The sequence below is a fragment of the Archocentrus centrarchus genome, unplaced genomic scaffold (genome assembly GCF_007364275.1).
Source record: "Archocentrus centrarchus isolate MPI-CPG fArcCen1 unplaced genomic scaffold, fArcCen1 scaffold_24_ctg1, whole genome shotgun sequence".
Taxonomy (NCBI): domain Eukaryota; kingdom Metazoa; phylum Chordata; class Actinopteri; order Cichliformes; family Cichlidae; genus Archocentrus; species Archocentrus centrarchus.
The window spans coordinates 1-72089 of record NW_022060254.1 but is presented as its reverse complement, the minus strand read 5'-3'; the positions used below and the strand labels follow the sequence as shown (position 1 = coordinate 72089).

The following is a 72089-nucleotide window of genomic DNA, read 5'->3' as shown; positions in this document are numbered from 1 at the left end:
CCCAACCCCCGGGCCGTGGACCGGTACCGGGCCGTGGGACATTTGGTACCGGGCCGCACATAAAGAATAAATAACTTAAATTATTTCCGTTTTACTTATTATGTGCGCCTAAACTATATTTTATTTTGAAAAATGGGCGGATTCGCTCCGTTACTTCCCTCCATGACTTCCTCTTGACGTGTCAAGACGTTTCTGCTCACATGATACGTCACCGCTAAAATTAAACCCAGAAGCTTCAGGCCTGTCTAACGAAATCGGTTGGTTGACCTACATAACGCTTCTTTAAATTTTTGAGTGCTCAACAAGAGTAGAAAAGCGCTATGTAAGAACTAGTCCATTTACCATTTTTATTTATCAACACCGGGGATAGCAGTGAGGTAGACCCAGCCATCAAACTGACTGCCCAGCGCTTGACACCGCGGCTCTGCAGCCACGCTCCATGTGAAATCGGCCGAACCCAGTCAAACCAGAAGGCAGCAAAAATGAGTATCAGAGAAACAAGCTCAGGGGGCTTACACTGATTCAGTGTTATGGTGAGTTGTATTTTTCATGCGCTTTATACAGTAAAAATCACCTAAGTCGAAGTCGCACAAATCGGGTTTTCGCTCTAGTTGGATGGCATCTGCAGGTCCTGATTTTTCCTAACATTAATTCCAATAAAATCATCACATAAATCCGTCGGATATTCGCCTACCTCGGATGAAAAATCTGGTCCCATTGTAATAAATTTCCAGTTAAATGTGATCGCATAAACTGGATGAGTTTAGCGCTAAAACCCTCCTCAGCTCCTGTCCGCCCACTTCCATGCATCGGCTCATTCATGCACAACTACACACACACACTAACAACGCCTGGAAATTGTTTTAGTGTTTATATCAGTTCATTTCACCGGGGACAATCGTGGCAAGTGTAAGCTACAAACTTGCACTTACGAGTAAAATTTCAGATTATAAAATTTGCAGAAGCAAATTCATAGATGAAGCAGAAGCCATTGCAGCGAAATTCGATAATAGACCCCAAACTGGGCCATTTGAATCCGACTCAGGTGATTTCTACTGTATTTGTTTTTGCGGTGTATCTTATTTTGAAGGCATGTTTTACCATGGCTCTAACAGCTGACCAGGGAGCGCTGTGGGCAGAGAGCCTGTTATTCATGTTGAGGCGGGATGTTACGAGAACGCTGCTGATAGAGTTGCATACGAATACAAAGTGGATTCACGTTTTTTATTATTATACGTAGAAAATATCACACTTGGTTATGGTCGTATCATTTATTTTGACGTATTTATTCGCCACACCTTAAAAGCCGGTCCGTGGAAATATTTTCTAACACTAAACCGGTCCGCGGCTCAAAAAAGGTTGGGGACCACTGCTCTAATAAATTATAATCCACTCTCGTGAGTCATTTAGTCACTAATAAATAAATATAGTCTGTTTTTGATGCATTCTGACAATCCGTTGGCGAGAAAAAGCATTGTAAACATCGTTTAGGCACGATGGCACACAGTATGGCATGCCGTTTAAACATAAAATCCGTTTGTCTGACTATCCGAAATTACATTTCAGATATCTAAAACTGCATTTTGACTAGACAAAACTACATTTTGACTATCCAGAATGGTAATTTAAGATATCTGCAATTCCATTCTGACTAGTAAGAATAATAATTCAAGATATCTTCAATAACATTTTGGCGAGTCAAAATTCCTTTCAAGATATCTCAAATTACATCACCGGATTCGTCATTTGACAGGTCACACATCCGTAATTACAATTTAAGATATCTAAAACGTAATTATGACTAGTCGAAATTACCTTTTAGATATCTGAATTTAATGATTGCGTGAAGGCCCCCTTGTGCTGTACTGAGCTGTCCAAACAATTGCCTGTGTAGAATTTCAGGTGCCCGCAATTGCGCTGGCCGCTATAGGCAAAATTGTAATAAAATGCAACAATATAGAAAGAGCTCCTCAGTATGGGATATGCGGAGAGCACGAGAGTCGTGTACTTAAAGGCTGCTTCAGAAATCTGCCGTTATAACAAACTGCCTTATAAACATTCCGCCAAAATGCTCCGTAATTCAAGATATCTTAAACGTCATTCTGACTAGTCAGAATGTTTATTTAAGATATCTTAAATAGAAAAGCCGTCTAATTCAAGATATCTGTAATTCATCTGGAGATATCTTAAAAGGCATTTTGACTAGTCAAAATTACAGTTCTAGATATCTCTAATTTAGTTTTGCCTAGTCATTATTTGCTTTCAAGATATCTAGAATTTAATTTGCACTAGTCAAAACTATTTATCGCCTATCTAAAAATACATTTAAGATATCTTGAAATATGGTGTCATTTAAGATATCTTTAATTAGAATTATGACTAGTCAAAATAAAAAACAAGATATCTTGAATTAACTTTATGACTAGTCATAATTTAATTGTAGATAGTCAGAAATCCATTGAAGATATCTTGAATTGAAGCCACCATACAAATGAATGGTAAATCTGACGTCATTTCGACTAGTCAGAATGTAATTAGAGATATCTCAAATAGGTATTTTGTCTAGTCAAAACATAATTAGAGATATCTCAATTTATTAATACGTCTAGTCATAAATCAATTTCAGAAATTGTCAGAAATTTTATTGGCTATACAGCTGTGGTTTCGGATTTTGGGTCAGACTCGACCAATCAAAACGATTGGGGAACATTTGGGGGCAGGTCCAGAAAGGTCACATGACATTGTCTGGTTATTATTGGCTCTGGAAAACCCACTTCATAACATGATTGGACAAATGAGGTGTCAATCCAATTTTGAGGGTCTAGTCTGTCATATAAAAGCATCGTAAGGGCGAACTGCAGCGTTACTGTGACGCTAAGAGGCTTCAAAGTCGGAAAACGCTGCAGAGGGCCCGGTGGCGGGCCCTTGCCAGTTAACAGGATAAGAACTAGTGCATTTACCATTTATCAGTAAGTCTGAGAAAACAAAAAGAAAGCAAAGAGCAACACAAATATATGCTGTCCAAGGAATAATCACTTCTGCAGACCCAAAATACCTCTCATGTCTCACCCCTGCTTTTTTTTTTTTTTTAGGTTTTATACAATCTGTTTGAAGCTGTTTTCTCTATTTAAGCACATTCTGGGCGAGACTTACTCAGTCCTTAGTGAAGTGTGACCATGGAGTCCCGCAGTGATCATAAATCACAGTGCAACATTATCTAATGTCTGTGTTAAAGCATGTTAAGAAAGTCTTCTCTCCATGTTTGGAACAGGTGCTCCCTGCTGTTGTGGTTTATGCTGAGGATAGCTGGGTAGTGCATGTTGAAATGGGCCCCTTGTCCATCAAGGCTTTACACATGTTGAAGGCACAAGGCCTCTGTCAAACCATGGAACACAGGTCCATGAATGAAGATACGCTTTCCTTCATTTTCCAGGTGAGGCTTCAACCTCATCACTACTAAAATCGTCGATTTGTCCCTGGAGTTGTGAAGCTTAATAATCACCGGTCATGGGCATGCTCCCCACGATCCCAGGCTAAGCTGTGCCCAGTCAATTTTGATGTGACTCCTAGCCTCTTTAGCCAAGCGTAGTGGGCAGCCATGATTCAAAAAACTGTGTAGGATATTTTCCCTCCTTGCCCTCTTCCAGATTGAGGATGTGAATGTTATTCTATCAGCAGTGGTTCTCCAAACAACAGTCATTTGCATTCACTATTTTTTCTGTTTCAGCAAGTTTGGTTTACAGACCGGCCACAGTGTCCTTCACATCCAAGACTCTGCTCCACCACAGTAATGCTTTTGGATTGGCCCTCTAAAGTTGCGGAAATTTTTTCCAAAGTTATGGAAATCTCAGAGAGCTTTTCTTCCACCATATTGCTGAAGTTCTGAGTTGCCTCATGAATCAGAGCCCTGGGGTCCATAGTTTCTAGCTGCTTCTTGATTCGCTAACATTAGCAGCTGCAATGCTAGCCCTCTCCACAACTGAATTTTTATCTGCTTTGGCATTAATTTGTCAAATATGTCGCTTTTCTTCTTGCCACTAGTTTGTTAAAAACTGGGTTTGCAAGTTAAGCATGGATGAACACCTTATTCTTCAGATAAGTTGACTAATATTGTGTGGGAGCGGGAGCTCAGCAAAAACGAGTACATCTTGGGGGGATGAAATTCTATTTATGAAATACCTACTGATGGCAGAAACATCAGGACTACCATCACTTACGGGTTTTCAGATATTTCTTCCTGTTACAAATCACATAAAACACATTGGCAACAGAAGTGTGTAGGTTCAATTGAATGGCTGCCTTTGCTGTCTGTCTCTCTCACAGTCTTATAAAAATTCTGTGTCCAAACTGAAACATTTTTATAATAAAAATATTTGTCTTTATTTCTTTATGTGTAGTAAAAGTAGTCAAGCACATTTACATCCAGGAAACACATATTTATTTCTATGGTTACAATGAGTTACATCCGGAAAGACCACTGCATACATGGCTCAAGCACTTATGTTTAGGCACACTGACATTTTGTTTCAGTCATCTTTAAGATTTTTTTATACTTTTTTTTTTTTTACTGATACATATACGACTTTAAAGAAGCTATTTAACTGCAAGTATACATAAACGTGCAGACACTGTACCCTCACCTCTGGTCTCTCAATTCAAATCTCAGCCCATTTACTCTGCCCTGAAGCATAAAAAAAAAAAACACCAAAAAAAATAACAATATTTCTATTCAATTCACTCCTTTTATGATTAATGGCCCATGATTATTTTTTTTTATGAGAATGTCAGTGCCATGATTCAGTTTTGGCTGAACACAGAAACTATGAGTAAACCTCATCCCTTAGCAAAAGATGTTCACAAAAAGAACAATGCCAACAGACCAAAAAACAACATTTGCTGTTTTCTATATAAAGAATAGAAAAAGTTGAGAAAATTTTTTTTACTGATTATTACTTATCAGTACCGAGAAAGTCTTAGTGCATAAAGTTAAAATTTTTTGTTGTTATTGTCATGAATGCTAAGTTGTAAAAATGTCCTCATGCTTTAAAATTTTTCGAACATAAATATGAGCAAACTGTTGCTCTAAACAGTTAAGTTAGTGAGAACATTTCCATTATGCTGTCTGTTGCCTTTATGGACTGGGATTTATAAAGCTATTTTCTAGTCCAATTAACCACTCAAAGTCCTTTGAGAGGTTTCACATTTGTTCATACATTACTCCTTACACACATGCAATTTATCTACCTTGCATGGCAAATTTAGAATCACCAATAAAATTAGCATGTATGCTTTTTGATTGTGGGAGGAAACTATATTCCCAAGTATTGGAAGATTTGAAACTAGAACCTTCTTTCAGTTAGGTAAGATGAGGTGACCTTGCTAACCATTGCACTGCCATTACAGAAGAGTTTAGAGCCTTGATTTCATTTATAATATCAAATGCTACAAAAAAGAACCCACCCCCCCAAAAAAAACAAATAAAAAATGATAATGAGTGTAATATCACAGTGATATGCTTTGATGTTTGGGTGCTTGGAACTCATTCCTAAATATTATTTGTAAATCAAACACTTAGAAAATAGGAAATAGAGACTGAGTTTAATATGATGAATGAAAAAACAAACAAAAAAATTAAATCAAACATGTTACCCTAATATATATTATTCTATTCAATTCAGTTCAATTTTATTTATAGCACCAAACTGCAACAAACATTCATTTCAAGGTTCTTGATATTGTAATGTAATGATCATACAATTCCTTTAGACATCAGGCCATCACATCATCCAAACTTGCAACATTTACTAAAAACTGTAATGGTCAGCTTCCTAAGAAAATTAGACAAGATTTAGATGTGTGAGTTGTAAGGACTTTGTTGGGAATGATCAAATATTGAATTACCCAAACCTCTGGCTTTCAAATATCTTTATGAAAAGAACAGAATGCCACCACATCCTCCTCTGATGGCATCAAGTTTAAAAGAAAGCCATAGAAAGTTTAGCCAGTGTTTGGCACCATAGCAACAAGCTAATTGAAGTTATGCAAAAGGATGAGTCAACCAAGCTATTATATTCATATTAAAGTGACTTCCACAAACATTTTTATGAAATATGTTTTTGATGCATTATGTGTCATTATAAAGAGCTTTGGAGGATATGTGTGAGGATGCATTCATGGACATGTGCTTTACTCTAGCAAAAATATTATGTTTATTTTATTGGAATATTTAAAAAAAAAAAAAACAATACATTTACCAAAAAAAAAAATGTATTCATTTTAAAAGATAATTATATGGCATGGCTTTGGAATTACTTTATTACCAGATCATGAATGATAATAATTAAATCGCTAGGACAATGACAAAAAACGAAAACAAACAAAAAAACAAACAAACAAACTAAAAAAACATGTGGACACCCTGCGTTCTGGGGTTATTTTTCCTTGGTTGAAACATAACTCCTTAGTTCCACTGAAGGGGAATTTTGATGTCCACACACTTTTGGCCATGTTGTATGTGTCTTTTTTGGAAATTGTGTCTATGAAATAATTTTCAAATTTGAATGCCAAAAATGTGATTTCTGAAAGTAGATGTCAGTGAATAAATGTTTTCATTGATCCAACACAGCCTGTGATTCATCTGACTGCCTCTGATTCTGAAAAGAGGTCATAAGGGTAACAGCATATTTAAGCGTCCTTTGATGGCAATTCAAAATGTCCATATGGAGCATGTTGGATGAGAAGTCCTAGCATGATACAAACCTTGCTTCATCAGGCTACAGACTACATTGACCCTTGCTGCCCCTCCTTCAAAGGAAAGGATTGCAGATGTACATCTTTCAGTTCATTTTTCTTAACAAAGTTCCATTTCATCCCAATGAACTCTAGGGGAAAAAACTCTCTGTAGTGTCATTCTCTCAATCATAACCAGTCAAAATAGTTAAAAAAAACTTATTACACCTGTGAAAAAAACTAAAAACAATAACCTAAAGAAATACACTCTTGTCATTTTTTTTTATACTTTCCTGTTTGTGTTTCTCTCTGTCCTTAGTCTATCATGTGTGGCCTCTTCCTGAGTATCTGCTGTATGCATTTCTCCAAATTATCGTGATTAATGTCTTGGTGCTTTCCAGCCACATAATGATCTTTGTTTCTTGTCACTGCAGGTGCTGTGTCTGAGTAATAAAGCTGCTTCTGCTGAGAATAGATTCTTGGAAGGGAATGCGCTTTGGGGATGGGCATTGGCTGAAATGTCCAGGGGAACAAGGAGAGAGGGTAACTGTTGTAGTGAGACCTCTGCTGGTGGCCTGTAGGGGGTTTTCTCTGCCTAGGTTGGACCCAGCTGTTGTATCGTCTTTTGGGAGGAAAAGTGTATACATCACCCACAAAATTCGTGAGGAAGTTGCTGAAAGTGAGAGACGGCTTTGCAATGAAGTAATGGGGTTTGGGCCTGGGAGCAGGAGGAACATAGATGGGGTAGTCTTGATATGGTTTCTTCTGGTAGTAGGAAGGGTAATTGTAGGGGGGGAAAGGATAGCTGGTCCAAACAGACTTAGGTGATGTGAACCAGAGGTCCTGTTTGATTGAGATAGGCTTCTGAGCTTTGGACCAGATATTTTGATTGCCCAGCTGGGGTTTGCTCCAGACATCTTCTGTTCTTGTTGATGTTTTCTCCTGGAACCAGTTTTTGAGGAAATTAACTGCTGGAAATGGTAGCTTAGCGATTGGCATGTTATTCTGATTGCTTGAAATCTGTGCTGTAGATGAAAATGGTGAAGACATAGTGGGTCGTTGCCAGCGTGACATCATCTCAGGCGACAAGTCTTTCTTCTTCTTCTCCACATCACTAATGATGTCGACCACATCATCAGCAGGGAGGTGGAGCTTGCTGGAGATCTCAATCAACTTATCAATTGTCTGAGGATCAATATCATCTTCCTCTGTGATTTCCTGTTCCTCATCAGATCTCTTATCCTCCGCAGCATTGGGCAGAGACAAGCTGTAGTGTTTGTTCCCATTATTCTGTTTGACCATGTACTGCAGCAGCATATCTGAGGCAATGTCAGCTAGCTTCTCCTCCTCCATCTTGGCTTGTTGTGCTTCAGCTGCCTGCCTCCTCATCTCCTCCTGCTCTGCTTTGGCCCGAGCCTCCTCTTCTTCTGGACTCAGCATCTTCTCATCTTCCTCCTCCTCTGGTTCATCATCTTCCATAATCTGTTCTGCTAGAGCTTGGGGGTCTACTGCATTACTGCCATAATTACTGTCATCAACTTTATCCATGAAATTGTCCCCCCTGAATTTTGGGAAGCTGAGGGCTTTCTGTGTTTCTTCTTGCCATTTAAGTTTTTTCTTAGTCATAGCAAGATCACTGCCTTTATTTATTGGTATGATGTCATTGTAGCTGTTGTAATCTCTCTCCTCTCTGTAGCTTTGTTCTCCCTCTCTCTTAGATATCGTGTTTACACGAGGAAATTCCTTCATCATCATCTCGAGACTTTTTAACTCCTCAGGGCTCAGCTGTTCCTCCTCTTCACTGCTGGCTTGATCAAGGCTGGTTGATCCCTGCTGGGGACCAGCACTCTGCCCATTATCTCCTGTTTCATCTGAGCTGGTGGGCTGCTTCTTTGTTAGGATTTGGACTGTCTGGCTTGTGGTATGACTGGTCACCTTCTCAGTCATCTTCTCTTCTTCCCAGGCTTTCTTCATTTCTTCTTCTTCCCCCCTTTCCTGCTCCTTCCCCTGGGCAGCCATGAGCAGCTCTAACTCTTGTCGCCCATCTCTGTCTCTGTCTGCTCCCTCTATTGTTCTCACTTCTCTGTTTGCATCTTCTTTTTTATCCTTTTCTCTCTCTACCTTTTTTTCTTTTTCCATTCCTTCATGCCCCTCTCCCTCCCTCCCTTGTTCTACTTGTGAGTGATTCAAAGCCTCTAGTAAAACTGCTGCTAGTTTTTTGGGATCAACATTTTTAAAAAGCTCTTCTTCCTCTGCTTCTTCTTGTTTCTGGATTAATTGGCTTTCGTCACCCCCTCTATCCCTATCTTCAGACACAGTCAGCCCTGGAGTAGTTCTGTATTTGTCAATACCTCCAAAGGTGCTGAGAGGATTGGAGGTGGACAAATGGAGAATGGATCCCGCTATTAGAAGGAACAGGAGTATAAGAGCACTTGAGGGGTTATGGTATCTAGTCATGGCCACTCAGAATAGGACTTTCTGTGAACAATGAAGAAATCCCTGGAAGAGAGAAAAAAAACACAGAAACAAGTCTTCATTGAGAATGGAGTGAATCTTTTCTAGAGGGACACTATATAGGGATGATGAGTGAGTGAGTAGCACATGGCTGAAGCTTGCTTCCTAGAAGTACCTTTAGTGTAACCATGAACTTTTCCTTACCTGATGTTTAACTAGTTATCCTGCCCCTATTAGAAATATTGCTGCCAATATGTAAAGATATTGTAAAATGTGAAAATTAAAAAGTATCACCAAACGTACATTTTAACATTCTTGATGTTCTTGGTTAAGCCTGATAATGTAATTCAAAACAAAAAAGGGATACTGTGAACCAGTTAAGTAAATTTTCATTTTTTAACATATCTATGTGGTTTCATTTTATGAGCTTTGATAATATTAATAATATTAAATCTGTTACTTTAATAGGTGTAACAAAAGGTTTTGAGAACAGTGTGATACACTGTAAACCCAGATTTTGATTCCACTTAAAAATATTGAGTTCATATTACTTAAAATTGCCTAGAATGTGAACATTACTTGTTAATGCTGAGTAGACTGTACTTTTTGATGGTCTATCTTATTGTAATTATGTGTTTGAGTTCAAACAACTTAATATCATCAAGTTTTGCACCTGCTAAAAATCTAGTTTATACCAGTTTTAACAGACTGGATTAATATGCCGCTGCATGGTGGCATGATGGTTAGCAGTGCTACCTTACAGGTAGAATGCCATCTGGAAGGTCTGGGTTCAATTCTGGCTTGGTCCAGGCCTCTCGCTGTTTGGAATAGAAGACATTTGGTGTTTTTGTTCACAACGCTCTCTTGTATAGTTTTTTTATTGTTCCATGGACAAATGTTATTTGTAAATGTTAATGTACCGCATTCAGCAGGGCTGAGTTTTATCATGTTTATTTACCAAATTTAAACAGACACAGTTCAACACTGTAAAAAATATTTGTGTTACTGGGCAGCATGGTGGTGTGGTTGTTAGCACTGCTGTCTCACAGCTAGAATAGCTATTTGATAGTCTGGGTTCAATTCCACCTTAGCCTGGGACCCTTGCTATGTGGAGTTTGTATGTTCTCCCTGTGTCTGTATGGGTTTCCTCCCACAATCTGAAGACATCCAGTTACTGGGGTTAGGTTAATTGGTCTCTCTAAATTGCCCACAGGTGTGAATGGTTGTCTGTGTCAGCCCTGCAACAGGCTGGTGACCTTTATGGGGTGTACCCTGCATCTTACTGCCTTGTCAGCTGGGATGGGCTCCAGCCCCCACCATCCCCACACAACCATGAAAAAGATAGGGGGAACTGATTGATCAAAAGACATTTTATTTTTTCATGAACTATAAAATATAAGTTTGGTCAATTAGAACATACAATTTAGTTCAATTGGATATGGAGTAGTGCTTACTTAATAGGCTGAGTTAAATGAATGTTTTATTACTTAAAAAATTTAAGGCAACGAGTTACCTTGGTTTTTTTTTAAGTAGATTCAACTTATCCGGGTTTACAGTGTACTTGAAGCTCAGGTATTCCTGATGCACAACTACACATGAGAACACATGTTGCCATCTGTGGCACACCACTTTGCCATGCAACAATTTACACAGCCTCTAGACTTGTGTTAATTAAGATTTATATCAGGTCAAATATAAATCAATTTTGCCTAAACTATACATGAGAATATAAATCACGTTAAATAGGCACGTTTTGTTTCGCTAGTCAAATAAAATGAATTAAGTTTTCGTCAAATGACAGGAAAACAGGAAAGTTGGCTACCAAAATCTTGATCAGTGAAAAGGGCTACATTAACTCGCCATCTGTAGGCAGAACAAGGAGAAAAGAACATTTGTAGGAAATTAACATTTTCAGGACGTCAACACAGTTTGCTGCTTAGATTGTATTGGCCTATATGAGGACAGAAACAAAAAGAGTTCCTGATGGTGCTGCTGCGGGCGGGGGAGGGACCCGCAGGTCTACTTGGTTCTTAAATGTTGAACACAGAGCGCAACAAGTGCAGTGACAGAGAGTGATCATTCTAGAAATTAACAGCAAATTGCCACACTTTCATTTCACGTCTGTAGGTTTTTACGCACCACCGCCTCTTGCAGAGCCTACTCCGTGCAGTACTTAAAACACTCAAAATTTTTGTAGTATTGTTTTTATTTTTTTTTTTCTTAAAATAAGTAAATAAACAGTCATACCGTGAAATTATCTACCCCTATTAAACCGCAACAATAAGACTCAAATTTAATTTTCCGCGAAATCAGAGCATGAGATTTCACCATTTCACTTTCGGAGCTCTGCTGTCACTGCATTTAGCAAACAGGAGCCCACCCCACGGACTCCGCCCCGGCTAGATAGCTGCTTATACCTGTATTATTTCTCTGCAATTTACAATCTACCACAGGCAGCGGACAGTTCAGTGTGCAGGTTTGATCTCCCTATGGTTGTGCACGGGCTTGATTTCGCCTTCTACAGAAATCGAAATGACAGCCTGCATGAACGTGAGGAGGAATAAGAGGGAAAACAAAGATCAAATGAAAATTTCAGGCATAATTTAACAGGAGTGGATCATTGCTGACAAGTTTTTTCCACGCCTCCACTGCTCTGTGCTGTGAGTGTGCATGTGTGGCTGCACACGCCGTTTTGCTGCTGTGCAGATAAATCATCTGTTTTCTTTACATCAGCTGTAGAAACCAGAACGATCACTATAACCACAGTTTGCTAGCGGGGGCTGTCATTAGCACTAGCAATCATTCTGTCGGTCCTACAGACATTACCGAAAATCCTCTCTAAACCTAACATGACATGCACCCTGAGAAGTGTAACTACAGGCTCACAAGGACTGTGATTACTGCCTAGGCTTCAGAGGTGCTTTCTGGTTACATATGTAGGCACCTTCACTCAATTAACAAGTGGGAGCAGCTTTTAGCGGTTAGTATTAGCTTGCTAATTAGCATTAGCATTTCTGGCTAGAACCCTGTTGTGTTAACTTCTCTTACCCACTTCTCTTTCCAGGCCTGGAACCAAGGATCATCAAACCATATAAGGTGAGCCATATTTGCTTCATAAAGGAATTGCTTAATATCATAAAGCTTCTAATTTAGAAAGAAAATTTTAATGCAAAATGAATATGCTATATTGATAATATGAAATATGTGTGGTCTAAACTAATTCACATAATAGGCTCTATAAATATAATAATTTTAGTTTACAGTAAAAGGAATAATAAGTGGGTGGTGACAGAACAAGATGAAATGAATTTCCTCCAAAGGGTTGATGGGCTCTCCCTCAGAGATGAGGTCAGAAGCTCAGTCATCTAGGAGAGGCTGAGAGTAGAGCTGCTGCTCTTCCACAGCCAGTGGAGCCAGTTGAGGTGGCTCGGGCATCTGATTAGGATGCCTCCTGGAAGCCTCCGTAGTGAGGTTTTCTGGGCATGTCCTGCCAGGAGGAGGCTATTGTAGAGGGACTATGTCACTCAGCTGGCCTGCAAAGTCCTCAGGATTCACACAGGTAGGGAGGTGGCTGGGGAGAGGGAAGCTGCCCTCGCAACCCCACGCTTGATTAAGCAGTGGAGAATTGATTATAGTCAAATAAGCGTTTGTTTTTCCACCAATATCTAAAGTTATTGTAATTTCTAACACTAAAGAGTGGACAGATATAAAATAAGAATGGAAATTGTCTTTTTTTTTTTGTCCCTCAGTAAGAAAATTCCAGTGCAACAGCAAAAAGTGACATGCAGTTGATTCACACAAACACACATACATATGTGTGCATATATGTGCACACAAAAAATTACAATAAAATTACAACCTAAAAATACTATGGAGTAATTAAAAAAAGCTTACTCCCATCCTAAGGAATGTGCAACTGAGAAGGACGATTTAAGAAATGTGTAATTGTGCATTAAAAAAATTACTTGCAATACTGGTAATATGAAATTGATTAATATAGTGTTTTCAGTAGGGTATTAAAGTTGGATTAAAGTTAAATGTCAAGGGTTTTTACTTAGACTTTGGGAATGATTGGTGAGTATTTAAGTAATTTTTTTTGAACATACTAAATAAGTTTTATTTTGTGTTTCTCAGATTAATGTGGAGTTCCAGAGGCTCATGGCTCTTCCCTCTTGAGCAGACTTTCTTGCCCCAGTTGGACAGGCACTCAAATCAGCTGATTAAAGTCATCCAGGCCAAAGGAGGAGCAACACGTGCAATAATGGCTGGCATCATGAGAACTTACGATGAGGTAAGGATATTATCAATAGGGATACTGAGTGAACTAAGCTATGGCCATTTACTTTTTTCCATTTAAAACAAAGAACTTAAAGTGACTAGTTACTTTCAGACTCATTGTTTTAATTATCAATACTTGACAGACTATTTGTGCAAAGCTGATATCATTTGAAGAAAAGCAAGTTTGCCTGTCTTATGTATTTCTGCTGCATTTAGTTGTTATAGTAAGTCTATATTGTGGTTCTTTCATGAATTCAATAAAATACACCTTTCTATCCAACTTACCAGAAACCGGTGCAATTTAGCCAAATTTTTGAGCTTCTGTTGCTTTTAAATTTTAACATTTTTAAATGTTAGACTTGTATCAATTCTATGCTGTAAGAGATCTCTTTAATCGAAAATTATATTCACTAGTTCTGGTAGATTGTGTTAAGAAAAAGCCTTAACCTTAACAATACAGTCTAGTTTCACAAATTGAGACTTGAAGGATAAAATGTGGCAGAGGTGGAATATGCATAATTTTGAAGCACAGCATTAAAACCCAGTGGACATGTGGGCTGCACATTATGGCATCTGATAGGCCTTTGCTGTTGTGAACAGCCCAAATATATTACTGTTATATCATGAATCTCTTCAGATATGAAATATTGATAACGATAACTTTTCTCCAGGTTGAAGACATTGGGATTCCAAGGGAATGTGTTCTGAAAGGGCTCATCACCTTTCTTGGAGAGGATGCAAAAGACCTTATTAAGGAATACTGTGTAAGTTTTTTTTTTTTTTTTTTTAAAAGGTTTAAAGCTGCATCTCATCCCATTCAGGCAAATGGACAAATTCAATGTCAATTGTTTTTACCTTTGTAAATTATTTATGGACTGGCTTTTCTAAATGTGAACATCTGTTTGAAAAAATGGGGCAGATTTGGTGTCAGAATTGTAAATTTAACATGGCCGTGTCCTGCTTAAATCCAGAAATGGTGTGCTTTGCTGTTCAGCAGAGGGCATTCTCTAACTTCATTTCCTGTTTACCAACATGCCAAACAAGTTAATAAGAATATATGTTTTAGAGTCATGCTATTTTGATACCAGCTCCAAAATATCTGACAAGCAACACAAATATGCATTTTGTGTTGAGCTCCACCCTTGGAATAGCAGGGGGGCATGCCAAAGTAGCAGGCGCCTTATGACCAAGGCCGAAGCCATGACGGCAGCAGACGATATGAATAGTCACATGGCAGTTGTGAACCAATCAAATGGCTCAGATTGAAAGAACGTAAATATTGCCGTCCGCATGGCGCTGGAAATGGACACGGCGGACGGTGCAAAAAAAATTTTTTTTAGGAAAATTAAAAAGTAGACGGCGCTGAAGGGTGGAGTAGGTGGAAAATGCGCCTGCCACCGGCATAATTTGAAAGCCCTGGTAGTGAGAGATTAGTTAGTCTTCAAGTTTTAACATATTGTTTACCTCACTACAGGGCAGCAGCGGAGATGATGCCCAGATGGAAATGAAACAACTCACCATGGCAGTGTTTGTGATTCGGAAGGATGGAGAGGGATTGAAAGAAGCCCCAGAAGACATTGACAACGTCATTGAGGGAGTGCAGATGTTGCACGACCTGACTTCAGTTGCCTCAGCATGTGCCCTGCTTCTGGGTTTGATATATGCCCTTAACCTGGCTTATCCAAAGGCTCTGCGTTTTACATTTGAAGTGTTCCAAAAAAATCTTCATGCAACTTGAGCAGAACAAGATGTCTCCCAAAGTTCAAAATTTGTTTGGAAGACTTCAGACCTCACAGTAAAGACACTGGCATGTTGTGCAACAGGACAGATTATCTTCTGTCTTCTTTGAACAGAAGAGCGCCATGTTTTGGAAGCTTAACAACCTCAAGGAACTGCACTTTTTGCACTTCTTTTGGGACATTGTATTGCTTGTGGCTTTAATATGCACAGAGTTTAATGGATAACAATTGTGACTGGTATTTCTGGATGGTGTTTACTGATGAGGTTTTGATGAACATTATCATTTTGGGACTGTCTTTTTTTTTTTTTTTCGCTGTTGACATTTCATAAAGTTAGATGGTTTATCTCTTTGGTTTTGTGTGGGGGGAAAAAATACAGGTTAAGGAGGAAAAAGTTACAGTAGGAAAGTAATAGGCTTCTGCAGTTTTGTTCGTGGACACTTTCACAGAATTTTCTTTTCGCATTTTTTTATTTTTTATTTTTTATTTGAATCACCAGATTTGTGCAGTGTTTCTTGAAGGAGGGTTAATGTATGCAGATATTAATGTTTACTATTCTTTTCTTTTCTGATGTCAGTTAAATTGTCAGACTTGGTTTAAACTAGGCAGCTATTACTCCACATCCTTGTTTGAAAGCTTTTTGCCTAAATATTTTTTGGGTATTGCTCTTATTTTCAGTGTGGTTTAGAAGATGTTCAAATAGTCACCAGTGTTATTACATTTTATGTCAAAAGCATGTTCTTAGCAAATGTTATGGTTTAGGAGTGTGGATTTTCTTTTTTAGGAGGACTTGTGTTAAGTTTGAAAAACCTTATTTTTTTTTCTGAGGAATACACAGGGGTGTCCAAGTCTTTTCCAGGAGAGCTACCATTGTGCAACTTTAAGATGGACCCTATTTCGATACCACCTGAATCAAATTTCTGAATTCGCACACCAGCAGACATTCAGCTCAGCAGAGGCGTGGTAATGAGCAGTTCATTTGATTGATGTATTGGAGATGGGATGCATCTGAAAGTTGTGGGATGATAGCTCTCCAGAACTGGACTTGGGCATCCCTGATCTAGCAGGTTGCTGACCAAAAAGATTAAGTATTCAAAAATACAACCCCAGTTAAGCAGAAAAGCAATATCCCTTATGAAGTTTCAAAAGATCTGTGTAGTATTTTGTGAAAAACCTGTAAGTTTGTGATGTTTTCACAATAAAATTTAAAATGTTCCATTTGTGCAATGTAGATTTATTATTTTAACCAAGTTGAATTTCTGAGTAGCATAAAGGTATTTTACTCCTATTTGAAAAACTAAAATACCATGCTAAAACACACTTTTAAAATGATTTAAATTTAAGCTATATTTTAAGTATAATGTGAGTGATAATGTAATTTGGGGTAGTTTAGTTTTTTAAGTTGGAACAACTTAAAATTTTGAGTTGACTTTCTATAAAATTAGAAAGATGGATTTCAATTTTTTATTTGGAATAAAGTAAATCAATTGAGTAAGACTGACTTAAATTTGTCAAGTTAAACCAACTTAATAAATTAAGTTGGATAAATTTAATTGAATTACTTGTTACCAATTGAAGCAATTCAATTAAGTTGGATCAGCTATTTTCTTTTTTCAGTGTACAACTTCCTTTGTAAAAAATGTCACCACGTGTTTCCATTTCAAACATAAAAACAACAGTATCATATGTACATAAAACAACTTATAGAAAATATACAAACAGAAGATATGATAATTCATAATAAACAGAATGGAATTTATACCATAACTCCAACAAATACTCCAAACGTTTTTTTTAATCAACTATTATTCCAGTGCAATCGCTAAAATCAATTTTTCCTATTTACAATAAACGTATTTCAAATACACAGGAACACGCCATATGCTTAAGCCGCATATTCTGCAATGGAGGTTGGGTGGGTGGGGGGGGGGGGGGGGGTGATAAACTCAGCTAATAACTACGACACACAAATTACTGATCTCATGCTGCATACCAGATAGATTTTATAAATCAGCTTGTTTGCATCTGTCTGTCTATCCTGTGGAAGGCAGCCTTGTGGGCCTGAGCAGCTCATATACAGTTTTCAGAAAAGCAGCTAAATAATTCGTCTCTGAGCCACCTCAGACTCGTGCCAATATGAGTAACCTTCCCGCAGTTCACAATTCATCTCTAAAAATCATAATCTCCAACAAACATGGACGTCGGTGTTATGCAGACATTTTAGACACGACAAAAGGCGACCATGGTCTCTGCTTTTTTTTAATGGGAACGTCACCGCGGTTATACAGGACACAGGTAACAGCTTCAGTCTACTAATTTTACAGTGTAGTTATTTTTGGAAAAGAGTCGTGGAGATGATTGCTGGAAATGAAGATAAGTGAGACTGTGAGGGAAATGATGTGGATGAAGATGAGAAGTAGGAGGGGTATTGGGAGCAGACAATAGGTTGATTTACAGTGAAATCTGACCATAGCAAGTAACCATAATTAAAGCTGCCATAAAAGCCCCTGCATCATAACGAGTCATTAAAAAAACAAACAAAAAAACGCTTATATGCCTGCATACTACTCACTTGCCTAATCGATTTTTATTTTCTTAGAAATATCTAAATGTTTTTCACAGCTCACGATGAATGTAAATATTCTGGATTTAGCTGCCAATACTCCTCTAACCCAACACACATGAGAATTACTCTTATTGTACATTTTCTTTATATTTTGCAAACTGCTGCGCCCAGCTTTGTTTTGACTACAAAAGCTTTAAAGTGACATCACAATATTGTTGTACAGTTTTAAACATTGATGAGTATTTCTAAGTACGCTATTATTAATGATGTAAGCTCAAACGGAATTTCCTTTGGACAGCATAAGCTAAAGGGCCATAATGCAAAATAAGTTGCCACTTACTTGCAATTCAATGTGGGCAGCGGGGGGATTCCTGCTTCCCCTCCTCGTCACGTCACACTCAGCCGCTGAAGTCCTGCAGTCAAGCTAAGCCTGTGTCTTGACGCGTGAGATGTTGCTATTTAGGGTTAAGTATCGTCACTGTTATTGTTGTATGTATCAGTCTCTTCGTGCGCTGCTATCACAAGTGCCCGAACCAACCCGTCTATTTTCAGGACTACGGACAGAGGCTGCGGCTGTCTTCTACCTCCGCCTTCCTCACCCACGTGATCCTTGCGTCAAGCAGTCCCCATTGACGTCAGTAGACTGGGTTTCATTCATTAGATTTTTCTGCACCCCCATCCACCTTACCGTCTCCCTCCTCCTCTATTTGATCGGACCAATTAGCTGCAGTGCTGCTGCTGAATGGAAAGAACCTGGTGAATTGATTCGCAATTTATGGCGCGATCTCACAGGGCCGGGCCCAACATACTTGAGTGCAGGAAGAAGATGAGAACACGTGTGTACCTAAACAAAGCCCACGTTGCTTTCTTTGACTTAGAAAGAGTATAAATAAAAAATGTGATGAGGTCAAGAAAAGATATAAAGAAAAATTAAAAGGGACATCTTAAAATAAATATTCATCATCTTTAACTCTGTAGTTCTACAGTTCTTCACGTCACCCTTGTTCTTGATAATTAGTACAATTACACTTCTCCATTCCTCAGGCATCCTCTCATTCTCCAGGATTGTGTTTAAAAAAATAGTTTAAAAGTCCACTATTCTCTCTCCTAGATATTTCCATACCTTCACAGCTATGTTATCTGCACCAACTGCCTTTTCTCTTTTCATCCTCTTCATACTGTAGCTACCCTCACTTCCTCCTCAATAATCCTCTGCACTTCCTGATTCACAATTTTTATTGTCTGTCCTCCCCTCTCTCTCATTTTATTCATTTATCAACTCTTTAAAATCCTCCTTCCATCATCTCAGCATATTGACTCACTGGTACATTTCGGTCTCTGTTCCTAATCACCATAACCTGCACATCCTTTCCAGCTCAATCTCTGTCTGGCCAATTCATGCAAGTTCCTTTTTCCTTCCTTGTCCAGCCTGACATACAAATCATTATAAGCTTTTCCTTTGCCACTTCTCTCTTTACCATACACTTGAACTCACGTTACTCCTGTCTACTGTCTTCATCTCCCTGATTGTCCTATTGTATCCTTTGCCACTTTTTTTTCTTTCAAGTGAAAAACCCTTCCACTGTAACTGGGAAGGTTGCGACTGGAAGTTTACCAGGTTAGATGAATGGTAAATGGTAAATGGGCAGGCATAACAAACATATTGGAGAGCAACTTGGGGTTCAGTATCTTGCTCAAGGATACTCTGGCATGCAGAGTGGAGCAGCCAGGACTCAAACCACCAACTTCTGATTAGTAGATGACCTGATGGGCACAGATGCATGCTTGCAGGGTGTTTCCTCTTCAAACATGCTTTCTCCTGTTGAGACCACCTGGAGAGGCATATATAGGCCACCGTTTTGTGATTGTAGCACAAGAACAATAATGACTAGGTAGGAGGTTAGCCAACCACAAAGTGTTAAATAAGTTAATGCTGGCAGGAATGAGGACTGCTTCCTGCCATCTTCCTGTACTGTGCTGTGTTCCCCACATGGTTTGGACTGACTGATACTCTTGCTAGGTAAGCTGTTGTGAACATCAGTTATTGTTTTATTCATTGTATTGTTGTATTTCTGTATTTAGATATGGTTTTTTTTCATGGGTTTGCTATAATGTCTATTCTTGGCAGAAAATTTAAGTAAACTTGTAACAGTGTTCTATTTGTTTACAGGGAGAACACTAATTGCCATTTGTTTTAGCGTTGCTTTGTTCATATGTCCTACTCCTCATGTGTAGAACTGTTTGGGCTCAATTGGCATAGTGGGAGTTCACTCACTTTTTGGTGATATAATTGGTGTGCATGTTTATTTAGTGTGGTATTGTATCTGTTTGGTTTGTTTTGAAGTGTAGTTTGTTCATTAATAGAATGCTCTCAGTGCTCAAGCAGTGAGTGGTTGGCTTCCCAGAGCCAGCCTATCCTGTATTACCTGAGCAAGAGGATCCCACATTACCTGAGTTAGGCCCCCCACCCTTGCTCCAGCCTTCAGACCAGAAAAGTCTGATCTCTTTCACAACTGTCTAAATTATAGAAGCATTTCTTTGCACTGTCTGTACTGACAGTTATTGACTGGAAGTGAGAACCTTAATTTGGTCATTGTGGGTAGTATTTTATTTTTGTAATATTTATATCTTGTATCAAATCAGATCAAGGTGATAATGACAGGCTTCATTCTCTAACCAAAGACTGTATAAATTTGATGAAGTACTGCAGACTCTGACTGCACATATGTGGACTTTTCTGAGTTTGGCAAAGGTTTACTTGTGCAATGCCAAATTTTTGCTAGACTTTTTTTTTTTTTTTCTATCAGTGGAGGAATTTAAATATCTCTTGGTCTTCTTCACAAATGGCAGGAGAAGGGAGCGGGATTATTGACAGATGGATTGGGGCTGCAGACACTGCACTGAACATGAAAGTGAAGTTGTCGATTTACCGGTCAATCTACATCCCTACCCTCGCCTATGGTCACGAGGGTTGAGTTGTGACCGAAAGAATGAGAGCGTGAATACAAGCAGCAGAAATGAGCTTCCTCCGTGTACCTACATATAAGTACTGTGACTAAGGTTGTTGCAAATTTTGATGAGTATTATATTTTCTGGTAAGGTTTTGATGCTTTTGTAGTAGTGTCATTTGGGCACCAGGGGGCACGTTTTTTAGATTGGTTGTTTACCCGTTTTTAAGCAAGGCCTTAGAGCAGAGGTGGGTAAACTACAGCCTGGGGCCCACACATTGGTCTTTTTAATCCGGCCCGCCAAAGATTGGTACTGAACTGCCCAAATCCAATCATATTATGACTAATGTTGAGGATTCTGAGAATTGCTAAAACAAACACTAGACTTTGATGCACTGGGAAACCAACACTGTTCCCACTAAAAGTAAATGTAAGTATTAACACTGTCATGTCTTTTTTATGTTTATGTTTGTATACATCTGGTGCTGGCCCAGGCTGTCTATCAAATTTCAAAAAGTCAATGTGGCCACAGAGCCAAAAACTTTGCCCAGCCCTGCCTTAGGGACACAGGTGTAGGGAATTAGAGCCAGGGGGAAGCCACAAACTTTTTCAACCATGTGTGGTTGTTGTTTCTGAAGGCTATTTCATGTGTTTAATCCTGTTTTGCACTGTCTTTTGGAGCTTATTTTTTTATCCCTTAATCATGCACTCAAGTTTTTGTAGACACTTTTAAACTTTAGATGATAAAGTGTTGAAAGTACTGGACATCGCAGACTTCAGTTTTTTCACCACAACACATTGGAAATGGCTTCAGATTCCCTGATGTGGCCTTTTGGTGGTTGGAGTGCCATTGCAGTAAGTTGAAAAACTATGCTTCAGTGGATGGATATTGAAAGATTGCTCTGCTCCTTGGACTGTTCCAGCTGATTATCATGTAAACTGGATGAGATTGGACTTCTCACAATAAGGATATTGGCAAATCCTTGGCCAAGGCCTTGGCAGTAAATTCGTATTAATATGAGCGAAGTCAAAAGAAATGCATCTGTCATTCAGAGTGAAGTGGATAATGAACTCAGTAAAAGACCAGTCAAACTTACAATTAAAACACTGAAAGCAAAAATAATGTCACATCAAAAGGAAAGAAACTTTAGGATGATACAGAAAGTGGAAAAGCAGCTAACTTTCAAAGACTAGTGCAAAGACAATGGTAATGATGACAATTATGATGGTGATAACAATGAATGTAGTGATGGTAAAAATGATGCTGTGGCCAATAAGTCAAGTCAAGTCAAGTCAAGTTTATTTATAAAGCACATTTAAAACAACGACGTTGACCAAAGTGCTGTACAAGAACTATAACCCCAAGGACTATACTAAATAAAAAAATAAATAAATAAATAAAAAATAAAATAAAATATATATATAATAATACATAAATAAATAAAAATAAATAAAATAAAGACATTAAAAGACAATAAATAACATAAAACAACTAAAAACATTTAAAACAAATACCATAAAATACCACGAAGCAATCGTCTAAAAGGAGGTAGTACTGCAGTCAAATGCCAAGGAAAAAAAATGTGTTTTTAATAAAGATTTAAATGTGTGTATCGTCTGAGCTGTGCGGATATGGAGAGGTAGATCATTCCATAGCTTTGGTGCTGCTGCTGCAAAAGCTCGATCACCTCTCTGTTTTAGTCTGGTTTTAGGCCTCTGTAAGAGCAGCTGGTTAGATGACCTCAAAGCTCTTACAGGGGTGTGACTGTGAAGCAGCTCAGACAGATACAAAGGTGCCAGTCCGTTTAAGGCTTTAAAAGTAAGCAATAAAATCTTAAAATTGATTCTTAAATGGACAGGGAGCCAGTGAAGGGATGACAGGACCGGGGTAATGTGTTCATGCTTTTTTATACCAGTTAAAAGACGAGCTGCCGCATTCTGGACTACCTGCAGGCGGCGCACAGATGATTGATCTATGCCAAAGTACAGAGAATTACAGTAGTCCAGGCGGGAAGTAATAAAAGCATGAATAACTTTTTCCAGGTCCTGTTGTGGGAGATAAGGTTTTACCTTGGCAATGACTCTAAGTTGGTAAAAACTGATTTTAGTAACAGCACTTATTTGCTTCTCCATTTTAAAATTGCTATCTAAAATGACACCAAGATTTTTTACAGCATCACGACAGTGAGGAGCCAAATGACTCGGAGTGCCAGAGGAGTTGCTTGAGGAGTCAAATTTGCCAAAGCATATGACCTCGGTTTTGCTTTCATTAAGATTTAGGAAATTGTTTCTCATCCAGGACTTAATGTCACTGAGACAGTTCAGCAGGGGTTCCCATGGATCTCTGCTGTTCAGTTTAACGGGCATATACACCTGGATGTCATCAGCAAAACAGTGAAAAGAAATATTGTGTTTCCTAAAAATTGACCCTAGAGGCAACATGTACAATGAGAAAAGAATTGGGCCCAGAATGGACCCTTGAGGCACTTCACAAGAAAGCTTTGCTGCGGTAGAAAAACAGTCTCCTAGATGGACAGAGAAACTTCTATCAGTAAGATAAGATCTGAACCAAGTCAGAACCGTGCCTTTAATGCCAATTTCATGTTCTAGGCGGGACAGAAGGATCTCGTGGTCCACAGTGTCAAAGGCAGCTGACAGATCTAGAAGTACTAAAACTGCAGGGCTACCAGAGTCAACAGTTAAAAGCAGATCGTTAAAAACTCTTAAAAGAGCTGTCTCTGTGCTGTGACACAATCTAAAACCTGACTGAAACTTTTCCCACATTCCATGTCCACTTAAAAATGCTTGAAGTTGCTTAAAAACAACTTTTTCAAGGACCTTGGATAAAAATGGTAATTTAGATATAGGTCTGTAGTTCGAATGAACATCAGGGTCAAGGTTCTTCTTCTTGATTAGAGGCTGTACAACTGCATGTTTAAAGGCAGCTGGAACACACCCAGATGCAAGAGAACTGTTAATTAGAGCCAGTATAGTTGGTCCCACTGAATCAAAAGCCTCTCTAAAAAGGCGAGATGGAACACAGTCTGTGGGAGAGTTTACAGGTCTCATATTTTGAATCACCTCCTTTAGTGTGGAGAGTGTGACAGGCTCAAACTGCTCAAAGACAGCTCTGCTGGGAGGAGGTGCAGATGAGTCTGTTTCAGCCTGAGGTGATGAAGGTCTGAGGGCAGAAATTTTTTCCACAAAAAACTTCTTAAAGTTTTCGCACGGTGCAGGACAGCCCTTCGCTTGGTTTACATTACAGCGAGGATCAGCGAGTGAATTAAAAACACTAAAAAGAAAATGAGGCCTGTGACTGTTACTTGAAACAATGTTAGAAAAGTAAGCAGACTTTGCATATTTTACTGCTTTCTGATATTTCAACAAACAGTTATGCAGGATCTCTAAGGAGACATGGAGCTTATCCTTCTTCCACCTTCTCTCAGCGCGTCTGCACTCACGTCTGAGAGCGCGGGTTGTCTCATCCAGCCACGGCTGGGAGGAAGGTTTAGTACGTTTGGTTGTAAAAGGGGCAATACAGTCCAGTACAGCAGTGCAAGTAGATATAAAAGAGTTAGTGAAGTCCTCAGTACTCAAGCAAAAGTCCAAATTGCTTAAGTCAGAGTTTTTAAAAGCAGTTGCAAAATCTGCAGCACATGAAGAGTTAACCAAGCGCACACGGCGTGCAGAGGATACTCGATTTATCATAGAGCTGGGGACCGCTGCTGTAAATAAAACAGGAAAATGGTCCGATATACCACAGTCACGTATCTCTGTGATGCAGACTCTAAGTCCATAAGACAACACCAGATCCAGTGTGTGACCTTTTTCATGAGTGGGACCACACACGAGTTGTGTTAGGTTAAAGGAGTCAATAAGCGAGACAAATTCTTTGACCAGCGGACCACTCTCACAACACACATGAATATTAAAATCACCAACAATTAAAAGATGGTCATATTTTAGTATGAGACCCGTCAGCAAGTCAGCAAAGTCACCGATGAAGTCCTTCGTGCACTTCGGTGGTCGGTAAATCACCGGACAGAGCACCGAGGGGGAAGAGTTTATCTCCAACAGCTGCAGTTCAAAGCTGGCGTACAGGTCTGCCGAAACCTGACGACAGCGAAAACTGCATTTAAATATTGAAGCAAGTCCTCCACCTTTTCCAGAAATCCGCGGGGAGCTGAAGAAAGAACAGCCGGGAGGTAAAAGTTTGGGAAAAGGTGCAGACTCACCAGCATGAAGCCACGTCTCAGTCACAAACATAAAATCCAACTCCTGTGCGATGAAAAAGTCATTCAGAAGGAAAGTTTTGTTGGCTAAAGATCTAGCATTTAGTAGGGCCATTCGGATGTCCAGATCCTTGTTAGCTGAGGCCGGGACCTGCTCCAACAGGCGAAGGTTGGCATGGTTTATGCTGCCTCCACGATCCCGCATCCGGCGCCAAGACGAAGGACGGTGAGTCTCCAGGATGACAGGTGGGACAATCGGCCTGATCCAGCGACGCCCGAAATCCACAGGCAGCCCAGCAGCCTTGAGGCGGCAAAGACCACCATCCAGAGTGTAAGGAATAATGTTTTGTCAGTATAACTCTTGATGATATTGGACCGAATGATAGCATTTCAAATGTTGGTAATAAAACGTGTTTGCCAGATGGTCGTTGCAGTTGCTGCTCTTAAGGAAAAACGTGAACTTGAGGCTCAAGAGTAGCAAATAAGACAAAGGAGGGAATTACTCCAATTGCAAAGTCAAATTGTTGCGCATACTGCCAAGAGTTACTGTGCTTATGTACAGAGGTTCTGATGTACTCAGTTCAAGAGCTTATTCAGATGGTATGAATTTGTATTTGGAAAATGTAAGACGTAAACCTCTTCTCAGTCCCTATGCCACTAAATCAATAAAAGTACGTTCCAAAGAAATTGGTTTACAACAAGGCACACCTAAAGCTCATGCTCTGAATATCAAACCAAGTATCCCTCAAGGGAGGTTCGGGTAATGGCAGCTTGCTGAGAGGACGTGCTCGCTTCGGCTCCACTACATTTCTGTAAAATCCTGGACAATACTCGTTTTATGAGACATTGAACGACATCTAAAGACAGCTGTGATGCCTTTTTCACAAAGGAAGTCCAGTAAAAATAATAGTAAGTCGACTCAGTCGAAGTTATCCAACTTCACTTCAGACACAATACTGGCTGCAATTGCAAATTTGAAGTCCGATTTCTCCTCCAAACTAGATGGTATTCTGTCAGCAATAGAGAATGTGAAAAAAGATGTTAATGAGTGTGCCGAGCAGGTCGGTGAGGCGTAGGTCCGGATATCTGCAGCAGAAGATAGCATCACCAGTCTGCAAGCCAGGGTTCAGGCCCTGGAAAATAAAAACAAAGATCTTTAGGGGAAAGTGCTGGACTTGGAGGCCAGATCAAGACGATCTAACCTGAGACTGGTTAATCTACCCAACGGCGTGGAGGGAGAGGATGCTTGTGCCTTCCTGGAAAAATGGCTGCCGGAGGCTCTAAACTTGACACCGTTACGCACCTCTCTGACACTGGATAGAGCGCATTGGGTTGGTCAAAAAAGTACATCAACCACCGCTGCACCAAGGACTCTTATCATGAAGTTCTTAAACTATAAGGACAAAATGACCGTGATAAGAGCCGCCAGGGCAAAGGGACAGATTGTTTTCAAGAACCACCCAGTGGGATTTTACGAGGACCTCGCAACCGGTGTGCACAAAATACAGAAAGAGTTTGACGGCATGAGACAGCAACTCCATGCCATGGGGATACGATATGGCATGATTCCTCCCGCACGACTGCTGGTGACATACAATGGTCAGTCTCGCATCTTTAACCAACCAGCTGAAGCAGAGAACTTTGTAAGGACTCTGAAAGTAGAAAGTGGACCTGGGTGAGACAACGAAGACATCATCACACTGCAGTGTTATTGATAGAGATGAATAAACACTTAGCCATAAGCCAAGTAGAAACAAAAAAAGGATAAATCGTTTGCTTATTATATAGAAGGTATGCAGACCCAGAGGCCCACAGCCAATATTATTAGCTTAATTTTCTGAACACGTTTAATAACGAGTTTCGGGGGGTGGGGTAGGAGGGAAAAGTATTTAGGCACAGTTAGTTGATCCTCACTTTTGTGTGGAGTAGCCTCCAGCTGTTAGATAGGTACCAGTATACTAAGGGGGGAGGAGGGTAGATAACAGAGTTCTAGGTTAATAGGGGTATACTGTTCAGTGTTCATTGCTATGGATGTAGTTTTTAACATCCAGGTGTTTTTCGTTGCTTTGCCTGTAAATAATTTGAAAGAATTGGGAAGCCCATTCAATGTTATATGGTATGTCTGGTGGGTTAAGAATTAAAATATCTTCTTGGAACTGCAGAGGATTACGAAAACTGAAAAAAGTCAAACAGATAATGACTAGGGGGAAATCTATGCACTCTGATATCAGCTATTTCAGGAAACTCACCTGTTGCCGGGTCAAGAGGCGAGAACTGGGAGGAGGTGGAAGGGCAGTATATGTTCGGCACCCTTTATTTCTCAGGCAAGAGGAGTTATGATCTTGATTCATAAATCCATACTATTTCATGTGACAAGGGTTATTAAAGATAATACTGGGAGGTATATTATTCTACAGGACACACTGATCACAGAAAAAATAAACCTGATAAATATTTATGCTCCAAACATTGATGACCCAAAGTTTTTTCAGAATCTCTTTCTTACAATTTCATCTCTGTCTGGTAGCTATATTATAGCAGGGGATTTTAACTGTACAATGAACCCAGAATTGGATAGAAGTTCAGGTATTGACAACTCTCGTTCTAAAAGTAGACAAACAATTCAACACTTTATGAAGGAACTTAATTTGATGGATATCTGGAGGGATATGAATCCCAAGAGTTTAAAATACTCCTGTTATTCAAATACGGATAAATCATATTCACGTATAGATTACTTTTTAATTTCTGCCAATTTGAGACATAAAATAAAAGACTGTCGATATGATAGCATCTTAATATCTGACCATGCGCCAAATTAATTAATATATGAAGACTCGAGACTAAGGAGAGACCCTCCTAGGTGGAGATTTAAACAATAATTGCTCCTGGATTCAGAATTTATATCTTTCATAGATAATCAAATTAACATCTTTTTTGAAACCAATAGAGATGAAACATCACCCTCTTCAAAGTGGGCGGCCTTTAAGGCCTACATAAGAGGTCAGATAATTAGTTTTACAAGTTATACTGTAAGGCAAAAAAAAACTTATCAAAAAACAAAAGACTTGGCAGCAGAGATTGAACTATTTGAGAGAGAATATTATCAAACGCTATGCCCAAACATCCATCGAAAACTATTGCTATTAAAACACAGTATAACAAACTTTCTGCTTCTAGAGTAGCTTTACATCTTTTGCGTCTTAAGCAGGCATTTTATGATCAAGGGGAAAAGCCCAGGAAACTATTAGCCAGGCGCCTCCGACAACTACAAAAATGAAAAAAAATTACCTCAGTCGAAAACAGTGAGGGACAGATTCTTACTGACCCTTTAGAAATTAATGAAACTTTCAAGGTCTTTTTTGAAAAATTATATCGCTCAGACATAACACATAGGAACAAGAGCAAAACCTATTCTTAGATATCCTACAAATGACCAATATTCCAGAATTAATGAGTGAAGATCTTGGTGCAGCCATTGTTGGTATCACTCCCTTCCACTAGAGGGCTCCACTCATTGTTTACATTTTTGTGCTTTCTGACTGGCAAGGAAGAAAGCGACACAATAGCCTTTTCAGCTACAGAGAGCCAAACAGAAAAAACAAAGCCGACAAAGATTAAACCTGTCACTAAACTATCCAAATAACATTGCCCCAATGTGGTAAGTTGATCTGATTATTGTCAAACATCTGTTTAATTGTGTAAACGGACTTTGTTTTGTTTTGAAGATGTAAACTATCGTTGTTTTGCATAAAAGTGAAATACGATTTCCCGCATGGGTTTTCAAAGGAGATATGTCGCTGTATTCAATCAGAATATCTGTGAGATGCACAAATTCGGTTTAATTTTGTGTTTAGATCTGTAAGATCCTCATAATGTGTAATCTGATGTGTTGTTGCATTTGTTTAGAGTATAAAGCTAAGTGTATTGACAGTTTATCAACCTGGAAAATGTAATGTTAGAGATTGTAAAGTGTTTAAATGCTGAATTTGAATCTCAGAGTTATAAGTGATTAATCTAGCACAACCTTAAATGTGACTTATTCAAACGGTATATAGTGAAAGGTTCTAAATTTGTGTTTATTTGTATTATGATCTTAAATATTGTACCGTATTTTTCGGACTATACGTCGCTCCGGAGTATAGGGGGGGGGGGGGGGGGGGTTGATAGAATCTGAGACCCAGAGCAGAAATTCCATCTTGAACGGCAATTTAAAATAATAATGGATTAAAGAACAGGACAAACACGGTTACGCCTACGTTATGCTAACGTAGCATATTCAGCTACATGACGCACAACGAACACGTGTTCGGTATGTTAACGTAACATTAAGTTATTCAGATAACCATAGCATAAAGAACATACTAACAAGTTAACCAAACCATCAATCCATTGAATTCTTCATCCTCGGTGTCACTTCTAAACAATTCCGTACACTCCGTAGACGAAGCGCTGCTTCCTCTTCTGTGTCGCGTTAGTCAGACTCGTCGTCAGCTGCAGTTCCAATTATTCCAGCCTTTCTGAATCCCAACAGGATGGTTTGTCACTGAAGCCCATGTTTTCTTGATCCATCCAATGACTTCCAGGAAAGTTGGGTGGCGCATTCTCCCAGTTGCCGTTAAGCTGTGCTCTCCATCCATCATCCACTGCGCCCACAGGTTACGCAAGACTGCCTTAAAGCTGCAGTTCACGGAGATGTCAAGTGGCTGGAGTATTTTGGTTCATGTGTTATAAATGTCACATATACGTCGCTCCGGAGTATAGGTCGCACCCCCAGCCAAACTATGAAAAAAAGTGCGACTTATACTCCGGAAAATACGGTAATTTCATTTTATTTACAGTTTAACCGGCTGTCATTAGGCTGTGTATAGCCAGAAGGCAATAAAAACAACAACAACAAAACAACAGGTTTATGTTATTCGTAACATAAAGTTAAACACGTCGGCAACATGTCCAACAAAGAAGAGTCTGAGGGAGAAGCAGACCTCGCGGCACTGAGGAGAAGGCGAGGACAAGCCAAAGCAGCCATAACTAAAATGATTACAGCTGCAAATGTAAAGATAAGAGAAAATGAGCCTGAAGGGTTGAAGGCAGTACTGGAGAGCCTCGACCTAGCTGTCACTCGACTCCAGGAAACACACAGACTTTATCGTGATAGGCTCACTGATGATACAGACAAAGAAGAGTCGGAAGCCTATGAGAAGGTCATCTTGATGAGTGTTCATGATATGCGCCACGGTGCTTTAGCCTGGCTGCAAGAAGTTAACACTCCTGGTGAAGTTGATGATCAGCTAATTGCTGGTGAATTGGACATCATAAATCAAACTCCTCCAGATGACACGGATGATGACAACCCCATGTCAGCTGAGCTAGAAAACCTACGTGCCTTACGAAAGAAAGAACAAGAAAACTTTGAGCTGTTACTTCAATGCAACAAAGAGGAGTTTGAACTGGAACTCCAGCGAATGCATCACAAGGCTGAGCTAGATGCACAGATATTACACAATCAACAAAAGATACAAGCTGTAACAACGGATCTATATTCTACACCTAAGGCTGGCAAGAGCCCATCAACAACATGACCATCACTGTCACCAATATCAGAAAATTCAATCTCACACCTGCTTGAATTATCAAGGCAGCAGTATCAGGCCCAAGTGGACTCCCTGAGGCTCCCACCAACTAACCTGATAAAGTTCAATGGTGACCCCCTTCACTACTGGAAGTTCATGAGGCTTTTCACCACAATGGTGGACAAAGAGTCTGTTGCTGCAGAAAAGAAGTTAACTCATCTACACCAGTACACTGAAGGAAAAGCTCAAGATGCTGTTAGTCACTGATTATACAATCCTGATTCCAGTGCAGGCTTCAAGGAAGCACTCGAGCGACTAAGAACAAGATTTGGAAATCCTCATACCATCTCCCAGGCTTGGGTTGAGAAGGTTTTGAACTTTAAAGAGATAAGAGACAATTTGCAACTCAGAGATTTTGCGGACCAACTGAGAGGCTGCAAAGATACACTTTCTGCTATGAAATGTGAGGAAGAGCTCAGTGGTCGCCGCACATTGGTTGAAATCATCAGCAAACTACCACCAGATCTCAGGTCCAAATGGTTAAATGTAAACTACGATATCACTAAGGGGGGACGTCTACCTAAACTTGAGGACGTTGTCAACTTTGTTGAGACAGAGGCTGAGAAGAGATCTGACCCAGTCTTTGGTGGCATAGTGAGTTACAAGAAGCAGGAGAAACCAAGCAATGTTATGTTATCCACCAAAAGCTCAAAGAAACCTCGTCCAAACTACTCTGCAAATGTTAAGGCAGCTGCAGTTCAAGAGAACAAGTCTACACCCACCAAACGGCCAGTTAATTCAAAATGTCTGAAGTGTTCAGAGCTCCACTTCCTGAACCAGTGCCCAGCTTTCTGATCACTGACTGTGCCAGAACGCCTCATGTTTGTTCAGGAGAAGCACCTGTGCCAAAACTGTTTCATGATGGGTCATAGTGCTGAGGTATACACACACAATCGGGTATGCAACGTACCTGGCTGTGGACAGAAACATAACAAATGGCTACACCCAAACCACACTAACAAGCAAAATACAGCAGCAAGTCAGAATGCCACTGGTGACAATAAAACAACTCAACAAACACAATCTACCCAATCACCTAATGTCACTTGTGGATTTGCTGGTGCTGGAAATGGTAAAGTTTGCTTACCTATTGTTCCTGTGGTTGTTGGAGGCAAGGCTAGCAACATCAGTTCTGTCACATATGCATTGCTTGATCCTGGAGCCAACACAAGTTTAGTGTCAGAAGAACTTACAAAGAAACTCAAGGTCAAAGGCAAACCTGCAAGGCTGGATCTTGATACAGTAGGAGGCAGCCAAGAAGGCATATTTACTCGATGTGTGAATCTTGAGATGACTCTCTACATGATGGCAACATGTATACACTCAATGGTGTGAGTGTAAGCAAGTTAAACATAGGTCTCAGCTGCCTTGCCACACCTGATGAGGTTGCCAGATGGGATCACTTAGCAGGCATTCCTATTCCCAGTGTTAACTCTGATGATGTGCACCTCGTCATTGGACAGGATGCCCCACGACTTCTCAGAGCTGAAGAATATCGTGTAGGTGGCGATAATGATCCATATGCCACAAGGACAGTGCTTGGTTGGGCCATAAATGAACCAATTGATTACAAGGAAGGCGGAAAGAATGTCAAGGCCTATTTCCTCAAGTCAGATCACAGTCTGCAAATGCAGGTGGAGAGGTTCTGGAAGCTTGATGACCCCACCCAAAAGGACAGCCTATCAACGACCAGAAGGTGATTAAGCAGTGGGAGAATTCAGTCTCTAAAGATGGCTCACATTACATCTTAGACATACCTTTTAAGAACAAAGCTGTGGCGCTTACCAAACAATGTCAACTTAGCAGCACACAGACTGCAACTCCTGAAACGTAGACTGACAAAAAATGCAGACTTGCAAATGAAGTATGTAGAGGCAATGAAGTCAACCATCAGCAATGGCTATGCGGAAGCAGTCCCTGCTTCATTTCCTGACCGCAATGATGGCAAGGTATGGTACCTCCCGCATCATCCAGTGATTCATCCTCGCAAGCCAGAAAAGGTATGGGTCGTCTTTGATTGTGCAGCTAAGTACGATGGAGTATCGCTCAATGATGTGGTTCATCAGGGACCAGACTTAACAAACAAATTAATAACTGTGTTAATTCGATTCAGACAAGGTCCTATTGCTATGATGGCAGACATCGAAGGCATGTTTAACCAGATTTATGTAACACCACACCACAGAGACATTCTGCGATTCCTGTGGTGGAAAGACCATGATCAAAGGAATGAGGTAGTTACCTACCATATGACATCTCACCTCTTTGGCGGAGTGTGGTCTCCAAGTGCAGCAAGTTTTGCCTTAAGAAAATGTGCATCTGACCATGCACATCTGTATGACGCAGACACCATCTCCACTGTTGAAAGAAACTTCTACGTGGATGATTGTCTGAAATCTTCTGACTCACCTCAACAAGCCATCCATCTAGCAGCGCAGCTGACTGACCTACTCAAGCAAGGAGGCTTTCACTTGACCAAATGGACAAGCAATTCTGCAGAGGTCCTGAAGTCCATCCCAGAGCAGGAACATGCAAAGCGCTCACCGTCATTGGACCTGGATCAAGATCCACCAATGGAGAGCGCTCTGGGTGTGTTATGGGACATAAAAAATGATTGCCTCACATTCAGTGTGAATGTTAAGGACAAACCCAGCACCAAAAGAGGCATGTTAAGCACAATAAGCTCGGTCTATGACCCCCTGGGTTTAGCTGGCCCATTCATTTTATGAGGAAAGGCACTATTCCAGTCACTGTGTCACATGAAGCTAGGCTGGGACGAAACCATTCCAAGTGAGATTGCTGAGCAATGGGGCCGGTGGTTGGATGACCTGCCAAGACTTTGCAAGCTACAAATTCCTCGATGCCTCAGACCAACAGTCTATACCAGGGATGCCCAATACGTCGATCGTGATCGACCAGTAGATCACGAGAGGAGTGCAGGTAGATCGCACGGAACTCCCAGTGAAGTTGGGGAAAAAATGTAGATCGCACGGCATTAAAAGAAGTAGAAGATGGATGATAAACTATCTATGATGATAAACTGTTTCGTTACCACCATATGCATGCGCATTTAACCACGCTAGCTAACTTTAGTAAGCTACCGTGTCGCAAAGCCAGCCTCCAGTTTGTTTTAAACAAAACTGAAGAAAGGAAAGGGTAAAAGAATGAGTTCCGTAGCCGATCCAAATAAGAAACCCAAAACTTACCACTTCTATACGGAATGGGAGGAGGAATTTTTTTTTCACGAGGTCATATTCGAAGTGCGTTTGCCTCATCTGTCAGTGCGCCATTGCTATTCCAAAGAAGGGAAACGTAGAGCGGCATTTTCGGACTGTCCACAAAAACTGTGACATTGACTTTCCTCTGAAAAGCGAGCTGAGAAAGAGAAAGGTGATGGAACTAAAATCCCAGCTGTCTGGACAGCAGTAATTTTTTCACAACTGACCACAAAAGCGAAGGCAGCCACCAAAGCATCATTCCGGGTAACCCACTTAATTGATAAGCACAAGAAGTCCTTCTAAGATGGAGAAATGACCATAGAGGTATTTGTTGAAGCAGCTGATTCGTTGTTGCGAGATTTCAAAAACACCAGAAATATTATCTTCAAGACAAACTAATACAAACTAATATGTGTTATAGATAAAAATTTAATTCAATTAAAATATACTTTATCCTAAAAGCACAAAATATGCAATAATAATGATTTAAATAATAATATAAAATAAATATGCGTTTTGCATTTTTATTTTGGGTAGATCCTTTTGGCTTGGTCATCTTTTTAGTAGCTCGCAAGCTGAAAAAGTGTGGGCACCCCTGGTCTATACTGTACCTTCAGTCACCATGCAGCTCCATCACTTCAGCGATGCGTCTGAGTTGGGATACGGTGCCGTCTCCTATCTCAGGCTCATTTGCCATAATAACATATACTGTAACATCATCATGTCCAGGAACAGGCTGGCTCCAGTCAAAACAACCACTATCCCAAGACTAGAACTGGCGGCGGTGGTGGTAGCAGTGCAGCTTGACCTGAAAATCCACCAAAGCTTTGAGCTACCCCTACTGGACTCCGTCTTCTGGACTGATAGCACCATTGTGCTGCATTACATCAGAAATGAAGATAAAAGGTATCAAACCTTTGTCGCAAATAGAATCTCACAGATCCGTGAAGTCTCAGCAGCCTCGCAATGGAAGTATGTCTGCACAGAGCACAACCCTGCAGATGATGTTTCTAGAGGATTATCAGCTGAAGAACTTGCAAGCAATGAGCACTGGCACAAAGGTCCTGCTTTCCTTTGGCAGAGAGAAGAGTTTTGGCCTCTCCAGCCGGAACTAGGTGGCTTACCTTCAGAAGCTGAGGTAAAGAAATCAAGTCAGACATACACAATCTCATCTAAAGTCACCACTCATTTAGCAGTTGATTGTTTCATCCAGAAGTACTCCTCCTGGTACAAACTCAAGCGAGCTATTGCATTGACGGACTTACGTGCTTTTGAAGAAGACGAAAACCAAACTATGTGCACCTTAATGATCTGAAGCGGGCGGAGATTTCCATCATTGACTATGTTCAATGCTCCCAGATCACCAAGCCACTGAGGGTTGATAACTTGAGGAAGTTAGCACCAGTACGCCTCAGTGATGGACTACTTCGAGTTGGAGGCAGACTCACCAATGCTCCAATACCTGAAGCAGCAAAACACCCAGTGATCTTGCCACAGAAGTATCATGTCAGTGAACTCATCATATGGCACTTCCACAAACTCACAGGTCATTCAGGAGCTGAGAGGGTCCTCTCTGAGATTAGGCAATCCTTCTGGATTGTCATAGGACACATCAAAGTGAAAGGAGTCCTAGCACAGTGCATACCATGGAAAAGGCACAGAGCTTCAATCAGTACGCAGTACATGGCCAACCTACCAGCTGATCATGTGACTCCAAGTCAACCACCTTTCACCAGTGTTGGAGTCGATTACTTCGGTCCCATTAACATCAGAAGGGGACGCAGTGAGGTGAAGAGGTATGGTTGCCTGTTCACTTGCCTAACAACCAGGGCCATTCATTTGGAGGTAGCGCACAGCTTGGACACAGATTCCTTTATAAATGCTCTTCAGCGTTTCATGGCTCGTCAGGGAACACCTCAATTGATGCGCTCGGACAACGGATCAAATTTCGTTGGTGCCCGCAGTGAATTACAGAAAGCGCTGGATGAATGGAATCACCAAAAGATTGAAGAACATCTGCTCCAAAGAGAAATACAATGGAAGTTCAACCGCCCAGCAGCCTCACACATGGGAGGTGTATGGGAGAGGCAAATCCAAACAGTGCGTTCAATCCTCATGGGCCTTACAGGACAACAGACTCTGGATGATGAAGGATTAATGACACTCTTCTGCATCATTGAAAAAATTGTCAATGGACAACCACTAACAAAGCTGTCAGAGGACCCAAGAGATGGTCAGCCTCTGACTCCTAACGATTTGCTTCTGTTAAGACCTGAGTGTTCTCTACCCCCTGGCCACTTTGTGAAGCAGGATCTGTACCATCGACACTGGCGCCAGGTCCAGTACTTGGCGGACATTTTCTGGACTCGGTGGACAAAGGAGTATTTACCTAGTCTACAGCAGAGGCAGAAGTGGACCCACCATTCCAGAAATTATCAAGTAGGTGATCTTGTACTAATTCTGCATGAATCAACACCTCGCAGTCAGTGGCCCCTTGGATTGGTCATTGATGTCAATGTTGGAGCTGATGGACTGGTACGTTCAGTACAAGTAAAGACACAAACAGGTATTTATACTCGCCCCATCCACAAACTATGTTTGCTAGAAGGGAATATGGACAAGTAAGCTCTAAAGACTTTCAGCTTGTGTTTTCCACGAGACTGTTACAATAGTTGTTAGCCGTGTGTTCAAGATTAACAGTTATTGCTCTAAAGTGCATGTATTACTGTATTATTACATAGTCGTTCACCAATTTTACTTGGATGACCATCTGTTGAGGTCATCGGGGCCGGAATGTTGATATCACTCCCTTCCACTAGAGGGCTCCACTCATTGTTTACATTTTTGTGCTTTCTGACTGGCAAGGAAGAAAGCGACACAATAGCCTTTTTAGCTACAGAGAGCCAGAAAAAACAACAGAAAAAACAAAGCCGACAAAGATTAAACCTGTCACTTAACTATCCAAATAACATTGCCCCACGTGGTAAGTTGATCTGATTATTGTCAAACATCTGTTTAATTGTGTAAACAGACTTTGTGTTGTTTTGAAGATGTAAACTATCGTTGTTTTGCATAAAAGTGAAATACGATTTCCCGCATGGGTTTTCAAAGGAGATATGTCGCTGTATTCAATCAGAATATCTGTGAGATGCACAAATTCGGTTTAATTTTGTGTTTAGATCTGTAAGATCCTCATAATGTGTAATCTGATGTGTTGTTGCATTTGTTTAGAGTATAAAGCTAAGTGTATTGACAGTTTATCAACCTGGAAAATGTAATGTTAGAGATTGTAAAGTGTTTAAATGCTGAATTTGAATCTCAGAGTTATAAGTGATTAATCTAGCACAACCTTAAATGTGACTTATTCAAACGGTATATAGTGAAAGGTTCTAAATTTGTGTTTATTTGTATTATGATCTTAAATATTGTAATTTCATTTTATTTACAGTTTAACCGGCTGTCATTAGGCTGTGTATAGCCAGAGGGCAATAAAAACAACAACAACAAAACAACAAGTTTATGTTATTCGTAAGGAGGAAATATCTACAGCAATTGATCACGTGAAAATGAGTAAAGCCCCAGGCCCAGATGGATTGCCAACATAATTTTATAAAAAAATTTAAAGCTAAACTCCTGCTCCCTCTTTTTGACATGTACTTGGACTCATTTGAAAAGGGAATTCTCCCTGCCTCATTAAGAGGAGCCCTGATAACTTTGTTGCCCAAACCTGGTAAACCTTGCAACAAATGTGAAAATCTAAGACCAATAAGCCTTCTTAATGTGGATTTAAAGATACTTTGAAAAAATCTTGGCTCGAAGACTAGAGAGAATATTACCTGACATAATTTCTAGTGACCAGAATGGGTTTATTGTAGGTAGATAGGGATTTCATAATGTGAGACGGGTGATGGATATTCTTTACAATCTGGAAGAAAAAACAGACACTGCTTTGCTATCATTGGATGCCGAAAAGGCCTTTGATAGAGTGGAATGGCCCTATTTATTCGTGATATTAAAAATATTTGGTTGTGGGGACAATTTTTGTCAGTGGATTCAACTTTTATATAATCAGCCCTATGCTGAAATATTAACGAATGGAGTTATATCTAAATCTTTTAAAACCAAATGAGGATGTAGGCAGGGGTGCCCCTTGTCCCCCTTACTATTTATTTTAGCAATAGAACTATTTGCCATTGTGGTGCGGTCTCATAAAAACATACTTGGTTTGACAATAGGTCAACAGGAACACAGAATTGCTTTATTTGCTGATGATGTCATTCTCTTTTTGGAAAAACTGGAAAATTCTATCCCAGCCTTGTTAGACCTAATAAACACATTTGGAAGGATATCAGGACATAAAGTAAATAAAGATAAATCCTCATTAATGTTACTTAACTCAGAAGAAAGAAACTGTGCCGGGAATCCTTTCCAATTCAAAAAGGTAGACTGTTTTACATATTTGGGGATTAGGATAGTACGACGTATAAATGACATTGTCGGAATTAATTACAACCCCATGCTAGACTCAATTACTTCCTCTATAGATAGATGGAACTACATGCCACTTATAGCAAGAATTAATGTTCTTAAATTAAATATAATGCCCAAACTTTTGTATTTGTTTCAGAATATCCCACTGCCACCTCCTGCCAATTTATTTCCATCCCTAAAGAATATGTTCACATGTTTCTTGTGGAACAATAGGCGACTGAGGCCATGTTTATCACTTTTGTACCTTCCGTATGATAGAGGAGGCCTTAGGTGCCCAAATCCACTTTGGTACTACTGGGCAGCTCAATTGAGGACAATGATGTGCTATTTTACAGATAAGTCCCTCCCACCTTGGATGAATATTGAAAACTGTTCTGTCCCTCTTCCTCTTCCACAGTACATTTACTCAACAACAGTCAAAATGTTGAAAAAAAAAAAAAAGACAAAAAATCCTATAGTCGGAAATATGATTTCAATTTGGTATCAGGTTAAGAGGTATTTAGGCGAATCCTTCTCTCTGTCACGCTACAGCCCAATATGGGGTAATCAATCTTTCCCTCCAGGCAGGGCAGACACTGGTTTCAGGAAATGGGCTGAAAAAGGTCTAAAGACAACAGGAGATCTTATGGGATCAGAGGGTGGGTTTTTGATGTACAGTAATTTGAAGAGCTGATTGCCAGGTATGATATACCAAGGAAACATTATTTTAAATATCTATAGGTGAGAAACTTTATCAGATCATCTCAAAATCAGTGTGTTTCAATTCCCCCGCTGTCCACTTTGGAAATGGAAATGAAGAAAGATTGCTTTGGGAAAAGATTTTCCAAATTATATAACATGTTAGCAGAGGGATACTCCGAGTGTTCTTCATGGAAACTTAAAAGCTGGAGGGAAGATTTTCAGGAGAATTTATCCTCCGAGGACTGGGAAGAGGCATGTGCTATAGCACAAACACGAACTACCAATACACACCTCAAAGTACTGCAATATAATTGGCTAATGAGGACATATGTGACACCAGAAAAGCTTAATAAATATAATGGTGCCATCCCAGACTGGTGTAACAGATGTGGAGAGGAGAAGGGGACGTTCTTCCACTGTGTCTGGAAATGCAATAAAATCCAACAATTCTGGAGCGAGATTAAACAAGCTTTAGATATTATACTAGGTATAAAATTAGCTCTTGACCCTAAACTGTTCATTCTAGGTCTATATCCTGATGAACATCGTATGTCCAGAAAAATACTGCCATGGATTTATGTTTACTACTTGAAAAAAAAGACTCGTACCACTCTCGAAGAGTACCAGTAAACCAAAATTAATTAACTGGGTTAATGAAATCTCCACAACCTTACCTATGGAGAAGATGACTGTTGAAGGAAAAAAACTGTCTCCAGACCCTGGTTTCCTTGAGTTTGCTGTTGTGGTGTATTTATTAAAGTAATCCAGTATACGGTGGGTTTACAGATCCGGAGGGTGGGTCTGAGTAGGTAAACCGACCCAGAGCCATCTACAAGAATTATATTTATACAAGAGACTACAAGGGAGAGTGGGGAGGTGACAGGAACTGGAGGAGGGGTTGATAAATACATACAGAGAACAAAGGTGAGACATCAAAGGGTCACGGGGGTACCAGGCTACTACAACAGCAAGAAAACAAAAGAGACTGAATGGTAATGGGAACAGGAGGTCACTCTCCAGGAGATGGGGAGCATCTTGGTGACAGTCAAAGGTATCACACAAGATGGTAAATGGACTAGTTCTTATATAGCGCTTTTCTACTCAGATATGAGCACTCAGAGAGCTTACACAACACATTCACATTTACCCCATGCACACGCATTCATACAAGCACTTCCATGATTAATTAATTAAGCTAAGTGCTTTAATTGTCTAACATTCACTCACATTCATACTCCGACGGAACGGTCGGAGAGCAACTTGGGGTTAAGTATCTTGCCCAAGGATACATTGGCACGCAGCCTGCAGTAGCCAGGAATTGAACCACTGACCTTCCAATCAGTAGGTGACCTGCTCAACCTACTGAGCTACAGCCACCCCAAATGGTCACAGGAACAGGAACAGGTATTCACACTTCAGAAATGTGGGAAGCTTCCTGGTGGTCTCCAGGAACTATTTACATTAACGCCTTCATAACATGGTGCAGCCTTGTCTTTGTTAGCAACAATCAATTCAACATCACTTCCATTATAAAGGGGAAACGATCACTATTTCAAAACATTTGGTGTCCTTTTATGGAATATTTGGAGTGTGTGGATTTGATGGGTGGGGGGAGTGGGGTGGATGAGGCCTAGTTACTAGTGATCAACTGCAGTATCCTATTCTAAAAATAATCTGTTTTCTTTGGATACTGGACTTCCTTATTCTGTGAGAATTGTATATCCGAGTTTGTAATTTTTGAATCATACACAATAGTGAAATAATTTGGGCTAACCCTTGATAATATAGAGAATCCTTTGTTGTTGTGGTTGTTGGGTTTGTGTCTTTGTCTTTTTTTGTTTTGGGGTTTACCCAAAACAAAAAAAGTTGGGGTTGTTTTGTTTTGTTGTTGTTTTTTAAATTTATTTTTATTTTATTCTCCTTTCTCATGCACTCTGTACTTTCATTTAAATGCTGGTATAAGATATCTTATAAGTACCTGACTTGCAAGGAAAGACAAGTTGAAAACTGAACAATAATTTAGTTGTCCTTTATGTTTCCTTTGATGAGAGAGCATGCTTATTTCTGTATATTATTGGAAGCATTTTTGAAAACACAATAAAGATAATGTTGGGAAAAAAACGGATCCCTCAAGGATTTCAGCCAAGGTTTCATACCATACATCACAACCAGGATTCTACTATGCATTTAATACAGGATCCCATTCAGTGTGCTGATACAATGCAACCAAATGCTCATCAAAATAATTTTCTTGACATCATTCCAAATGACATTTGGTTGGCTGCATGCCATACCTTCATGTGGTCAAGAGCAGTTGTTCATCTTGGCTAAACGTTCACTTATGTATACTTTTTCATATTCATATTAATATGATAGGATGGCCAGCTCTACAGATTCCAGAGATATGAGGTTGCAGGTCCAGAGAAAGAAGAAGGAGGTGCAGCCTAGAGAGGAGGAGGCTGCAGCTGCAATGCTAAGAATCATCACTGTGACATCATGGTTTCTGAATGAACTTTCTTAAACCATTTTCCATCCAGTGTAGTGTAAAATTGCTGGTTTGCTCAATTTATTAAAGTGATCTCATGCTGTCTTTTAGACACAGGCTGCTTTCTAACAAGTTTTTTTCAGACATTCTCACGATATTGAATAAATTCATGAAACGAGCTACAACATGCAGCATTTCTATAGTCAGCAGTGGTATAGATTTGATTTTTAGCAAGTCGGCAGCTATATTTTCCTGTTACTAAATGATCCTGTCTCTATTTCAGGAATAATTATGAGACGTAATTAAATGTGTTCTTGTGCATAAATGCACGCTACTCTCTGGCTTTGGAGAAGCTTATAGAAATAATAATACGTTGAAAAAAGCTTTAGATGCTACAAACTAACCCTCAGATCTTGTTAACACTTAGTTAAAACTTGGAACGTGTAATGTTCATATACAGTGTTTGGTAATATTGGAGGTGTGTGTGTGTGTCTTTGGGAAAACAATTATATACATATCTGGGAAGCAGAGGAGACTATCAAAAGGTGAGGGTATTTTTGCACATGGTCATTTTCACAGTAGAGTCGGTACTCCTCATCAATAGGAGCTAGTTGAGGTGAATTGGGTAGCTGACTAGGATGGCGAGCTGGAGACAGAGTGGTTCTTGTGTTTGGAAAAATAATGGATTTCCTCTTAAAAAATGAAAAACCATGTTTATTCACAGGTCATTTTTTTCCATGTTATTTTACATTACACATGTTACTTCACTTTTTTTGTGATTTTATTGATATTTCACATATTTGAAAATACAGGAAAATACTGTAAAATTTGTAGAATGATTTGTTAAATTAGATGTTTTTTCACAGTGCATACATACAAATCTTTACATTGACTCATTAGTCGCATCAAAGCTTGAAAGCACTGCTGCTTCTTCACAAAGAATGATCAACATACCTCTTAAATATGTACAAATGAGTACACACCTACTAGACCTCACACCACTGCAGAGAAATCTGTAGGTCAGGGGTATTCAACTACATTTTTGTATGGGCCAAATTGTCATGAGGCTATTTGCCAGTGGGCCACACATTCCTCGGGACTATTACTCTCACTCTTGTGCATACTTATCGGTATGCACAAGAAATTTTCTATTTTCGCTTTCCACCTTGCGTCTCTTCTCTTTTGAATGCGACATGTTTGCATCAAAAACAGCGGTCTGGCCTCACGCCAACGGTGTAAACGGCAGTGCAGCATGTCATAAAATGTTGTGCCGTTCTTCTTCTTCTTGAGTTTAATGGCGGTTGGTAATCTATGGTGCGTTACCGCCACCACATGTAAGGAGTGTGAACTACATGCCCTGCTTACAGTTTAGTCACAGCTTCTGTTAAAACTTTTTATTTAATAATAGAGGTAAATGGGCAGTGGGCTGGTCCAAAATGACTGATGGGCCGGTTCTGGCCCTTGAATACCCCTGCTGTAGGTACTTCCATTGAACTAAACATGGTGAAGAAGCAGTTTCTCATCCTTCAATTTATCACTGAATCCTGTTTCAGTCAACGTACTGTTTGGATTCCTCCTCCAGGTGATGCAGAGCTCATCCAAATTAGCTGTAGCTCAGGAGGTAGCGCAGGTCACCAACTAACTGGAAGGTTGGTGGTTCGATTCCTGGGTGCTCCAGGCTGCATGCCAAACTGTCCTTGGGCAAGATACTGAACAATGTCAATATGTGAGTGTTAGACAATAAAAGCACTTAGCTTAGTTAATACATGGAAGTGCTTGTGTGAATGTAAACATGCTGTATAAGGGCTTTGAGTGCTCAATTAGAGTAGAAAAGTGCTATATAAGAACTAGTCCATTTACCATTTATTCTGGAAGAACTGGTCACTGTTTTCTCTGTATTTAAAGTAAGACATGAACAGTTGAAAATAAGATAACTTTGAAAAAAGAACTGCATGATTTATGGTATCAAAGGCCTTGCACAGATCCAGAAAAACAACACTTACTGCCCCTCCCTTATCGAGACGTGCCTTAATGACTTCAATGAAATAGCCACATGCAGTTTCAGCAGAGTGAGTAGACTAAATCACCCAGAATATCTGCAAGACTGTCAGACTGCTTTGTAACTGTCTGATAACATCAAAGGACCACTCATCAAAAATGGCCCACTATATGTCACATACAGTACCAGTCAGAAATTTGGACACACTCAGTGTGTCCAAATTTCTGACTGTGTGTGTAAATGAACCGGTTCTTATATTTCTCCTCTACTTTGAGCACTCAGAGTGCTTTATACAACATACCTCATTCACCCATTCACACACATTCATACAAGCACTTTTTTCTATGGCTAAGTGCTTTCTGTCTAATATTCACACACATTCATATTCCCACAGTTGCACTGGAAAACAACATGTTGTTTGGTATCTTGCCCAAGGATACTTTAGCATGCAGACTGGAGCAGCCAGGGATTGAACCACCAACCTTCCATTTAGTAAGAGACTTACTCTACCTCCTGAGGTACTGTAATTACATATACTCTAATACATTTTGACATTAGGCCCACACAACCAAGGTGCTATAATTATAGTGCTCTTATAGAGGGTCTGTCTGGGTAGCAGATAGTCAGCATGAAAATGGGATAGAGAATGATGAAAACAGAGAGGAAACTGAAGGCTGCCTTAATTTCCCTGCCAGAATCTTCCTAAAGGTATTAATAAACTCTAATCTAATCTAATCTCAGATCGTAATTTTAAGGTTTATACCAATGGAAACAGATATACTTAAATAAAAATGAAGAACATAATGCACTATTAAGCTTGATACTCCAAGCAAAACTAATTTAATCATAAAGTAACTATAGACTACAGTATGGAGGTTGAAATGTGAGCAGATTTCAAACTGTTCTTTCAGTTTCAACTTTGCCATCATCTTAGCACTATGAGACTGTTGTTATGTCTTAATGATAACGGGTTTGGTTTAACATGGTGTTATTTAAAAAAAAAATATGTATACGTATGTATTTATATCTTTTTGCCTTTGATTAGGTTTATTATGGTATGGTTATATGTTAAAAAAATCAGAATAAGGTCAGTTTAATTCCGAATTGTGTAGAGTACAGCCATATTCAAAGGTTTCCTGCTGGATACTTTAGATGGCGCTGCTTGTGACAATTCATCTAAAAACTGCCATTCCTGTAACTCTGTTCTGTGTATCTGTCAAAGATTACATGTCGAAAATAAAACTTCAGTCCATCTGTTTTTAAAAGAAAATTGATCACTGATCGATCAGCTTACATCAAGAAAGCTGTTTGACGCGAAATGCTTTTGTTTTGAAGACAGATTTCCGGTAGCACTCACGTTAACCCCGGCAAACCTAACTACCTCACGGTCTTTCAGCATCATCCAAACATTAGCTTGCTAAATAGCTTTCAGCTACCCCAAACTCTCAAAAAACAAACAAACAAAACAGCAACAAGCAAACAGAGCTCTTAATTCATCTATGAGTCGCAAACGAAACCACAATTTCGCTGAAACAACCTTATCTCCGGAACTCCACGCCGTCTTCATGGAGCCTCCCGGGTCTGTAATTGGAGTTGACGGTGATTTCATGGAGCTGGAACCCGAAGAAGAGCTTCTCTGCTCGGTTAGCGACATCACGGAGCACCTTGGCAGAAACATCACCGTGGTACTAGAGACTGCATTATCCGAGATCCGTAAAATGGTCAGCATCAGGATAAGAGTCCTGAAAATGGAACTTCGCGAGAAAACCGAAGAAATCGAAGTGTTAAAGGCAAAACTGGATACAGTTCAGAGGGATGGAAGGGACCGTTTTCCTGGCGTAGCGAGCGTAGAACCATCTGCAGAGGCTAGCTTTAAGAAACACGACAGCTCTGTAGCCAAGCATAACAACGTTGACCCCAGGAGAGCCAAAGCTGTCATGTCTGGCGTGAAGAAGGAGAACATAGACGCTATTTGTGACTATCTGATGAAAGACAAGAACTCGAGAGGATGTACTGAAATGGACGGAGACCAGAGCAGCCAGGCCGGTGACAGGGAGGCTCGCCAAGGACCAGACCCGCATTCCCTTAATCTGTGGTCGGAGAGCGGGATGCACGTAGATTCCGAGTCTACCGCAGATGACATCTTCAGTATGCTCCCCTCTGGCAGCAAGCGATTGTATGACTATGAATGGATAGCACCAATAGAATACACTTCAGACCTGAAAGGTAAATATACAGTGACGTAGTCATAATCGGTGTGTGTGTGTGTGTTACAAAAGGATGACGATTTACTAGTAACTTAATATGACTGTAGAACCAAGTACTTGGTGACAAAAATATGTAATTTCTTTAAGTATTGTTCAGGAATAGGTATCCAGGCTTACTGAAGGACATTTCAAGGTTCGTTTTTGGATATTGGCTGCCTTTTGTTCCGTTCTTTGTTAAGGTGATTGCACACTGCTTCAATAACGTTGAGGTTCAGGATCTGGGGAGGCCAGTCCATGACTGATATTGTTCCATTGTGTGTTTTTCTCCCCAGATATGCTTTTACTGCATTGGAAGTGTTTTTAGGATCATTGTTTTGCTAAAAAAAAATTAAGCTGTTGATAATCAGATGCTGTCCAGATTATGTTGTATGGGGGTGTGTGGGTGGACCATGACAGAGCCTCCAGAATTTTACACATTTGTTGATACTCACTTATCTCGTTGTAATTACTGTAGGGTTTTTAACCTTACAAATATAATGCACCTTGAGGTGACTATTGTGATTTGGCACTATGTAAATAAAACTGAATTGAATCTATGTCTTTCATGAACTCCTTTTGTAAATGTAGAAGATGATTTGAACCAAAAAATTCAGATTTGTCCAGTTTTCATCCAAAGAGATACTGTTTCATCTGCTGTAGATACTTTTTAAAACCTGCCACTAATTCCTCTGATCGCGACTTGTCTAATTTCCTTAAGGAGATACGTACCAAGATTTGCCACATTTTTGGTTAATAGCTCTTTGGGAACCTTGTTGGGGCAAATATATTATTTCATGACTGTTAGACTGTGTTACCATTGGCATTTTTTGTAGAATGAACTAAGAAAATGGAAACAAATTATGTTTGCAACAGGGTGCCAGAAACAAAATATCTAAAGATATGATTTAAAATTGGTTGTTATCTAAGTTGTTTGTTATGTGTAACCATGGTCTCATTCCTTGAAGCACGCGCGCGCGCACACACACACACACACACACACACACACACACACACACACACACACTCCTCTGAAAATGGTCAGGTATAGGGACTGTACTGCACTGGCTGAAGATGAGTGAAAAAACAGCCAATGTCAAAGACCTTCAAAAAGCCTGAAGAACTTCTGCTCAAGACCACTTTAAATTACAGTAAATCAAAGTCTCGCTCCTTGGAAGGAAAATATAAAGAAACTTGTTTGATCTTCTGATCTTACATATTTATGTTGTTAAAATGTAATCAAAACTGATTTTTCCAAATGTATATGTGACCCCTGTTAACACTGACTTGCTGAAGTTGAGGAGCAGTCATTTTACAGTGTGTTCACTTTTAATACAGTTTCTTCTCCAGTGTCATTTAAACTCATTTGTACTGCCTGTTACATTGATTCAGTTTAGCTCTGCAGCAGCTGGCCATGTTGTTATCTTACATAGAAATAATTACAAGTTCAGTAGCTGGTGCTAGCAGACTTCCTTAGTTCAGTATCATGACCAATCAAAGTTCACCTTCTTTCGCAGGTTATACAAATCACAGTATAAGCTATCAAAGCTTTCAGAGTAAGGCCTGAACAATGACACATCAGCCTATCTATTACATCTAAGTTTTCCAAAATGTGCACATATGAAACTTCTTTGTTTACAAAACATATGCTTAGTGTAATTTAGATATGGTGTCACCACTTTGCCTGGCTGGCAAAATGGCTTCATCTGCCTTGCTTCTAATGCTCTCAGCAGGGTCACAGTTGAGCAGATGGTGGTGTCAGGTCAAGCAGTGTGTTCATAGTAAGTGGATTGCTGGGAAGTTATTAAACAATTACCCCATGATTTTTTCTTATCAATTTTACTCCAACAAGATGTATGTATGTATGTACACAAATAATATTAGCTGATATAGTAATAGCAGAATTTTTATACTAACAACAACAAATGGGAATTACTTTTTCATAAAGGGCCAGCTAATTTTGCATAGATTTCTTTGTCTTAATGGTAAATGGACTAGTTCTTATATAGCGCTTTTCTACTCAGTATGAGCACTCAAAGCGCTTATACAACCTGTTTGCATTCACCCATGCACTCCCATTCATACAAGCACTTCAATTTTTATGAAGCTAAGTGCTTTTAATTACCTAACATTCACTCACATTCATACTCTGACAGAACGGTCGGAGAGCAACTTGGGGTTAAGTATCTTGCCCAAGGATACATTGGCATGTAGCCCGGAGTAGCCAGGATTCGAACCGCTGACCTTCCGATCAGTAGGTGACCTGCTCTACCTACTGAGCTACAGCCACCCTCTTAATAAAGGAAATCATCTTTTTAAAAGTGCATTTTGTATTTAATCTGGTTATCTTTGTGTTATTGTAATATTTATTTGCTGATCTGAAAGATGAAAGCTTGGTAAATATGCAAAAAGCCCAGAAGAAATCAGGGTCAAATACAGTGTATCACAAAAGTGAGTACACCCCTCACATTTCTGCAGCTATTTAAGTATATCTTTTCATGGGACAACACTGACAAAATGACACTTTGACACAATGAAAAGTAGTCTGTGTGCAGCTTATATAACTGTAAATTTATTCTTCCTTCAAAATAACTCAGTATACAGCCATTAATGTCTACAACCAGCGGCAACAAAAGTGAGTACACCCCTTAGTGAAAGTTCCTGAAGTGTCAATATTTTGTGTGGCCACCATTATTTTCCAGAACTGCCTTAACTCTTCCGGGCATGGAGTTTACCAGAGCTTCACAGGTTGCCACTGGAATGCTTTTCCACTCCTCCATGATGACATCACGGAGCTGGCGGATATTCGAGACTTTGCGCTCCTCCACCTTCTGCCTGAGGATGCCCCAAAGATGTTCTATTGGGTTTAGGTCTGGAGACATGCTTGGCCAGTCCATCACCTTCACCCTCAGCCTCTTCAATAAAGCAGTGGTTGTCTTAGAGGTGTGTTTGAGGTCATCATCATGCTGGAATACTGCCCTGCGATCCAGTTTCTGGAGGGAGGGGATCATGCTCTGCTTCATTATTTCACAGTACATATTGGAGTTCATGTGTCCCTCAATGAAATGTAACTCCCCAACACCTGCTGCACTCATGCGGCCCCAGACCATGGCATTCCCACCACCATGCTTCCTTCTGGGGTGACAGCCAAGCAGACCAATTTGATGTAGTGTGTGGCGTATGGTCTGAGCACTGACAGGCTGACCCCCCACCTCTTCAATCTCTGCAGCAATGCTGACAGCACTCCTGCGTCTATCTTTCAGAGACAGCATTTGGATGTGACACTGAGCACGTGCACTCAGCTTCTTTGGACAACCAACGCGAGGTCTGTTCTAAGTGGACCCTACTCTTTTAAAACGCTGGATGATCTTGGCCACTGTGCTGCAGCTCACTTTCAGGGTGTTGGCAATCTTCTTGTAGCCTTGGCCATCTTCATGTAGTGCAACAATTTGTCTTTTAAGATCCTCAGAGAGTTCTTTGCCATGAGGTGCCATGTTGGAACTTTCAGTGACCAGTATGAGAGTGTGTGAGAGCTGTACTACAAAATTGAACACACCTGCTCCCTATGCACACCTAAGACCTAGTAACACTAATGAGTCACATGACATTTTGGATGGGAAATGACAAGCAGTGCTCAATTTGGACATTTACGGGTGTAGTCTCTTAGGGGTGTACTCACTTTTGTTGCCGCTGGTTTAGACATTAATGGCTGTATATTGAGTTATTTTGAGGGAAGAATAAATTTACACTGTTATATAAGCTGCACACAGACTACTTTTCATTGTGTCAAAGTGTCATTTTGTCGGTGTTGTCCCATGAAAAGATATACTTAAATAGCTGCAGAAATTTGAGGGGTGTACTCACTTTTGTGATACACTGTACAGGGGTTGGACAATGAAACTTAAACACCTGGTTTTAGACCACAATAATTTATTAGTATGGTGTAGGGCCTCCTTTTGCGGCCAATACAGCGTCAATTCATCTTGGGAATGACATATACAAGTCCTGCACAGTGGTCAGAGGGATTTTAAGCCATTCTTCTTGCAGGATAGTGGCCAGGTCACAACGTGATGCTGGTGGAGGAAAACGTTTCCTCACTCGCTCCTCCAAAACAACCCAAAGTTGCTCAATAATATTTAGATCTGGTGACTGTGCAGGCCATGGGAGATGTTCAGCTTCACTTTCATGTTCATTAAACCAATCTTTCACCAGTCTTGCTGTGTGTATATTGGTGCATTGTCATTCTGATACAAGGCACCGCCTTCAGGAAACAATGTTTGAACCACTGGATGCACATGGTCCTCCAGAATGGTTCGGTAGTCCTTGGCAGTGACGTACCCATCTTGCGCTCCTTGCACCATTGAAACCGACGTTTGGCATGGGCACGAGTGACCAAAGGTTTGGCTATAGCATCCCGGCCGTGTATATTGACCCTGTGGAGCTCCCGACGGACAGTTTTGGTGGAAACAGGAGAGTTGAGGTGCACATTTAATTCTGCCGTGATTTGGGCAGCCGTGGTTTTATGTTTTTTGGATACAATCCGGGTTAGCACCCGAACATCCCTTTCAGACAGCTTCCTCTTGCATCCACAGTTAATCCTGTTGGATGTGGTTCGTCCTTCTTGGTATGCTGACATTACCCTGGATACCGTGGCTCTTGATACATCACAAAGACTTGCTGTCTTGGTCACAGATGCACCAGCAAGACGTGCACCAACAATTTGGCCTCTTTTGAACTCTGGTATGTCACCCATAATGTTGTGTGCATTGCAATATTTTGAGCAAAACTGTGTTCTTACCCTGCTAATTGAACCTTCACACCCTGCTGTTACTGGTGCAATGTGCAATTAATGAAGATTGGCCACCAGGCTGGTCCAATTTAGCCATGAAACCTCCCACACTAAAATGACAGGTGTTTCTGTTTCATTGTCCAACCCCTGTATGTCTTCATCCGTTTGTCCAGCGAGTCAGCCAGAAGCGCTGGGGCTAGCTTTTTAGCAGTAACTAACATTTAGAATAAGAGATTCTTCAGTTTTCTTAATTCAAAAGTGAAAACACTAAAATGACTCACCAAATATAATTAGGCAACATGTATGCCTTGCTCTGTAACTTGCTGACTGTGCTTTTACTCTTGTGCTTAGCTGTGGCCAATTCAAGACTTCTCATCTGTTCTACTATCCCATCAGCCTCCTCCTACTTTTGTGCATAATTTTTTTTTTCTTTCTAATATTCTTTTCTTTGGTACACAGTATCAGCCAAATTGATTCTTTATTGTATTTGTGTACTGTTTTGGTACAGGGAAATGACTGAATCCACTTAAAAAAATAAAAATATTATTCCAAAATGACAAACATAGCAGCTGGGTATGCTGGAGGTGCATCAAACAGGATTTGTATGCTTTCACACAAATTCTCTCAAAAAACAGTCTCATATTTGACCGTTTTGGTTATAGTTGAAAGCTCTGGATGCAATTAATTGACCATTCCTATGCAAGGTGACATTAAACACCACATGTGAAATCTATATAGTGTAAAGCTGCTTTACTACCAAATGAAGTTCAATCAAACATTGTTTTATCTGTCTTGCAGCTGAGGTGTGAACTGTGCTGTTTGTTTTAGTGGTAAAATAAAGGGTGTGTAAATATTAGCTTCCATCCTGTATTACATGTCAATAACTATCTAAAAAAACAATCTGGAATTACAGCACACTTTATATGGTTTAACCCTATGAGCATAAAAAGAAGCACAAAAAATCAATATAATAATGTATTCATACACTGTGTGAAATAAGTGATCACCATTGCCTTTTCTGCAGATTCTGAAGTTTTATGTTTTGAACTTAATTTTGGACAAAATATGCAATAACAAATCAGTATTTTAGACCTGGAAAGTTTTGCCTGCTCAAAAGAAAAATATGTCTGTGAACTTAATTTAGGCCCTCATATTGATTTGATCTGTTGTAGCAGTCTGTTTTTATGGTAACCACTGGATTATATAACATTTATAATCCTGATTTTTCTCTTATTTTACCCCAGTTATGAAGGAGCCTGAAAGTGAGAACACCTGCAATGCTGAGACAGAGAATGATGACAATGAAGATGAGTCGATCAGGAGGGAGGGGTCGGTACCTGAGCAGGCACAGACTCCACTCTCACGTGTTCAACCTTGTGCGTTCTCTACAGAGCCTCGGAGCTTGGAGGGCCGCACGGACAGCCCTGAGGCAGGTGCGAATGTAGCTACTTATTTTAAAGCCCTGTACTCGTTGAATACAGTTACAAGTGTAAGTAGCAAGAACAAAGACTACAGAAGATACTTTTGGCTGCTTTACTACAGCAGATCACCTCCACACGCTTTGGCAGAGTTTTTATGCTGGATGCCTCCAAATGCAACCCCAGAGGGGATTTGTGTCTCTGGCTTGAATCAAATCAGCGAACTTTTGCTTGCCAATCAAATGTTTTAATCACTAGACCATTGGAGACACTGACAAGACTGACAGCCAAAAAAAGGGAAGAAGTTGCAGATGAAACTTTTTTTTAAGCAGAGATTATTGCTGACAGGGTATCCTATATATCATCTGAATTATATATCATCTGAGTTATACCATCCACAACAATACCACTAAAATTTTTTTTATATGGTAATAAAGTGTCATCTCGTGATATCAGTAATATGACACATGCATTTACATGCATTGGGAAATGCTGTTTATTTTGTGCACAGTAATAAATGCTGCTGCCTGCTCGCTCTGTTCTTAGATAAAATGTTCAGTATTTTTGTCATAAATAGTGTTGCAAATTAGACTTGACAATTTGCTGCTGTGTGAGGTCATTGTCCTCAGCTGGAAAAGGGTGCCCACTCTGGCTCAGGGACAAATTGCTGCCCCAAGTGGAGGATTTAGGGAAGAGGGAAGCGGGAGATTGACAGACGGATTGGGGCTGCATCTGCAGTGATGCACACATTTCGCTGGTCCATCATGGTAAAGAGAGCTGAGTGTGAAAGCAAAGTTGTCAATCAGTCTAAGTCCCTCCTCTCCAGGGGCGGAGCTTCTGGAGGGTCTGGGAGGGCGGCACGCCCCCAGCCCGGGGCTGGCGGGGGCCGGATGGGAGAGAGGAGAGGAGAATAAAATTTCAGGTAGCCAGGCCTCTGTCACATCCGAGGCGAGGTGGAGAAGGAGGGCCCTGTCTTGATTATATCGCAATATGCATGGCTCAGTGTGCACAGTATACAACCCACTATACATCACCCATCATTCATGTTTTACACGGGGGTTTTAAAGGTTGCCACATTCAGGTTTGAGTCATGGTTGCTCAAAACTTTACAAGACCGACTGACTTTAGTGATGTAGTAGGTGTAAAATATTGAATAAGATGTTGTACTGCATGACTGGCTTTATTTTCACTCTAAAGGCCCTTTCACACCGGACGCGTAAATTCTGTGCGAATGTTTGAGTGAAAGCATCCGTGATGCAGCTTCAACTCCTGGATCAAACCATTAAACTCTCCCTGCTGCTGCTTTCTTATGAGTTGGATGAACCCATAAACTCTGTTTCTTCCTTCTCTTGTTTAGAAACATCAGGACCATTACATCATCACTTGATGTCGACTGCATTTTTTTTTTCCACCGTGCGTTATATAGGGAGGATTTAGTCGCAAAAACGCAACGCATCCGGTGTGTATATAGGTTACACGACAGGTTCGCTTCCAAAAGATTCGGAATTTCGTGTCGTTTTTACGCAACGCATCCGGTGTGAAAGGGCCTTTAACCTATATACACACTGGACGCGGTGCATTTTTGCGAATAAATCAGAGCGCTGCATTTAGCAACATGTGAGTTCATAGCTCAAAACGCGCAGTGATGTACTGAATATACAGTGATGTGGGAACAGTAAACTCGTACTATTTTACCTCAGACACACAGCTACACACTGTTTTGAGTCAGTCGGCTCTCTGAAATTATTCTCTGCCTCCTCACATGTGATCCCAACTCTGTCAACAACAACTGCCCACTGATGATATGAAATGTGTGCGAAAGCATCCATGATGCAGCTTCAACTCCTGGATCAAACCATGAAACTCTCCCTGCTGCCGCTTTCTAATGTGTTGGATGAACCCAGAATCTCTTTTTCTTCCTTCTCTTGTTTAGAAAAATCACAACCTCATTACATCATCGTTTGATGTCGGCTTCCTTTCTTTCACAGTGCGTTTTATGAGGGCAATTTAGTCGCAAAAATGCAACGCGTCCGGTGTGTATGTAGGTTACACGACAGGTTCGCATCCGAAAGATTCGGAATTTCATGTTGCTTTTACGCAACGCATCCGGTGTGAAACGGCCTTAAAGGCCTTAGGTGGAGCATTTTTACGGACTAAGCTAACATGAGTGGCACTTCATAACATACACATTCCCGCTGTTCTGGGCATGTGTATGTTATAAAAAGATGTTATGATGAGCTTTATTATTTGGGTATAAAGGGCCCGGTAATTTGCCCCGCCCCCGCAGATTTGTTCTGCTAGTGCTCCCCTCACCTATAGTCATGCACTCTGGGTAATGACCAAAAGAACCAGATCGTGGATAGAAGCATTGGAAATGAGCTTCCTCCAAATGGTGGCTGGCCTCTCCCTTAGAGGTGGGGTGAGGAGTGCAGTCATTCGGGAGGGGCTCAGAGTAGAGCTGCTACACCCCCACATCAAAAGGATCCAGTTGAGGTGGTTCTGGCATCTGATTAGAATTCCTCCTGTGCACGTCCTAACAGGAGGAGGCCCCAGAGCACACCCAGGACACACTTTACCAGTGTTTCTCCACATGAGCTATAGCGGGGGTGACTCGGGAGAGAGGCCTGGGCTTCTCTGCTTAAGCTGCTGCCTCCGTGACCTAGCCCCAGATAAGTGGAAGAAAATGGATGGATGGTAATATTGTTGTAAATTTCTTTGAAATATTGTGATATAATTTTGAGACTATATCACCCAATCCTAAGTGCCAGTTCTTAATAATGACCATGTCATGGCATTTGTAAAAACCCTTTAATACTAGAGAGAACACTAACGGAATGACAATCTCCTGTGAGCAAGAACTTAGCAGTAGTAAGAACACAGAACTCCTTTTTGCCTGGAAGAGACCAGGCTAAGCAGGCAGCAGTAATTTGTCCTGTCCCTTTTGGGGGATGAAGAGGAGATAAGGAGAGAGAAAAGACGTGCATACAGCAATGACAAACAATAAATTACAAAATACCAGCTACATGAGAGTACAGAAGATATAATATAGATATAATATATAATCTATAAGATATAATAGTAGCTGAAGGAATTTAAATAATAAGAGGGTGTGCTGCTTAAGCCTTTAGGAGATCTGCGTGCGGAATAAGGAGTCCAATTATTAAATTTAATAAACCCATTTCAAACAATTTACAGATTAATATGGGTCAGACTGCATGCCATGCCTGTGCGAGATGGCATGAAATACTGGCACATTCGAATTCAGTTTACAGTTTCATATAGTCACAGCTTATCTATCTTGGTTACATCATTTATAAAACAGAATGTGGAAAACAGAGAAATTCAACAACAGGGTGAACTCGAAGTCTCCATTTCTATCATTGTGTAGTCTTCATCAGTGTGGTTCATTGTACAGTCAGAACACAAAGTTCATGATGACACAGAACATTATAAGCTTCTGTATTTTTAATCAGTTATATTTATATGCCTTGAGGTGAATGTTTTGTTGTGATTTGTAGTTGTATAAACAAAATTGAATTAAAATTAAATTGAATTGGTGTGGTGGTTATTGTTGTATTGTAGATTATTATCTGCAATATAATGTGTCGCCTCAAGGTACAATATAATGTGCCTTGAGGCAACTGTTTTGTTGTGATTTGTAGTTGTATAAATGAAATTGAATCAAAATTGAATTGAATTGGTATGGTGTGGTGTGGTGATTAGCACTGTTGCCTCACAGCAAGAAGGTCTTTGGATCCACCTTAATCAGAACCTTTCTGTATGGAGTTTACATGTTTGTGTGGGTTTTCTCTGGGTACTCTGTTTTTTTTTTTCCCAAAGTCCAAATGCAAGGTTAGGTTAATTGGTGATTCTGAATTGCCCGTGTGAATGACAGCCTGTCCCTGTGAGAGGGTGGTGACTTCCAGGTGGTGACGTCCAGGTGAACCTGCCTCTCACCTAGCCCCACCCTGAAAAGAATAAGTTGAAGAAAATGGATGGACATCCAGTTCTTTAGAAGAACTTTAGTAACCTTTAGAGCTTTTGTCCTAAGATGTGGCATGGCTCACCTCATTACATTTTTTTAAGAGGAGAATGTCAGTAACCAGATATTTTATACCTCTATTTTTATGGAGGCCCTTATGCACACTTCAAGCCTCTTTGACTGGAAGACTTGGCTGCAAGTAGCTTTTAAGCATAAGGGCTCACTTATGTTTTTTGTAGCCTGCACTCAGAGTACAATGTGAAGTGTGTTTGGGTCACTTGTGTTTAGTGTCATAAACTTTTCTTGCAGTTGTGTGCATTTCTTTCTCTTTGCTATCAATATTGCTAAATCTCTATTGCTAAAACCCTCTTGAATTGATTGTATTCCCTATATCCATTATGGCACTATTAATTCCATTTATTCAATTAGTAGCCAGATAGTAGCCAGAGTCGACTACACCTGCTGAGGAGACTGAGGTGCTTTGGTGTCTGCAGGACTCTGTTAAAGACCTTTTATGACACAGTGGTAGCATCTGACCTTTTCTACGCAGTGGCCTGCTGGGGGGGTGGATGCACCGAAAGTGACAGGAGCAGGATCGACAAACTGGTGCGGAGGTCTAGCTCTGTGTTGGGATGTCCTCTAGAGCAGAGGTCCCCAACCCCCGGGCCGTGGACCGGTACCGGGCCGTGGGACATTTGGTACCGGGCCGCACATAAAGAATAAATAACTTAAATTATTTCCGTTTTACTTATTATGTGCGCCTAAACTATATTTTATTTTGAAAAATGGGCGGATTCGCTCCGTTACTTCCCTCCATGACTTCCTCTTGACGTGTCAAGACGTTTCTGCTCACATGATACGTCACCGCTAAAATTAAACCCAGAAGCTTCAGGCCTGTCTAACGAAATCGGTTGGTTGACCTACATAACGCTTCTTTAAATTTTTGAGTGCTCAACAAGAGTAGAAAAGCGCTATGTAAGAACTAGTCCATTTACCATTTTTATTTATCAACACCGGGGATAGCAGTGAGGTAGACCCAGCCATCAAACTGACTGCCCAGCGCTTGACACCGCGGCTCTGCAGCCACGCTCCATGTGAAATCGGCCGAACCCAGTCAAACCAGAAGCCAGCAAAAATGAGTATCAGAGAAACAAGCTCAGGGGGCTTACACTGATTCAGTGTTATGGTGAGTTGTATTTTTCATGCGCTTTATACAGTAAAAATCACCTAAGTCGAAGTCGCACAAATCGGGTTTTCGCTCTAGTTGGATGGCATCTGCAGGTCCTGATTTTTCCTAACATTAATTCCAATAAAATCATCACATAAATCCGTCGGATATTCGCCTACCTCGGATGAAAAATCTGGTCCCATTGTAATAAATTTCCAGTTAAATGTGATCGCATAAACTGGATGAGTTTAGCGCTAAAACCCTCCTCAGCTCCTGTCCGCCCACTTCCATGCATCGGCTCGTTCATGCACAACTACACACACACACTAACAACGCCTGGAAATTGTTTTAGTGTTTATATCAGTTCATTTCACCGGGGACAATCGTGGCAAGTGTAAGCTACAAACTTGCACTTACGAGTAAAATTTCAGATTATAAAATTTGCAGAAGCAAATTCATAGATGAAGCAGAAGCCGTTGCAGCGAAATTCGATAATAGACCCCAAACTGGGCCATTTGAATCCGACTGAGGTGATTTCTACTGTATTTGTTTTTGCGGTGTATCTTATTTTGAAGGCATGTTTTACCATGGCTCTAACAGCTGACCAGGGAGCGCTGTGGGCAGACAGCCTGTTATTCATGTTGAGGCGGGGTGTTACGAGAACGCTGCTGATAGAGTTGCATACGAATACAAAGTGGATTCCCGTTTTTTATTATTATACGTAGAAAATATCACACTTGGTTATGGTCGTATCATTTATTTTGACGTATTTATTCGCCACACCTTAAAAGCCGGTCCGTGGAAATATTTTCTAACACTAAACCGGTCCGCGGCTCAAAAAAGGTTGGGGACCACTGCTCTAGAGTCTGTGATGGTGGTTGGTGAGAGGAGGATGTTGGCAAAGCTGATATCCATCATGAACAACCCCCATCACCCTCTGCACGAGACCGTGGGTGAGCTGAGCAGCTCCTTCAGTCAGAGACTGAAACATCCTCGCTGCAGGAAGGAGCGCTTTTGCAGGTCATTCATCCCAACAGCAGTTAGACTGTATAGCATCATAATGTCTTGAGTCACTTGGACACTTGGACACCTCCTCTGCCATCACTTTATCCATACAGTCCAGATACATTTTATTTATTACACTCACCCATATAATGCATACCGTGTATGCTCTTACCTTACCTTACCGGCTACAAATGTATATAATATTTTCATATCTGTATATAGTGTTTTGATTTGTGTGTATATGTGTGTATATGTAAATGTGTGTATTGACATTGATATATATATTTTATGTATATAGTGCTTATGTATATGTGTATAGTTTTTTTGCTATTTTATTTTATTCTGTTCTGTTTTAGTTTTAGTTTAGTTATTTGTTCTTACTCATCCTTTTCATTTTTTCTCTGTACTGAGCTGCTGTACTGCACAAATTTCCCCGTCGTGGGATCATTAAAGTTTTATCTTATCTTAATTAAAAACACTATCCTGGTTGACCACTACACCTTATCTGGTGACGCTCTATATTGGTGGCCTTTCTCTTTCTCTGGAATCTATGTATATTATGTTTTCTTAGATAATTTATTTAAACAATTGCTAACTATACTAATGTTTTTGTTTCAGGCCAGCAGTTTACCAGTCACACCTACATCTGCTCACTGTGTGGAACCTTCTGCCCTGACTCTTTCTTTCTGGAGGAACACATAAAACTAATACACTCAGACTCTGCTGGAACCCAAGCTCACCAGGCACTGCAGTCTACCTCCTCCACTACACTCTCTATAGGAAATAGTAGCAGTGATTCCAAGAGGGCTGGTGGGAGTCAGAATGAGGGGAGCACACGATTTGGATCTGTTGGAGGCAGAGGCGGTCCTATAAAAAAGGAAATAAAAATCGAGGGGGGGTATGAATGTGGAGACTGTGGCCGCCGTTTTAACTACCTTGGCAACCTGCGGCAGCACCAACGTATCCATACTGGGGAAAAACCTTTTGTGTGTCCAGAGTGTGGGGAGAGGTTTCGCCATGCAGCCCGCTTAAAAAGCCATAGGTTGGTTCACAGTGGAACCCAGAGCCCGTTTCCTTGCCCTCAGTGTGGGAAAGGTTTTTCAGTGCTGTCAGGACTCAAAAGACACCAGCGAGTGCACACTGGTGAGAGTCCGTACGCGTGTCCTCAGTGCGGCCGGCGCTTTAAAGAGCTGGGAAACCTGTACACCCACCAGAGGATCCATAGCGGTGCAACTCCTTACTGCTGCCAGCAGTGTGGGCGCAGCTTCCGACATCTGGGCACCTACAAGAGCCACCGTTGTACCCCGGCACAGTAATCAGCCCTAACTTCTGATCTCTACACTCCTGATACCAGGAAATCTAAGATGTAAATGGCTGTCTGATGACCCTATGGGGATGCTAAACAGTTAATAAAAAGGCTTGGTTTTATCAGATGTTGCCCAATCATTTATATTCTGTCGCATTCATAATATATAGATGTTGTGTTATTGAGCATTAGTGTCTTGAATAAATTAATTTCAAGGCCAACAAAATCACTTGTTTTTAAGCTTTCAATAGTATTGCAAGCTCTTCATCAGCAAGTAGAATCTGTGAAATTGTCATGAAATTGTAAATGTTATGTGTTTTATGAGGTTCCCTTGTCCAGGTTGGATTCAGAGTTGTTCTGGAAGTTTATTCTTGAGCTAAAAAACTTTGGAAACCACAGAAAAGATTACAGTTCCTTGAGAATTGAGCACAAGTTACTGTATCTGCTCTGACAAGATATTGTTAAAGTTGTTTTCTCAATGTGCATACCACATGGTTTAAATATGATCAGAGTTATGACCAGAGGTAGATGATTGCTAAATTCTTAAACGAGCACACTGTCTTTAAAGTAATTTTAAATCATTTTCTGAAGCAAACCACAACATATTTTAAGTTTAAAAGCTGCTAGGTAACAGGATTTTTGTTTTTGTTTTTGTATTTTCCACAATGTGTCCACAGTCACATTGTTTCCAAGTTATGAAAAAATATTGTACTTTTGATGGTTTCGAATTTAAGTCAACATTTTACGCTTTGATTTTGTTGTTAGTGTTGCATTTCCAAGCTACAAGTTTGTTTTTTTAAATTAATTCACTTATTTTTTTTTAAATTTTCATTCAGAATCGTGTTTACCTGCAATGTTGTCTGGTTGAAGCTAATCCTTTGAACAAAAAAAATTTGATAACACACTGGCACTTAAAGTGGTAAAATATTGCCAGTTTAACTATGGACCAGTGAACAAGTACAGTAATGAAAAAGAGCTATATGTTCATTTCCAAGGTTTAAGTATCAGGTTATGATTAAAAAAAAGAAAGCATTATTTTTTTATTTTATCACTATGTATAATAAATCACCAGATTAATAATTTTCTTTTGCGTTATTATGTCAACTTATCTGTAAAAATGTTGCATTTTACCATTATATCTACGGATGGGGGTATGTCACCATCATCATCATCTCAAAATGTATCTGATTGGAGTAGGCAGCAATTATCATCTCATTTTGTGCAGCAGAAGAGTCATATGACCTTCAGAATGACCATTTTTATGTTAGCGCACACAGAGCCTGAATCAGAAAGCCCTGCTTAACAGAGAAACTTGCTAACCACTTTGTGATACCTATTATCTCTGACTGGAGTTTTGAGTTTTGTTAAATGAGCTAAGGCTAAGAAAGCCTGGCTGTGTTGAACTTTATTTGTATTATACCCCTCCGGTTCTAAACTTATTTAAACGCGTGATATATTGCACCATGTCAGCAAAAACTATGCCAAAATGCAGAAGCAGTATATAAAAAGCTAAGTACACCTTATGATTCAGTAGCTTGGAAAATCACTTTAAATAACTTGAAGAAATTTTTTTTGTATGACTTTGCAAGCATCTGGTATTGTTGTGCCCAATACATTTGACCTACTCTTCTTTACAATATTGTTTCAGTTCATTCATTTATGCAAAGCTCTCTTAAGGTCAGTGCTTCAATCGGGTTGTGGTCTGGTCTTTGACTGGTCCATTGCAACACTTTGATTGTTTTCTTTCAGTAATTCTGTTGTAGATTTGCTGGTGTGCTTGAGCTCATTGCCCTAATGCATGACCCAATTTTAGACCAGCTTTATCTGTCATCTTCTGTACCTGGATAAGAGGAATTCCTGCTTTGTAGTACAGGCCTTAGGTGATCTGGCTGCAAAAACAGAGACCACACAATTTGATATTACTTTTAAAAAAAAAATCTCCAAGCAATGCAGGGTCTGACCATATTTGCTAGTACATCCAGTCCTGGGAAGATTGGTAGTAGTCTTGAATGTTTTCCACTTGTGAGTAATTATTCTCACTGTAGAATGGTGAACTTCCAGTTGTTGGAAAATGGCCCATGTTGGGCAGCAAAAAAAGTTTCTTGGAGTTTATTATGGATGGATGTCTTCCTTAGCGTTGTGTTAAAATACACCTGAATGCTCCAGGAAAGGAAACTACCAAAATAAATTTTTATAGAGCTTTTCACACTTGGTGATGATCTGTTAATTAAGAGCATTTGATTAGCACCACCTGGCTGCTGCTTACCCACTTAATTCATATGAAAGCAGTAAAGGTGCACATATTTTTTTCAGACACTGCTTCTGTATTTTTGTTTAGTTTTTTAAAGTAAATAATTACACGTAAATGTGTTTTTTATTGCATTCTACAACATTTATCCTAAATTTTTATTTATTGTTTATATTTTGCAGACTTTGTATGTTCTGAAAATATAAATAAAAATAAATCTAATGATAAACACTGGCTGTATTATTGTAAATTAAGTTACCCTCAAGGTTAGTGTTGGTGTTCGATTTTGGCTGTTCCAGTCTGCATGCCAAAGTATCCTTTGTCAAAATACTGAACTCCAAGTTACTCTCCAATGCAGCTGTCTGAGTATGAATGTGTGTGAATGTTAGATAGAAAGCACTTAGCTGTAGAAGACCCTTGCCCACCAGGGGCCCAGAAGCTCACCCACATTTGTCATGAAATGTTTTTATTTTGTTCTAATTTTTACATCCAGGGACATCAGGGACACAAAAGTCAACCACTGCAATACTCACAGAACTCTTAAGGATTCAGGAAATGTATACTATACCCACACTGTCTCTTTGTGGGAGGTAATTGAGAGCCATACTTAGATGTCACAGGTTTAGGCCAGAACATTTACTGGTTTTACTGGGTGTGTGTGTGTGTGTGTGTGTGTGTGTGTGTGTGTGTGTGTGTGTGTGTAGCTTGTTTGTTATAAAAAGTTAACCAACAAATGTAGAAATTTAGTGTTCACAGGGTTATTAGGTTTTGTGATTTTTTTTTTCCCATCCTGGACTACTATTATATAGCTAGAAACACAGATGGCTCTGTGGAAGAAGATGGTGGTATTACACAACTGATACCTAACACAAAGGGAAACCTAAGACAAAGCTGAAGCAGAATTTGGGAAATCTTTATATATGACTGCATATGGGCCAAAAGAACCTGTTGTTATACCTTAACGGTTTGATAATGGATGAACTTGTAAAGGTTTGTCAGGAACTCATAGATGAACTGAAGGTTTCCAAATCAAGCAGCAACATATCTGAAGTGACACTGAAGATCCGACATGATATTCGGAACCAAGATATTGCTCAAGTATGGCCACCGCCTGTGTCTTAAGAAGATGAACTGCGCTCCTACATCTCTAATAGACTCACAGCTTCATTCAGCCAAGACCTGGTTTTTGCTGTTACCTGTGCGAAATTCAAGCCTATAAAACATACTGCATCCCTTTTGCTGTTAAGACACTCACTGGAAATGTAGAACTGACAATGCAATGTGAGCAATATATATATAGTATTGCTTATCATCGTGCTGAAACCAGATCTTTGCCTTGCATACAGTAGCACCGGTCTCTGGCTGCATGACCGCAGATGCTCGTCTCTGGATGAGTGATCTGGAACAATCATTTCGTTGTGTGCCTTGTGCGCACAATGACAATGAGTTGAGTCTAACATCTAACATCCCAAAATCAAGAAGAGAAGCACTGATGTGGCTCATCAATCCAAAAAGGATGTTTGTAGTTGGACTGCATTTAACATCCTCACTCATAGCAATACGAGTACAAGAAGATAGGATTGGTTATTTGCCAAGAAATAACACTCCTGCCACACAACTATCAACAGTAAAGGTTCTTTGCCAGGTGATGAGCATCATCAAGTCTCTGCAGCTCAACAACATTGTTGCTGTTTTTGACCAGGAATTATATGCCAAAACTGGTGAAATCACCTGGAAACAGATACATTTGAGGATATCATTTTAAGAATGGGGGAGTTTTATACCACCTGTGTTTTCATGAAGAATTTTTTGCAGATGCCGGTCTAAGAGACTTTTACATCGAAGGAGTGTTAGCTGCGGGCTCAACCACAGAGGTTTTTGTTGGTCACAGACATAACCGAGCAATAAGGCTCCACAAACTGCTCTATGAGGCTTTCCTTACACTAGCCTAGAAATGCTTTCTTTGAAGGAAACTCTGCAAGCAGTCTGCACCCTGTGTAATGAAGTATCACAGCCCAAATTTGAGGAAACCCTTGGGCAAGACTCATGCCAGCTCATTTTTACATGTTTCAATGAGTTCCTCAACTACCTCAGAGAAGACAATGGTCCCCATGTCTTACATGGGCATGGTTGAGATGTTGCTCAGTCCTATTCAAGCATCAAGAGAGGGACAGTGGTTGATGCATCTTGCAGCAATAAGAGCCATCATTCCATGGTGCTTTGCCTATGATAAACTGAACTGTGCCAGTTACCTACCATACTATTATATTCAAATGTCTTGCCTCAGTATTGATCATCCTGATGTTCATGCCCACTTTGCAGAGGATGGGTTTTCTGTTCAGCTGGGAAGGAGCAGTCCCTTTGGAATAATTCCAGTAGACTAGACACATTGAACAGACTGTAAACAAAGATACTCAGACAGCTGGAGGAACTAAAGGTTTTAGGCTGAAAATTGGAACAGTGACCATATACTATCTCACTTCAGAAAACAGAAATCAGTATCTGAGGCATGAGACATGACACACAGAAAGTGTGAGACCTCATTATCTACAGAAGCTAAGGATAGAGAAGGACAGGACAGATGGCAGTGCCTTTATAGAACTTATGGAGAAAATAGGTAAACCCTCTAGGTCTACATCACTCAGACATCATCAGTCTTTCCGCAGGAATCACTGTGTCATCAAACATAGCCAGTGATTCACTGCAAGCTCACCAGACTGGAGTTGAAGCATAAAAAGTGCAGAAGTGAACGTTTGGAAAAAGGCTCACCAACAACCATGTTCCATCACACAATGGAAAAAAAAGAACATGTTCCTGCCTTGCAAAGAGACTGAAATGCACAAAAATATGCAAGCTACAAACCTGCACCAATCAGAGTGGTGGAGGATGTTGATAATGATAGCAAAATGATGAGGAGGAATAAACAGAATCTGAAGACTTGAGAATGGATTATTATGACAACATTTTAGAGGATATTTTTTTATGAGCTAAAGTTATGAGTTTGCCACTGTATGATTTTTTTTTTTTTTTATAATAGGTTACATTGCTGTATTGTAGAATTCATGACATCCTGATCACAAGATGACAAGATTGTTACATTCTTTTGACTCATAGATGTTTCATTAAGAGTTGGTAACTACAGATAAGCTAGCTACTGCTTAAGAAGAATTATCATGTTGAAATATATGGACCAGCAGTTCCCACCTATTTGAAGACCATCATCCCAATCCTGATGCACTCAGCAGTCACATGCTTGAATGGTTATCGGCCCATACATTAACACTGATAATCATGAAATGCTTTAAGAGACTAATAATGAATCATATCACACCTCAAGAACCCAAATACTTATGTGAGGATACAGTTTGTCAACTTCACCTCGGCCTTTAACACTGTCAACCTGGGCAAGCTGGTTGACAAATTGATGACACTGGGCCTGGACTACCACCTCTGTAGCTGGATTAAGGATTTCCTCTCCAACAGACCACAGAACATGAGAGTTGGAGACCTGTACTCATCTAACATCATTCTCAACACCAGCAGGCCCCAAGGCTGTGTTCTCAATTCACTCCTGTATGCACTTTTTACACAAGACTGTATTCATGACACAAACTACACATTCAAGTTAGCAGGTGACACATTTATAACCAATAATGATAAGGCAGCTTATAGACAGGAGGTCCAGGCCCTCACATCTTGCTGCTAGAATAATGACTTGCTCCTCAACACCAACAAGCCAAAGGAGCTTGTCATTGACTTCAGGAGACATAAGGACATGCCAGTCTGGTGATTGCTGGGGAAAAGGTGAAACAGGTGGGGAGCTTGAAGTATTTTGGTGTTCACCTTTTAGAGGGACTTGAGATGGGCAGTAAACACCAGAGAAGTTGTTTAGTTTGTTTGTTTGTGTGTTTAATTTTATTTATTTATTTGTGTACATATACATTTAATTACAGTTGACAGGCTGAGGAGAAAAAAAAAAGGAGAGAGAAAGGGGAGAAAACAGAAAAAGAGGACAGAGCACCACTAAACTAACCAAAACAATTCAAATGCTGCAACTACAAAAAAAAAAGAAAAAAGACAACATACCAAAACAGAACAAGCAATACCTGGAAAAATAACTATGTGGAACAGGCACAACAAAATGAAGCATGATTGTATAAGAACAACAATTTTTTTATGCTGTGATTGCGTTAGTGTCTGTGTCATGGAATGCACTTGTTCAGACTCCTCTGGAAACAGGGTTTGACGGGTAAGCGACGCAGAGCATTCTTAGCCTCCTGTGTTCGGTCATCTTTCTTGGAGGGAAATCCTTCTCAGCTGTCTCTGCATGGATACTCGAGGCCAAGCCTGGTAAGACACTGTTTCCTTAGGTGGGTCCATCCGGACTCTGCTCCTATCTGGCCCGTTTGGCCCACATTTCATGGATTTTATGAAGGCCGAGGCTCAAACCCTGAAATAACAGGTACCGCGCTTGGACACACGGCTTTCTTGTTTAAAAAGATAGAAGATTGAAGGAGAATCATGGGGAAACATGATTGGAAGCAGTTTGAACGAAATTTGTGAAGTTATTCATGAAATGATGAAAGTGTGCTTCTCTCAGCGAGAAAAGCTCAAAACTGAAAAAACAGGCACAGCGCTTGGAAAACGGTAATGACACGCGGTTTTCTTGTTTAAAATGATAGAAGAGTGAAGGAGAATCATGGGGAAACATGATTGGAAGCAGTTTGAATGGAGTTTGTGAAGTTATTCATGAAATGATGAAAGTGTGCTTCTCTCAGCGAGAAAACCTAAAAAATCACATAAACAGCTACTGAGCTTGGAGAATGGTAATGACACGCGGTTTTCTTGTTTAAAATGATAGAAGATTGAAGGAGAATCATGGGGAAACATGATTGGAAGCAGTTTGAATGGAGTTTGTGAAGTTATTCATGAAATGATGAAAGTGTGCTTCTCTCAGCGAGAAAACCTAAAAAATCACATAAACAGCTACTGAGCTTGGAGAATGGTAATGACACGCGGTTTTCTTGTTTAAAATGATAGAAGATTGAAGGAGAATCATGGGGAAACATGATTGGAAGCAGTTTGAATGGAGTTTGTGAAGTCATTCATGAAATGATGAAAGTGTGGTTCTCTCAGCGAGAAAAGCTCAAAAATCAAATAAACAGCTACTGAGCTTGGAGAATGGTAATGACACGCGGTTTTCTTGTTTAAAATGATAGGAGATTGAAGGAGAATCATGGGGAAACATGATTGGAAACAGTTTGAATGGAGTTTGTGAAGTTATTCATGAAATGATGAAAGTGTGCTTCTCTCAGCGAGAAAAGCTCAAAACTGAAATAACACGCACAGCGCTTGGAGAATGGTAATGACACGCGGCTTTCTTGTTTAAAATGATAGGAGATTGAAGGAGAATCATGGGGAAACATGATTGGAAGCAGTTTGAATGGAGTTTGTGAAGTTATTCATGAAATGATGAAAGTGTGCTTCTCTCAGCGAGATAAGCTCAAAACTGAAATAACAGGCACAGCGCTTGGAGAATGGTAATGACACGCGGCTTTCTTGTTTAAAATGATAGGAGATTGAAGGAGAATCATGGGGAAACATGATTGGAAACAGTTTGAATAGAGTTTGTGAAGTTATTCATGAAATGATGAAAGTGTGCTTCTCTCAGCGAGAAAACCTAAAAAATCACATAAACAGCTACTGAGCTTGGAGAATGGTAATGACACGCGGTTTTCTTGTTTAAAATGATAGGAGATTGAAGGAGAATCATGGGGAAACATGATTGGAAACAGTTTGAATGGAGTTTGTGAAGTTATTCATGAAATGATGAAAGTGTGCTTCTCTCAGCGAGAAAAGCTCAAAACTGAAATAACAGGTACAGCGCTTGGAGAATGGTAATGACACGCGGTTTTCTTGTTTAAAATGATAGAAGATTGAAGGAGAATCATGGGGAAACATGATTGGAAGCAGTTTGAATGGAGTTTGTGAAGTTATTCATGAAATGATGAAAGTGTGCTTCTCTCAGCGAGAAAAGCTCAAAAATCACATAAACAGCTACTGAGCTTGGAGAATGGTAATGACACGCGGTTTTCTTGTTTAAAATGATAGGAGATTGAAGGAGAATCATGGGGAAACATGATTGGAAGCAGTTTGAATTGAGTTTGTGAAGTTATTCATGAAATGATGAAAGTGTGCTTCTCTCAGCGAGATAAGCTCAAAACTGAAATAACAGGTACAGCGCTTGGAGAATGGTAATGACACGCGGTTTTCTTGTTTAAAATAATAGGAGATTGAAGGAGAATCATGGGGAAACATGATTGGAAACAGTTTGAATGGAGTTTGTGAAGTTATTCATGAAATGATGAAAGTGTGCTTCTCTCAGCGAGAAAACCTAAAAAATCACATAAACAGCTACTGAGCTTGGAGAATGGTAATGACACGCGGTTTTCTTGTTTAAAATGATAGAAGATTGAAGGAGAATCATGGGGAAACATGATTGGAAGCAGTTTGAATGGAGTTTGTGAAGTTATTCATGAAATGATGAAAGTGTGCTTCTCTCAGCGAGAAAAGCTCAAAAATCAAATAAACAGCTACTGAGCTTGGAAAACGGTAATGACACGCGGTTTTCTTGTTTAAAATGATAGGAGATTGAAGGAGAATCATGGGGAAACATAATTGGAAGCAGTTTGAATGGAGTTTGTGAAGTTATTCATGAAATGATGAAAGTGTGCTTCTCTCAGCGAGAAAAGCTCAAAACTGAAATAACAGGTACAGCGCTTGGAGAATGGTAATGACACGCGGTTTTCTTGTTTAAAATGATAGGAGATGGAAGGAGAATCATGGGGAAACATGATTGGAAGCAGTTTGAACGGAGTTTGTGAAGTTATTCATGAAATGATGAAAGTGTGCTTCTCTCTGCGAGAAAAGCTCAAAACTGAAATAACAGGCACAGCGCTTGGAGAATGGTAATGACACGCGGCTTTCTTTTTTAAAATGATAGAAGATTGAAGGAGAATCATGGGGAAACATGATTGGAAACAGTTTGAATGGAGTTTGTGAAGTTATTCATGAAATGATGAAAGTGTGCTTCTCTCAGCGAGAAAACCTAAAAAATCACATAAACAGCTACTGAGCTTGGAGAATGGTAATGACACGCGGTTTTCTTGTTTAAAATGATAGAATATTGAAGGAGAATCATGGGGAAACATGATTGGAAGCAGTTTGAATGGAGTTTGTGAAGTTATTCATGAAATGATGAAAGTGTGCTTCTCTCAGCGAGAAAAGCTCAAAACTGAAATAACAGGCACAGCGCTTGGAGAATGGTAATGACACGCGGCTTTCTTGTTTAAAATGATAGGAGATTGAAGGAGAATCATGGGGAAACATGATTGGAAACAGTTTGAATAGAGTTTGTGAAGTTATTCATGAAATGATGAAAGTGTGCTTCTCTCAGCGAGAAAACCTAAAAAATCACATATAGTAAACAGCTACTGAGCTTGGAGAATGGTAATGACACGCGGTTTTCTTGTTTAAAATGATAGGAGATTGAAGGAGAATCATGGGGAAACATGATTGGAAACAGTTTGAATGGAGTTTGTGAAGTTATTCATGAAATGATGAAAGTGTGCTTCTCTCAGCAAGAAAAGCTCAAAACTGAAATAACAGGTACAGCGCTTGGAGAATGGTAATGACACGCGGTTTTCTTGTTTAAAATGATAGAAGATTGAAGGAGAATCATGGGGAAACATGATTGGAAGCAGTTTGAATTGAGTTTGTGAAGATATTCATGAAATGATGAAAGTGTCCTTCTCTCAGCGAGAAAAGCTCAAAACTGAAATAACAGGTACAGCGCTTGGAGAATGGTAATGACACGCGGTTTTCTTGTTTAAAATAATAGGAGATTGAAGGAGAATCATGGGGAAACATGATTGGAAGCAGGTTGAATGGAGTTTGTGAAGTTATTCATGAAATGATGAAAGTGTGGCTCTCTCAGCGAGAGAAGCTCAAAAATCACATAAACAGCTACTGAGCTTGGAGAATGGTAATGACACGCGGTTTTCTTGTTTAAAATGATAGAAGATTGAAGGAGAATCATGGGGAAACATGATTGGAAGCAGTTTGAATGGAGTTTGTGAAGTTATTCATGAAATGATGAAAGTGTGCTTCTCTCAGCGAGAAAAGCTCAAAACTGAAATAACAGGCACAGCGCTTGGAAAACGGTTATGACACGCGGCTTTCTTGTTTAAAATGATAGGAGATTGAAGGAGAATCATGGGGAAACATGATTGGAAGCAGTTTGAATGGAGTTTGTGAAGTTATTCATGAAATGATGAAAGTGTGCTTCTCTCAGCGAGAAAACCTAAAAAATCACATAAACAGCTACTGAGCTTGGAGAATGGTAATGACACGCGGTTTTCTTGTTTAAAATGATAGGAGATTGAAGGAGAATCATGGGGAAACATGATTGGAAGCAGTTTGAATGGAGTTTGTGAAGTTATTCATGAAATGATGAAAGTGTGCTTCTCTCAGCGAGAAAAGCTCAAAACTGAAATAACACGCACAGTGCTTGGAGAATGGTAATGACACACGGCTTTCTTGTTTAAAATGATAGGAGATTGAAGGAGAATCATGGGGAAACATGATTGGAAGCAGTTTGAATGGAGTTTGTGAAGTTACTCATGAAATGATGAAAGTGTGCTTCTCTCAGCGAGAAAAGCTCAAAACTGAAAAAACAGGCACAGCGCTTGGAAAACGGTAATGACACGCGGTTTTCTTGTTTAAAATGATAGAAGAGTGAAGGAGAATCATGGGGAAACATGATTGGAAGCAGTTTGAATGGAGTTTGTGAAGTTATTCATGAAATGATGAAAGTGTGCTTCTCTCAGCGAGAAAACCTAAAAAATCACATAAACAGCTACTGAGCTTGGAGAATGGTAATGACACGTGGTTTTCTTGTTTAAAATGATAGGAGATTGAAGGAGAATCATGGGGAAACATGATTGGAAGCAGTTTGAATGGAGTTTGTGAAGTTATTCATGAAATGATGAAAGTGTGCTTCTCTCAGCGAGAAAAGCTCAAAACTGAAATAAAAGGCACAGCGCTTGGAGAATGGTAATGACACACGGCTTTCTTGTTTAAAATGATAGGAGATTGAAGGAGAATCATGGGGAAACATGATTGGAAGCAGTTTGAATGGAGTTTGTGAAGTTATTCATGAAATGATGAAAGTGTGCTTCTCTCAGCGAGAAAAGCTCAAAACTGAAAAAACAGGCACAGCGCTTGGAAAACGGTAATGACACGCGGTTTTCTTGTTTAAAATGATAGAAGAGTGAAGGAGAATCATGGGGAAACATGATTGGAAGCAGTTTGAATGGAGTTTGTGAAGTTATTCATGAAATGATGAAAGTGTGCTTCTCTCAGCGAGAAAACCTAAAAAATCACATAAACAGCTACTGAGCTTGGAGAATGGTAATGACACGCGGTTTTCTTGTTTAAAATGATAGGAGATTGAAGGAGAATCATGGGGAAACATGATTGGAAGCAGTTTGAATGGAGTTTGTGAAGTTATTCATGAAATGATGAAAGTGTGCTTCTCTCAGCGAGAAAAGCTCAAAACTGAAATAACACGCACAGCGCTTGGAGAATGGTAATGACACGCGGCTTTCTTGTTTAAAATGATAGGAGATTGAAGGAGAATCATGGGGAAACATGATTGGAAGCAGTTTGAATGGAGTTTGTGAAGTTATTCATGAAATGATGAAAGTGTGCTTCTCTCAGCGAGAAAAGCTCAAAACTGAAAAAACAGGCACAGCGCTTGGAAAACGGTAATGACACGCGGTTTTCTTGTTTAAAATGATAGAAGAGTGAAGGAGAATCATGGGGAAACATGATTGGAAGCAGTTTGAATGGAGTTTGTGAAGTTATTCATGAAATGATGAAAGTGTGCTTCTCTCAGCGAGAAAACCTAAAAAAATCACATAAACAGCTACTGAGCTTGGAGAATGGTAATGACACGCGGTTTTCTTGTTTAAAATGATAGGAGATTGAAGGAGAATCATGGGGAAACATGATTGGAAGCAGTTTGAATGGAGTTTGTGAAGTTATTCATGAAATGATGAAAGTGTGCTTCTCTCAGCGAGAAAAGCTCAAAACTGAAATAACAGGCACAGCGCTTGGAGAATGGTAATGACACGCGGCTTTCTTGTTTAAAATGATAGGAGATTGAAGGAGAATCATGGGGAAACATGATTGGAAGCAGTTGAATGGAGTTTGTGAAGTTATTCATGAAATGATGAAAGTGTGCTTCTCTCAGCGAGAAAAGCTCAAAACTGAAAAAACAGGCACAGCGCTTGGAAAACGGTAATGACACGCGGTTTTCTTGTTTAAAATGATAGGAGATTGAAGGAGAATCATGGGGAAACATGATTGGAAGCAGTTTGAATGGAGTTTTGTGAAGTTATCATGAATGATGAAT

The 72089-nt window shown here is 40.0% G+C and overlaps 2 protein-coding genes across 2 annotated transcripts; one reads left to right on the top strand and one right to left on the bottom strand.

The window, feature by feature from the left end:
* Nucleotides 1-7029: 7029 nt before the first annotated feature.
* On the bottom strand, nt 7030-18240 carry vgf (VGF nerve growth factor inducible). Its single transcript, XM_030723340.1, has 2 exons — nt 18107-18240; nt 7030-9228 (listed from the first exon to the last, which is right to left on the bottom strand). The coding sequence occupies exon 2, from the start codon at nt 9184-9186 to the stop codon at nt 7045-7047; it is 2142 nt and encodes a 713-aa protein (XP_030579200.1). The 5' UTR covers nt 9187-9228; nt 18107-18240; the 3' UTR covers nt 7030-7044.
* Nucleotides 18241-44815: 26575 nt separating this feature from the next.
* On the top strand, nt 44816-61749 carry znf16l (zinc finger protein 16 like). Its single transcript, XM_030723293.1, has 3 exons — nt 44816-45679; nt 51730-51918; nt 58677-61749. Exons 1-3 carry the CDS (start codon nt 44953-44955, stop codon nt 59372-59374), a joined length of 1614 nt encoding a protein of 537 aa, XP_030579153.1. The 5' UTR covers nt 44816-44952; the 3' UTR covers nt 59375-61749.
* Nucleotides 61750-72089: the final 10340 nt, after the last annotated feature.

Excerpts from the sequence above, each read along its gene's own strand:
- vgf (XM_030723340.1), bottom strand. The coding sequence starts at position 9,186 with ATGACTAGATACCATAACCCCTCAAGTGCTCTTATACTCCTGTTCCTT.
- znf16l (XM_030723293.1), top strand. The coding sequence starts at position 44,953 with ATGAGTCGCAAACGAAACCACAATTTCGCTGAAACAACCTTATCTCCG. Across the intron at positions 45,680-51,729 it reads ATACACTTCAGACCTGAAAG|TTATGAAGGAGCCTGAAAGT; the intron begins GTAAATATACAG and ends ATTTTACCCCAG. Across the intron at positions 51,919-58,676 it reads CACGGACAGCCCTGAGGCAG|GCCAGCAGTTTACCAGTCAC; the intron begins GTGCGAATGTAG and ends TTTTTGTTTCAG.